The following is a 50,958-nucleotide window of genomic DNA, read 5'->3' on the forward strand; positions in this document are numbered from 1 at the left end:
CGGGACAGCTCCGCCTCGCCCGAGGGCTGAAGGCTAGTCTCCGCCTCACCCGACGCCTTCGGGACAGCTTCGCCTCGCCTGAGGATTGAGGGATAGACTCCGCCTCGCCTGACCCCCGAGGGGTGGGCTTGGTCACACCCAAGGGATAAGGACTGGACTCTATCTCGCTCGACGACCGAGGACGAACCTTGCCCCGTTCGATGTCCAAAGACTGGTTTCATCTTACCTGATAACTTCTCCTTTGTTCCCTCATGATGATGGGTACAGAGCAAGACAAGACGTTCGGGTCAACCATGGCTTCAAGGACCATACCCTGTGCCCCGGCAGAAAAGGTACTGCCAGGGAATGACTGGACAGGTGCTTTAGACCCTTCTGGGCGCCGCAGAGCCCAAAAGGTATTGCAGGCACGTGCTCCTCACCCTGTAGAGTTGTAGGCGCCGCCTTCAGCTCTGGGACACGGAACCCGACAAAGATATATGACAACCACTACACTCCAGAAAAGGATTTGTGATCTCCACAAAGGATGGACATGCCGTCACCACGTTATGGACCCAAGGGAGCGGCGCCCACTTCCCGACCCCTCGGGTCCACCAAATCAAAGGACCTTGCCCACAGCGCTACTTCAGACCCCGACCCTGTGTCCCTCTGACAGAGACTCATAGGAGCTAGAAGGCGTGCGGAGTAAGGCTGGGCAAGATTCATAAGTCAAAACCACTGTACTGCAGCCCATACCCTGCGCAGGGCAGTATTCTGCAAACATCCTGACATTCTATAGGGGCATCGATAGTATTGTAGGCGCTTATCATCCTTTCACACCCATCAGAATGGGTAACCGAGCTGGGTAGACGTAAGCCACAAGGCTAGGTGGAGTACGCATCCTAAGTCCTCACCCTTGTAAATCCGTCCTCTTCATCTATAAAAGGGGATGCGCTTCCTCCAACAAAGGGGGACCAAACGACACAAGACACACGCACACATAGTCAAGCTGCTACTAAGCTTTTGGCCTCCTTTCGACCCTTTCTTCAGAGACTTGGGACCTGTCCCTCTCTCGATCGTTTGTATCCCCTACTACGAACCATTCACGGTGCTAATAACACGAGCAGCAACAAACTGAACGTAGGGATATTCAGCCCGAACCAGTATAAATCTTGTGTCCTTTAGCACACCATCCGAGCCTAACGCGCATTACTATAAATTTACTTGTCGGTGCTTGTACGAAACACCGACAGTTGGCGCGCCAGGTAGGGGACTTGCGCGTTCCAAATCAGGCCTCGGATGGCCACCCACGCAATCAACTGGGCCCCGGGTGCACACGTGCGTTTTGGCGACCTAGATTTCACCGTCACACTAGGAGGAGAACTGGTGCTGACCCACACGGCCGCCCAGTCTCTCCCTTCCATCAACCTCGGTCGTCTGAGGCTTGAGGGCCCGCTGGGTAGCTCCTTTAGACCCCAGTTATCCAGGGAGGCCTCATGCAACGTCGCCCTATTTCTGGAAGGCCCCGTACAGAGCGCCCCGATAGCGTTTCCGTTCGGTCTCCACAGCGCTGCGGCGACCGCTGGCCACCTTCAGGCACTACGTATGGTTCAGCCACCCACGGACAGCGAGTTCGTGGGGATAATTAAGCATGATATGGAGACTCTCTATGGGCTCCTCAACGAGGAGCCAGGATCGTTCTCTAGCTTGGACTCTAGTAGGGGGAGCCACCACCCTTTTCTAGGAATGCTTCATGGCACAGACCCCCGAGGGGCACGTCGAAAGTGTCTCCAGGGAAGAGGTCACCCCAACAAACAACCCTGACGGTAGATCCGGGGAAGAAATGACAGCCCCATCTCGCCTAAGGATGGAGCAGCTGAGGGCCCGTCAGCTAGAGATCGATGAGGTCGGGCAAGGGCTCGTCCGGGAGTACGTGGACATCAATCGTGAGATTGAATGCCGCAAAGACGGGGGGGGGGGGGCGCCACGGCCCGCACCGTACACCAAAGGATCCTCACCGACGACAGGACCCTTCCTCACTTCACTCAGGCGAGCCAAAACATCATCGTAGCAACCGCCTTGCTGCATGGCCTACCGGAGAAAATCGCACGTTGCTCGAGCGTGCGGCGGCACAGCAGGCGGAAAGTTCATTGTCTCGACGACGCGAACCCGACACCAGCCAGCGCACATCCTCAGTGCATCCCACCAATGATGCGTCCATTCACCAAACACCGCCAGGCGGCAGGCAGCCCTCCGCCATCCTGGTGCATCAACGCCTCGGCCATGACCGCGACGTACGTAGCATCATCGATGCTCGCAAACGCGCCCACGGCGACCATGGAGAGGCAGCACGCCGCGGCTACCATCCCCGACGTGGTGGACGCTACGACAGCAACGAGGACCAAAGCCCGAGCCCCGGCCTGCTAGGCCCTTAGGCCTTCGGCCGACACATCCTCAACGCTGCGTTCCCGCTAAGGTATCGACCGCCTACCAACATCCCTAAATATTCCGGCAAAACAAATCCCGGGCTTTGGCTCGAAGACTATCGGCTTGCATGTTAGGCCGGTGGTGCGAGTGATGATGATTTCATTATTCGCAATCTCCGGCTATTCTTGGCTGATTCGGCGCGAGCATGGGTGGAGCACCTACCATCCAACGCCATTCAAAGTTGGGCGGATCTGACGGAGATCTTTGTGGGCAACTTCCAGGGCACATACAAATGCCCCAAAAACCCGTGGGACCTCAAGAAATGTCACCAGAAGGCCGATGAAACCCTCTGCGGGTACATCCGGCGCTTCTCTCAGCAGTGCAATGAGCTCTCTAACGTCGCCGATGCCGACGTAATAGGAGCCTTCCTATCCGGGACAACCTACGAATCCCTGGTCCACAAGCTAGGACACAGGGGCCCGCGGACTACCAAGGAACTCTTGGACATCGCCACCAGTCATGCCTCTAGAGAGGAGGCGGTCGGAGCCATCTTCGTCCGCTCCGACGGAAAGACGATGCGGGACGAGGACGCCGGCGAAGGCTCCTCCAACCGTCCCGCCAAAAGGAAAAATAAGAAGCAACGGCACGACAACTCGCTCATGGCCGCTGCCGACCGCAAAGGTGGCCGAAAGCCCGCGAAGGGCACTCTGAACCACTTCGAGAAAATGCTTGAGGGGCCATGCCCAAACCATGCCTTCCCGGCCAAGCATCTATACAAGGATTATGGCCTCATGCACAAATACTTGTTCGGGGGCCTTAACAAAGGGGAGTAGGGGAAGGAACATGTTCCTGCCATAGACGATGCAGAGGAGAAGGACGACGCCTTCCCAACGCTGACCGGTGCCCTCATGATCTTCGGAGGATCAATGGCCTATGACTCCAAGCGCCGCCAGAAGGTCGCGCGCCGTGAGGTCTATACGGCCGGACCGGCCACGCCTGCCTTCCTCCAGTGGTCGGAATCTGCCATAACCTTCGACCAGACCGACCATCTAGATGCAGTCCCACACCTGGGAAGGTACCCGCTTGTCGTTGATCCGATCATCGGTCCAAAGCGGCTCACGAAAGTACTGATGGACGGAAGCAGCGGCCTCAACATCATGTATGCCAAGATGCTCGACGAGATGGGCATCGACCGAATGAACCTCCATCCCATCTGAGCGCCTTTCCATGGTGTCGTGCTTGGTAGGCAAGCCGTGCCACTAGGGCAGATCGATCTGCCCGTCACTTTCAGGGATCGGTCCAATTACCGAACTGAGAACCTCACCTTCGACGTAGTGGGGTTCCTGGGGACTTTCCACGCCATCCTGGGATGACCATGCTACGTGAAGTTCATGGCCGTCCCTAATTATACGTACCTTAAGCTAAAGATGCCGGGCCCCCACGGGGTCATCACCATCGGCACCTCCTTCTAGCGCGCTTACGAGTGCAAAGTCGAATGCCGCGAACACGCATCCGCAGTCATCACCTCCGAAGAGCTCGCCACCCTCAGGGAGGAGGTCATTGAAGAAGCACCCGATGCGAAGGGGTCGTCTGGGTCGTTCAAATCAGCGGAAGGACCCAAGGAGGTCCTCTTGGACCCCAGCAACTCTGAGGGCAAAAAAGTCCATATCGGGACCGCGCTCTCCTCCGAATAGGAAAGCGCGCTCGTCGACTTCCTCCGCTATAACAAAGACATCTTTGCGTGGAAACCCTCGAATATGCCGGGCATCTCGAGGGAGGTCGCCGAGCATACTCTCCAGATCCTCCTAGGCTCCAAGCCAGTGAAGCAACTCCTGCGCCGCTTCGACGAGGAAAAACGCCGAGCCATCGGTGAAGAGATAGCAAAATTGTTAGCTGCTGGGTTCATCAGGGAAGTACACCACCCAGAGTGGTTAGCAAATCATGTTCTTGTGTGAAAAAAGAGCGGGAAATGGAGAATGTGTGTCGATTACATAGGCCTCAACAAGGCGTGTCCAAAGGATCCGTTTCCTTTGCCACGAATAGACCAAATAGTCGATTCCACCTCGGGTGCGAAACCCTTAGCTTCCTTGACGCATACTCTGGTTACCACCAGATCACGATGAAGGAGTCTGACCAGCTCGCGACATCTTTTATCACCCCCTTTGGATCGTTCTGCTACATTTCAATGTCGTTCGGTCTAAAGAACGCTGGGGCAACTTACCAGCGCTGTATGCTCAGTTGCTTCGAGGACCTCATCGGGTGGACCGTTGAGGCCTATGTCGACGACATCGTAGTCAAGTCCAAGCGAGCTGCCCACCTTGTCGTCGACCTTGAACAAACCTTTGCGAAACTCTGGGCAAACGGCATCAAACTCAATCTCGAAAAATGTGTTTTCGGGGTCCCAAGGGGCATGCTGCTCGGCTTTATCGTCTCCGAGCACGGCATCGAAGCCAACCCAGAGAAGATATCAACCATCACAAGGATGGGCCTGATCCAAAACATAAAGGGGGTTCAGCGGATCATAGGGTGCCTTGCCGCCCTCAGCCAATTCATTTCATGCCTCGGCGAATGAGGACTCCCCCTTTATCGACTCCTGAAGAAATCCGACCGCTTTGAGTGGACAGCCAAGGCTCAGGAAGCGCTTGACATGGTTAAGCAATTTTTAACTAAACCCCTAGTTTTGGTCCTTCCAAGTAACGGAGAATCCCTCCTCCTATATATCATGGCCACCACACAAGTGGTTAGCGCCGCCTTAGTAGTAGAGCAGGAAGAAGAGGGGCACGCCTTCAGGGTGCAGCGCCCTGTATATTTCATCAGTGAGGTATTATCCGACTCCAAAATCTGCTACTCCCAAATCCAGAAACTCCTATACACCATCCTCATCACCAAGGGGAAGCTACGCCACTACTTCGAGTCACACCCTGTGACAGTAGTGACATCGTTCCCCCTCGGTGAGGTTGTCCGTAGCCAGGACGCTACGGGAAGAACCGCGAAGTGGACACTCGAGCTGATGGATCAGGGCATTTCTTATGCCCCCCGAACAGCGATCAAATCTCAGGTACTAGCTGACTTCATCGCGGAGTGGACCGAGGTCCAGATGCCACCAGCAGTCGTCGATCAAGAGTACTGGACAATGTACTTCAATGGATCGCTGATGAAGAAGGGCGCCAGAGCAGGACTAGTTTTTGTATCTCCCCTCGGGGTCCGCATGAGGTACATGGTTCGGCTCCATTTCCCCTCATCAAACAATACTACAGAATACGAAGTGCTCATCAACGGCCTACGAATCGCCATCGAGCTAGGCATCCAACGCCTCGACGTCAGGGGCAACTCCCAGCTGGTCGTCAACCAGGTCATGAAGGAGTCATGCTGTCACGACGCCAAGATGGAGGCATACTATCAAGAAGTCCGATGGCTGGAGGACAGATTCGACAGCCTCGAACTCAATCACTTCCTAAGGCGCCTCAATGAAGCAGCCGACACGCTCGCGAAGGCAGCATCCGGCCGAGAGCCAGTCTCGACAGGCGTCTTTGCCAGTGATCAACACAAACCCTCAGTACGCTACGTGGGGTCGGAACAAGCCGATGATGGCCCATCTAGTCTGACCCCAAGGGCCGATCCGCCAACTGCTCCGCCCGACCCCAAGGTTATGGAGCTTGAAGAGGACCCAGCAGCAGAGTCCGACCCTCCCGACGACTGGAGAACGCTTTACCTTGACTACCTCCTCCGTGACATACTACCAGCGGACAAGACAGAAGCCCGATGGCTCGCACGTCGCGCCAAGTCCTTCGTTCATGTAGAGGGCGAACTCTACAAATGGAGTCACATCGGGATCCTACAGCTCTGTATCCCTGGTGAACAGGGAAAACTCCTGTTGGGCGATATCCACAGTGGAGTCTGCGGTCATCATGCCGCACCAAGAACCTTGGTTGGGAATGCATTCCGACAAGGCTTCTACTGGCCCACCGCAGTAGCCGATGCTGAGCAAATTGTACGCACCTGTAAAGGGTGTCAGTACTACGCTCGACAAACTCACCTCCCGGCCCAGTGACTCTAGATGATCCCCATCATGTGGCCCTTCACGGTCTAGGGGCTTGACCTAGTTGGGCCACTCAAAAAGGCGCCCGGGGGCTTCACCCACCTACTTGTCACGATAGACAAGTTTACAAAATGGATTGAAGCTCGACCGATCTCCACGATCAAATCCGAGCAAGCTGTGCTATTCTTCCTCGACATCATCCATCGCTTTGGAGTACTGAACTCCATCATCATAGACAACGGCACGTAGTTCATCGGCAGGAAATTCGTTCGATTCTGCGATGAACAACACATCTGGATCGATTGGGCAGCCGCCGCACACCCCCGGACGAATGGGCAGGTCGAGCACGCAAACGGCATGCTCCTTCAAGGCCTCAAGCCCAGAATTTTCAACCGGTTGAACAAGTTTGGCGCGCGCTGGCTCGCTAAGCTCCCAGCCATGCTCTGGAGCCTAAGGACAACTCCTAGCCAGGCCACCGGCTACACACCCTTCTTTATGGTCTACGGTTCCGAGGCCGTTCTCCCAATGGACCTCTACTATGGAGCACCAAGAATCAGAGCATACGACGAACAAGGGGTCGAGGCATCTCACCAAGACACCATGGACCAGCTAGATGAAGCCCGCGACATCGCCCTCCTCCGTTCGGCTAAGTACCAGCAGGCGTTGCGATGGTACCACAGTCGACGGGTGTGGGGTCGAGCCTTCAGCATCGGGGACCTCGTCCTCTGCCGTGTGCAGAGCAACAAGGACCACCACAAACTCTCACCGCCCTGGGAGGGGCCCTACGTCGTCGCGGAAGTACTTCACCCGGGCGCCTACAAATTGAAAACCATCAACGGCGAGGTCTTCGGCAACGCCTGGAACATTGAGCAGCTATGTCGTTTCTACCCTTAAATAAATGCATACTCTTCCTTATCAGTTTTTGTCATTACAAAACCTTGATCTTTAGTGACTTCCGACCCCTATAAATTGCGAGGGGTCAGACCTCACTCAGGGGCTGACATGAATGATATAAGTACGCTTGCAAAAACTTCCTACGTTATATTTGCAAACATTCTCTAAGTTTTCCGTTCTTCTCATAAACAAGTCCTAAGGACTAAGATTTCGGGAACAAATTCTAAATACAACTGGTAGGACTATGGGAGACCCACGCTCCCGCGGCTGCAACATCTTTGCTCACCAGCGCAATCAGAATTAGTTCGCCCGCGTTCCTAGTTTCTTACGACTTAAACCATGGGAAGGGTCGGAGGGCACTAAAACCGCTTCTACAAAAAGAGGAAGTTAAAAAACTGATTGCCATAGCAAAAGATGAAAATGTGTTCATTTTTGCACAAATTCGCCACTTACAAAGTGATTTCATTACAAAAAGGATTAATATACTTCTAAATTCAGAGGACTGTTTACTCGGAGGCTCCCCCACAAATTTATTCAATTACAGTCTCTGCCTAGCTTTACTACAAGTACTGCTGCGGTCGCCGCGCCAAGCTCTCCATCAGCGACGCCCGGGGCATGTACGGGCCAGTGCGTCTACTGTGGCCGCCGCAGCACGCTCTCCATCGGCGGCGTCCTACCACTTCATGGGGTCCTCAAAGGCATCGTCACCTGCAGTGTCGAGCTCCACGCCGGTAACTGCAGCGCCTCCGCCGGGGCGTCCAGGAACTACGACATCGTCGTCAGTCGCAGCCCCGACAGCGATGCCTCCGCCGGGGCGTCTGGGGACTATGCCATCGTCGTCAGCCGCAACCCCAACAGCGATGCCTCCGCCGGGGCGTCTAGGGACTACGCCATCGTCGTCAGTCGCAACCCTGACAATGGCGTCAGGGCAGGAAACGCCTCCCGCCAAAGGAGGAACACAGCGAATGACGGTAAAGTCGACGACGTACGGCACCCTCCAGCGCTCCTTCTCCTTCAGCAGCAGCGACTCCTCAGCAAGGGCGGCTCACACCATCTCATCTACGTTGGATGACCTCCGGCTCGACATCACGCTCCAGGTTCACGAGCGGATTTGTGAGTTTTCTCTCTCTGGCATTACCCTTCCTCACTCAGGAACCGCCGCGACGCACGGACGCATTCGGCAGAAAGGAAGAAGGAGAAGTAGCGGCTTAGAGGCAGAAGAAGAGGTGGGATGAGAACTCCTCGCCCCCTCCCTATTTAAAGAGGAGGCGCTGCAGCTAAGGAAAGGTGAAAGGTTGGACGAAAAACTCTCTCCCTTTCCCTCCTTAAATACAAAATCAATGCTGATAGACACCTGAGGGGACGCGCCGGATCTGACAGGACGCGCCCGGTCGACGAGGCATCCCCTGGTCAAACAGGATACTACTAGGGTATGGCCCACCACTGACCCGCTCTGGACGTGGCAATTAAGGCGCCCACATGGGCAGACGACCCTTCGCCTCTCCATGCAGGACCACGGAATGATTCAACGATAGGACCTCTGTGAAGGGGAGCCCAACGGATCTCCTGGGTTGACCATGTGGACCAAGAGAGATGATGAACGAACGTCCAAAGAAAGAGAAGCATCTCTGCCTTCTTACTTTACGCGTCAAAATTTATTACCGAGCTTCCGACCCCGTCAAACGGCGGGAACACGAACATCACTCGGGGGCTGCCGAGGGTGTCTACCAGTCTAGACATCCTCCTCACCTGACACCTCCATACGCTTGAAACCAGGGGCACAGAATACGGGCATAGAACTTTGAGTAAAACTAGACGAACTAGCAGACCCTACGCCCTGATAGCTACGGTGTTTCTGTTCACCAGAATAATCATACTCAACGCCCCCCGCGTCTCCAGCTTTGACATCTACCTTCTCAAGAAGGGTTCGGAGGGGTCCGCCTACAGAATCTCCCCCAAAGGAGAAGCTATCAGGTCGCCCAAGTCAATCAAATGGCTTGGACCACCATCGAGATACAAAAAACAAAGAATAGCGATTCTTATGCAGGTTACTCCAACCTCGTCGCAAACATCAGGGCCCGAACCCCGCACGAACACATCTGGTAGGAGCTTTTCTGTCACTCATGCCACCAAGGTAACATTACTGACCCCGCCTTTATTTCGATTAAATAATACATTCAAACATCACATATGCAAAACATTGCATCCCAACACTTCGTGTCCCGTCACGAAATGGCTGTCACCTCATTCAATATAGGTGGCAGTAGGCTGAGGTTCGAAGGCCGGCCCACGAAGGGCTCAAGGCCGCCTCATGCCGAACAGAGCCAGGGAGAAATAATTGAGATGAGCCCCAGTGGCCCTGTCCGACCCCGCTCAGAAGCGGACAGGGACGTCTCAACCTTCTCTCGTTTGATTCTAACCCCGAGCTAAACCCACAGAATCTCCATCGAGGAGAGGCCATCGGGCCGCCTGAGCCTATCGAACGGCTCGGGCATCTGCCGGGAGGCGGGTTAAGAAGTTGTGGAATGCCACCAGAAGGCTATGCCGACCCCATCAGCAAATGATGGACCCGGATTCCACACGAACGTACCCGTTAGCGAGCTCATTGAGCACAATGCTCAAGCCGTCGAGGCAAGTGTCGCTTACTCAGACCCTCCGATTGCGAAAATCGAGGACGAGGTAACACGCAAATTACGACCAACCCCTATCAGACCCTGACAAGGCCTGGGGGCTCGAGCCGCTCAACACAGGGACACAGGTTCGAAGGCCCTCCCTTGCTGAGCCCATAGGATCCCATTTGGGGAATTCTACTAGAAGGCAGGGTGGGGAATAGTGCGACGCCATCCAAGGACTTCGTCGACCCTGTCACAAAAACCACGGAATGGGATTCTGTCTGAATGTTTCGGTCTCCAGTAACACCCGACCCTAGCAAATGCAAGGGGTTGGACCTTACTCGGGGGCTGGTTAAGGTATGGCTACCTCCCTTCCTCTTTTCGAAACAATCATCTTCATCAGATTCCCTCCTCGCGTCAAGACCAGCGGCAAGATTCAGAGGAACAGATTGGTAAGACCGCAAAAACCAAACGACCAGACGGCTACAGAAGAAGGTGAAATCTAACAAAATGAAATTACAAAGCAAAATCACAAAATTGCTTCCAGACTCAAAAGTACCGACACTTGTTCACATATTACATATAAATCTTGTTCATTCGACTAACTACTTCCGCGAAGGGAGAACCGTTTCTTTCAATCTGTCCGCTAGGTCCCGCGCAAGAGGTGTCACCGCCTTCTCCATCTTGTCCAGCTCAGGATCTTCATAAGCAGGTGCAAAGCCTTGGCTCATCACCTTCAAATTGATCTCCCGATCATAATGAGAATGGGCGACAGCAAAGGCCTGGGTGATCCCGGCATGAAAGGCATCTTCCTCAAGTTGGTCCACCCACGCCGTTATACCTGTGGCACGAGCCGCGAGCAGGCTGGTCTCCACTGGCTCCACCACCTTCAGGGCATCAAGGACCACCCCGATTATAGCTTGCAGAAGATCGTGCTCGTCGCTCTCAGCCTGAAGGGTCCTTCGCACATGGGCAAGCTCCTTTTCCAGCTTGACAGAGACGTTCTCGGTGCTCAACCTTTGGCTCACCGCATCACTAAGATCCACCCAGAGGGAGTGGACCACCTCAACATCCTCATCCACCTTCTGCTGAAGGGTCGTGGCCCTACTCTCAGCCTTCCGCCTGAGATCCCGCTCTGTCTCCAGCTCCTTCAGGACCTCGATAGCCCACTTACTGGCCTGGGCATCCTTCTCGAGCAGCTCGTCCTGCTCCTTTAGAATCCTAGCAGCCTCTTCCTCTTCCAGCTTCACCCTCACCGATAGGTCCGCGAACATCCCATGGATCTCCTCCGTGTCCCGACGTATCTTGGCCTCCCGCTCCTGGGCGGCAGCAAGCTGCGCGGCCATATCTGCTCGTAGCCAAGCCTCCTCGGAGAGGCGATCCCACTCCGCCTTCTGCTCATGGAGGAATCGGGATTTATTCCGACTACGAGCAACGAGAATCTGAAGAAGAAGAAGAAGATCGGTATCAGAAATACGAAAACACAAAAACATGCGAAGAAAGAAGAAAACCAAGCGAATACCTGGGTAGTAGGGATAACGATCTCATGCAGGGCTCCTCTGGCCTGGTCTAGGGCATCTAGCATGGTCGAGATCCCGACGTCAAGACCCTCCCGCTCCATGCTCTCGGCATGATCGTCGAGCGAGAAAAGAGCCGACGTCGGATCCTGGGCGGGAATCCATTGGAGCGGTGGCTCCCTCCGGATGGGGGAGCGGCTGCCTCCCGACAAAGGGGCCGAGGGCGGCTCCCTCCTGATCCTATGCGGCACCACCGCCATGCCCGATGACCCTCCGGCCATGTCCACCTCCATCCGGCCCGCCTTGTCCGCCATGGCCTGGGCCACCGATGGCATCGACTGCGCCACCCCCTCGGATGCCTTCACGGCAACATCCAGCCCCGCCGGGCTTGGTACGGCCACGGCCACCTCCACCTGGGTCTCCGGTGGCACGGACTGCACTGCGCCCTCAGGCACCACCTCCGTCGGCGATACCAGACCCTCAGCCGGCTGTACCACGCCCACCACGAAAGATGTCGCCTGCTCGGCAACCACCGAGGGCGCGGGCGCCGTCAGATCGGCCAACACGGCTCCAACATTGGCACCACTTCTGCCCGAAATAGGGGCGACGCCGGGCAGCACCATCTGTCCCACCTGAATGGCGAGGCTCTTCTTGGGCACCAGCCCCAGGGAGTGGCCCGTCCACAAGAACCTACACAAAGGTAAAAGCCATTAGATCAAAATAGAAAGGGAAAAAGGATGAAAATAGGGGAACTAGCGGCTTATGCTGACGCCTTTGGCCAGCGGAACCATTTTGGGGATGGATCCCCAGATCCCTACCCCGACTCGTCTGGGCGGGACCGTTTCGAGCCTGCCCCCTCCTCTACGGTAGGGGGACTCATCTCCCTTACCTCATGGGGCGCGGCACCAGAGCCGCTCCCCTCCACCGTCTCATGGGCGTGGCACCAGAGCCACTCCCCTCCACCATCACCTCAGGGTCGGCGGCGGTAGGCCCGCCTTCCCCCATCCACCGATCCTCAGCTGGCACGCCATGCGAAGCGGTAGACTCTCCGGCCTCCATCGACCTCACCGACTCGCTTCCCTCCGTGTGGAACGGGAAGGGTCCCTGCACGGATGGGTGGGCACTTGTCAGCGTGTCCTCGTCCTCCAGGACACCCCAATCCATGTCGACGGCTACCTCATCGTCATCGTCATCATCATCATCGTCATCATCACTACTCACGTCCTCTCCCTGATCCCGTGCTTCCTGCTTCAGTCATCTTTTCTTCTTCATCTGCTCCCTTGCATTTTTGTCCTACTCGGCCGCGAGGCAATTCGCCGCCACCAGGGCCTTGTTCTTTGGCAGTGGAACCAGACTGTCTTTGAAGACTAGCCTCCCCGGCTGGTCCCAACATCGCAAAAGCAAGTATCAAAAAAATGGAGATCTAGGAAAAAGAAAGAGCATGGGAGAAGAAGGCTTACGAATTTGAAGAACCCAGGTTCTGGCCGCATTGGGGGATGTCCGGGCACCGAATACACAATGTCGAGGACACCGCCTGCAGAATCCTTCGTCAGCTCCGTCGCCTCCTTAATGCGCTGCGCCACTTCTGAGAAAGGGAGCGCCTCGTCTACAAGCACCGTCCCCTCAAATGACATCCCAGGCATCATTCGATGCAGGGGAAGCACGCATGCCATCAGCGGCGCCGCCCTCCTTGCATGATAGGCGCCGATAATCCCCGCCCCCTTTACGCCCCGTTCCTTCAGGACTTGGAGGGCGGAAAGAAGGTCAGAAAGGGGTTTCTTGTCTTTGAACTGGACGCCCCAAGCCCACAACTCCGGAGCCTCTTCAATAAGGCGCCCGGTGTACCTCGACAGGGTGGCACTCACATCATCCCTGACATAAAACCACCACAAGTGCCATCCCTTGTTAGAGGTCGCTAGACGCATGAACGGGTAACCCCTTGACCGGGTATGGCGTAGATGAACGCTGGCACATCCCATCGGCACGCTCACATCCTTCCCCCCAATCTTCCTCTTCGACAAACTAACGGTAAAGAAATACAGCCACAGATCAAAATGGGGATCGATCCCTAGGAAACCCTCACACAGGGCAACAAACGCCGCCATATGTTGAACCTCGTTGGGAGTTAGATGCTGTAGCTCCACCTCATAATAATCCAGCAGCCCCCGAAGGAATCTATGCGTGGGTACCGCAAATCCCCGCTCATGGAAGATGGCGAAAGATATGACATACCCTTCGGGTGGTGCCGGCTCACCCTCGTCACCAGGTAGCAGCCACTCCTAGACAGCGGACAGTGGATGGAGAAGGCCATGGCAGACGAGGCCCTCCAAACATCGAGAGGTGATGCTAGATCTGCCCCACAACTCCATTAAAGCAATTGGGGAGAAAGGTGGGTACGAGCTCAACAGCGGCTACAAGGCAGGCGCAAGCTTGACGGCGGCTGCAACATGGATGCAGGCCAGTCGACGGTGGCGGTGTGGACGTAGGAGGCTGGGGCGATTGGTGGCGGATGTTTCAGACGCAAAGGCAAGGGAGCAAAATACGGAACCTTGGGGGCGAACCCCGTGGTTTTATAGGGGCGACGGACGTGAGAAGGGCAACCGTTCGCCTCGATCTCCCGGGCATGCCACGCGCACCGCCGCGTCATGTCACGGGACACACGCCCGCAGTCCCTATCCTCTCCCACCAAAAATCATGGTGGACGGTTTGCCTTCCCCAGGCGAATCTGGACTCTCTACCCACCTAGGAAACGCAGGTCACGAAGACTTTTTTCTCTTTGGCCCACCTAGGGCCTAGAAGCTTGGCGGCCGGCCCAACTGAGGATGGGTCCACGAACGATCCGAAATCAAGGGCGCAAGTATTACTGGGATCTCAGTCCAAGTTCAAGCCCTAGTTAGGTCAGCCCTGAATGAGATCCCCACGAACGGGATACCACGACCCCCTTGAAAAAATATCCAGTTGACGAAAAACTAAGTCCTTCAGCCTTACCCACGAAGGGTCCGATACAACCCCCCGGGTGACCCTACTCGAATCACCTAGGGGATCGGGGGCTACACCCATCGGGTGCGCTCGCGCGCACCCTCTGGCAAAAGTAAGTCTGATGAAATCAAAAACACCCTCTAGGCGGTTCTATCTGAATCACCTAGAGGCTCGAGGGCTACTGTCGGGGACCTAATACTGGGGTACCCCAGGAGGTGGAATCAATAACCATCGAACGTTAAAAACTTCTAGATGAACAAGGGCGCCGCTACGTTCCTTGCCCAAATGACAGAAGTTTGGTTCCATCTCGCCCGACGCCTTTAGGCTAGCCCTGCCTCGCCCGAGGGCTAAGGGCTAGTCTTCGCCTCACCCGACGTCTTTAGGTCAGCCTCGCCTCGCCCGAGGGCTAAGGGTTGGCCTCCGTTCCGCCCGACGCCTTCGGGACAGCTCCGCCTCGCCCAAGGGCTAAAGGCTAGTCTCTGCCTCACTCGATGCCTTCGGGATAGCTCCGCCTCGCCCGAGGGCTAAAGGCTAGTCTCCGCCTCAGCCGATGCCTTCAGGACAGCTCCGCCTCGCCCAACCCCCGAGGGGTGGGCTCGGTCACACCCAAGGGATAAGGACTGGACTCTGTCTCGCCCAACGATCGAGGATGAACCTCACCCCGTTCGATGTCCAAAGATTGGTTTCATCTTACCTGATAACTTCTCCTTCGTTCCCTCATGATGATGGGTATAGAGCAAGACAAGATGTTTGGGTCAACCATGGCTTCAAGGACCATACCCTGTGCCCTGGTAGGAAAGGTACTGCCAGGGAACGACTAGACAGGTGCTTTAGACCCTTTCGGGCACCGCAGAGCCCAAAAGGTATTGCAGGCGCGTACTCCTCACCCTGTAGAGTTGTAGGCGCCGCCTTCAGCTCTGGGACACGGAACCCGACGAAGATATACGACAATCACTACACTCCAGAAAAGGATTTGTGATCTCCATGAAGGACGGACATGCCGTCACCATGTTATGGACCCAAGGGAGCGGCGCCCGCTTCCCGACCCCTCGGGTCCACCAAATCAAAGGACCTTGCCCACAGCGCTACTCCGGACCTCGACCCCGCATCCCTCCGATAGAGACTCATAGGAGCTAGAAGGCGTGCAGAGCAAGGCTGGGGAAGATTCATAAGTCAAAACCACTATACTGCAGCCCATACCCTGCGCAGGGTAGTATTCTGCAAACATCCTGACATTCTACAGGGGCATTGACAGTATTGTAGGCGCTTATCATCCTTTCACACCCATCAGAATTGGTAACCGAGCTAGGTAGACGTAAGCCACATGGCTAGGTGGAGTACGCATCCTAAGTCCTCACCCTTGTAAAGTCATCCCCTTCATCTACAAAAGGGGATGCGCTTCCTCCAACAAAGGGGGACCGAACGACACAAGACACACGCACACACAGTCAAGCTGCTACCAAGCTCTTGGCCTCCTTTTGACCCTTCCATCAGAGACTTGGGACCTGTCCCTCTCTCGATCATTTGTATCCCCTACTACAAACCATTCACAGTGCTAATAACACGAGCAGTAACAAACTGGATGTAGGGATATTCAGCCCGAACCAGTATAAATCTTGTGTCCTTTAGCACACCATCCGAGCCTAACGCGCATTACTATAAATTTACTTGCCGGTGCTTGTACGAAACACCGACAATAGTACACAGGCTGGCTTCTACTGACACTAAACAACATGGTTATCTCCAAGGATCAAGAACACTAGTGTGTTGCCCAGAAGATATCTTGCATATTTGCATATCGTTTACCTTTGATCTTGTTACATCTCTTTGCTTAATGCAACTTCCTGAAGGGTCTGCATTCTTCTTTATCCATGGATGTTTCATAATGTCTTCAAGACAAAGCCTCTTACTTGAATCCTTAACTAGCAGTTGCATGCATAATCACACTTATAAATTAGTAGTCCAGCCCACACCCATCAATTTCGCTAATCTCTTATATAACCACTACTTTTAGATATCACCTTGGAAATGAGATCCTTAGCCTCTGAAGATACATAAGGAGTGGAAGGGAATGCCAAATCCACCTTAACTATCCTGCACAAAATTCATGTGGCACAAAATGTTAAGGAATGAAGACTAGGGAGAGAGAAAAAAAACAGATGTTTCTACCTATACCTTCTCAAGGTATCATCCTGTTCATCAGCTTCGAAAGGAGGTGAACCATATAAGAACTCATAGCACAGGATTCCTAGTGTCCAGTTGTCCACAACATGGTCATGAGCTTTTTTCTCTACCATCTCTGGTGCCAGATAATCGATTGTGCCACAGAGTGTGTGTCGTTTAGCATTTGAACGAGCTGCCAATCCAAAATATGCAATTTTAGGCTAGACCTGGAGAAAGAGGAAGTTAGCTATAGTTATCAAATCAACACCAAGCATTTGATGCATCAAGAGCAATACCCATCACGGCAATAGCAGTTCTTCAGAAATACTGAGGCATTGAAGAAACATTTGTATAGACATTTCTCCACATATGTTAGTGAACCGGCAATAATATGTTATATGTGTTTCCAGATTCATTCATAGAGGCATGATACCTGTCTAGGTGCGACTTGTATTCAAGATGAATTACCCTTACCCTTATTGAGATGTAGTGACAAATATCATCTGCTTGGTACATATATATATTGTGCCTTGAGCTTTTCTCCTAGGTCAAGTAGTGTCTAGGAAGGATACCTTTCGATATTTAGGATCACTGATACAGAGAGACGAGGACATTGATGAAGATGTTAGCCATAGAATCAAAGCAGGGTGGATGAAGTGGCACCAAGCATCTGGTGTCTTATGTGACAAAAGGGTACCACAGAAGCTAAAAGACAAGTTTTATAGAACGGCGATTAGACCTGCTATGTTGTATGGTGCAGAATATTGGCCTACGAAAAGACAACATGTTCAACAGATAAGTGTCGCGGAAATGCGTATGTTGCGTTGGATTTGCGGTTATACAAGAAGGGATCGAGTTTGGAACGATGATATATGTGATAGATTAGGGATAGCACCAATTGAAGAAAAGCTTGTCCAACATTAGTTGAGATGGTTTGGACATGTCCAACAGAGACCTCCAGAGGCACCGGTGCATAGTGGAATTCTAAGCTAGGATAGTAACGTGAAGAGAGGTAGAGGAAGACCGAAGTTGACTTGGGTAGAGGCAATAAAAGGAGACTTGAAAGGATGGAATATAACCAAAGACTTAGCCTTAGATAGGAGTACTTGGAAAACAACTATTTACGTGCCTGAACATTGATTGCTTCTACTGGGTTTAACTCTAGCCTACCCAACTTGTTTGGGACTTAAAGGCTTTGTTGTTGTTGTATGATCAATGGGAGAGAATCCCCCTAATTCATTCATGCATTCCTTAGAGCTTATTGTAATCTCAGGTTTAGGAGTTTTGCAGCAAAAAAAAAGGAAAGATCAAGCACATGGGCTACGTATTTGAAGTAAACGCTGAGCACCATGCCTCAATAGTAGCTAGATCATCTGTGCGGCAGTCTAACTTGATTTTCATATTTTAATGTTGTCTATATGAATTTCCTTCCTACTTCCTAGACAACATTTCAGTTTTTGACACTTACAAAGAGAGTCTTACAGTCCGCATTGTTTACATAAACAGTGAAATACTTTTATAATGTAGACTTAAGAGGGGCAAACATTTAGAGAAAGAATTTTGAACCTATGCAATCAGCTGTAGATTGGATTCTTGAGCAAACTTAAAGCAATGGTTCTATTAGATCCTATTATATGCAAAAACTAGAATACTAGACCACTAGCCTATTAAAATTATAATAAAATGGTGCAAAAACTATGGGCCCTACCCTGGAGCAAAGTATTTTACAGTAATGATTATGTTAGAATCCATTTTGTGTAGAATAAGACTGTCTAGTAATAAACATTACAGCAACATAAAAACATTAAAAGTACAAAGACATGCATTGATCAATTTGCTTGCAACAATAAATAACAATAGAATAAATGCATAAATCAAATATAGTGCTAGAAATAATAACAGCAGCAATAACTTCATAAAGAAGAACCAACCTCGATGTCTAGTAGCAAATTCTCAGGCTTGATGTCCCTATGGATGACTTGCTTCTTGTGACAGTATGCCAATGCACCAGCAAGGCTCACGACATACTAAAGCACATAAGAATCATTGGTGTCACAATCTAACAAAAGAATGCCAAATAGAAGGAAACCTGCATCTGTATATCATGCTCTATGGTGTGGTGTGGCAATGCCAGCACAAGCTTTGCCATTAATGGCATCATCACAAGTTGAGACTAAGATAGTGTCATGCTAAAAGAAATACCATGAATTCTCGCTATGTTTTGTGTGTATGGGTTCACGACTTCAGGGGAATAAAGTCATAAACTGCAGAGTGCACTGCATGTGCGACACATCGGTAGCAGTTCATATAAACATTTGGTTCAGCTTAACTTGTAAAATGGGATCGATCCTTTGCCTTGCATTGGAGTTTCTAAAGAATACTTAATACGGCAATCAGATAAGGCAAAGATCCATAAAATCCAAAGATCATTTTGAAAGATTATTAAATGGCACTAAAATTTCCAAATATCAAATTATTTTCAATGTCAACTGCCTTTTAATAATCTGTAACTTTAACTTGTAACCATTGCACACAATGTACCAGCAATCAATGACTCATTCTGTCATACATGATATTGATTCCAGTAAAATTAAGTTAGGCCATTACTCAACTTTCTTGCTACCATTCATGACTTGAGTAGAAGTGCATACAATTGCCAACCAAAGACCTACCCGGCTCACGGTCTAGCTGCCTAGTTCTCTGGAACTTTGTTTGTACAAGTGTCTCTCTCCCTTCGCCCCCCCCCCCAAAAAAATCACACAGTTGCTGTGACTTTGCCTCCATTATTATGGTTCAAGTTAACAACAGGAGGAGGAGTGGCAATCCAACCGTAGGCACAACCGGGAAATAACAGCTAAGCAAAAGGGAAACGGGACGGGAGTATTTACTATGGCGGCCGTGCGCTCGGTGAAGCGGCCAGCAGCGCGAAGGACCTTGTAGAGCTCGCCACGGGCCGCGTACTCGAGGACGAGGACGACTCGCTCTTCGTCGTGGAACCAGACGAAGAGGCGGAGCACATTGGGGTGGTCGAGACTATGCTGGATCTCAATCTCCCGCCACAGGTGCGCGTGGAAGCGGTACTTCTCCAGTTTCGCCTTAAATATCACCTTGAGCGCCACCACGTACCCGCTCTGGATCATCACCACACGTAGATTAACTTCCATGTATAGAGGCAAAATTTTGGGGTGATCGAGAGAATTGGAGGGTACAAGTTGATTACGTCGACCTGCTTCTCGCGGGCGAGGTAGACCTTGCCGAACTTGCCCTCACCGATGTACTTGCTGATCTCAAAGTTGGACATGCTCCACTCCTCACGCGTCGGCATCGTAGGCGGGAGCGGCAAATGGTGGGGCGAGAATGAGGGGCGAGGTACGAGTTGAAGGAGACGGCAACGGGTTGCGCCGAGGAGCGGAGAAGGGGATGGGATGGAATGGAACGGAGAACGGGTTTGGAATTTGAAATGGAGAGCGGCGGCCGTCGGGTCAGTACCGTACTACCGTTTGATTGGGATCGCGAACTGCCGGAAGTGGGGGAGGGAGAGAGAGAGCGGGCCTCTAATATGGGCTTTGCAGTCTGGTTCACTGTACAACTTCGGCCCATTATCTTACAATCTCAACATCTGCATAGACACCGCGCGGACACTGGGTCACTGGCCCAGCGGTAAACAGGCCATTTAGGCGCGCACGGGTCAAATCATCGAGGAATGAGTTCGCGCACCCACCCGGCCTGCTACGTGTGAGTCCACAGTGTATTCCCACCCTCTAGAAAAAAAATGCAATTCTAGCTTCAAATATGAACACGTGTTTTTTTTCTGAACGAATGGAGTATATATTTTGGTGGGTCCCATAATGATTTGATGACTTTCTGATGTTTGGTTTGCAATGTGTAGAACCGGGTCTACATGCACAACTGGGGCCACCAATCATTACCATCTACCCATTCTCCCCCCCCCCTCCGTCCAAGGCCCTGTTTGGCATGGCTCCAACTCTAGGTGGAGCTACTCCACTCTAGAACTCTAGGTGGAGCCAGCTCTAGGTGGAGTTGGAGCTGTCTGATTGAGGTGTTTGGCTGGGAGGATGTCCCCAGCTCCAGAAAAGAGGAGTTGAAGGTGAATTGTCATTCTTGCCCCCAACTCATGGTCCCACATGTCATCCTCTTATTCTCCTCTTTTCTTCCTCAAGGACAGCAACGCCTCGCTTGCGACGCCGAAGCTGCTACATCGACAGGACGCGTATGGAACCGTTTGGCCCATAGCCAATTTGTGCATCTACTCTGCTAGAAGTCAATTGATTTAGCTCGAGTTTGAATGACAACACAATCGATTTCTAGTGAATCAAATCATGACGAAGCAGCAGGGAATGAATTCAGGCATACCTAGTTCAGACAATGCAAGCCTAACATAGAGGTCCTGCCGCCGTCGACGAACCGCGTGTCCATGAGGTCGTCGAACCACTGGATGCATCCGCTCCCGCCCCCGCGGATGTCCACCGCCGAGTACGCCGTGCAGGAGCAGTTAGCCAGGCACCTGCGCGCGCACTGCTCGAGGGTGGCGCCGGCGTCCACGACGCAGCTGTGCGTGTCCGGCAGCTTGACGCCGCGCAGGAGGTAGAACCCGTCCCCGCCGCCGTCGCCGCCGCCGCACCCGCCGGACGTGTTCCGCATGTACCACTCCACCGCCGACCTCGGCGTGAACCCCCTGACGCATCTGCAGGGCGTGGCGTCGACCACGTTGCAGACGGCGAACGCGCCGCACCTGCCGTAGCTGCGGGGGAGGAAGACAACGGCGTAGGAGGGAAAGAGTCACGGCGCGGGGGCTCGGAAAAAATAGAAACGAACCGTTTTCTGTGTAATCAGTGGTATGGGTGGGTAATTACCCACCAACTCCACGAGGAGGTTCAAAAGAGAGGGTTCTGGAGCAGCAAAAGAGGTGCTCCAAAACTTCACCCCCATTTGCACTATAGCTTCATGTAGTTGGCAGCTCTATGGAGTTTTGGAGCTAGGGTGTTTAGCTGAATTTTTTGCTAGAGTTGCTGAAGTTCTGAAGTGAAGCCATGCCAAACATGCCAAGGAACCGCATACTGCGGGCGCTCTAAGGGTTGGTGTGCGGTTTGTACGGTACCCGCCCGGCTAACCTACAATCATTTAAAGTTAAACGTTACTTCAAATCATTTCAACAAAAAAACACATCCCTACATACATACATGACATAATTTCTGTAGATGTCGGTACTTACATGAATTTGGTGACAGAGCTACGAGACATGCCAATCCTTGTCTTGTCCAGTCTATGCTACAATGGCATAAGTTTCTACTCCCTTTGTGTTTTTACAGGTCACATTAGGTTTGTCTTAAGTCAATCATTACTATCTTTAATTTGACCAATCATTCTATAAATTTCTTATAGTTTCACAACATATAAATTATATAATATGAAACGCATTTCGCATAGTGAATCTAAGTGAATAGTGAATCTAATAACATAAATCTTATGACATGACTCTATATATATTCCTTTGGGAAGTACTCCATCCCAAAAGTTTCTTAGAAAAAATCTCACTTTGCTAAGCTAGCTTGCTCACTCCGGCAAGGTTTTCCTACACGAGCAAGGTTGCTTGCTGCCTCTCGTGGCTCAGCGGGAAACCAAACACACAATACTTTCCTTGCCTAGCTTTGAAAGGTCAGGCAATACTCACCAAGCTACCTCAAGTGGGCAAAGAAACCAAACATCCCAAAATGAATACAACTATGCTCTGTTCGCTTGAGCTACTTTTTAGCCATGGAACAGTGTTTTTCTCTCACAACATTTCAGCATAAGCATCAGCATAAATCAAATTTCAGCATAATGAGATTTATGCAAGTAAAAGTAGCTAAAGTTTGACCAACTTTACAATGAACAGTATTAACGTTTATGTCTTCAACAAGGTTTATCATGAAAATATACTTTATAATTAGTCTAATGGTACTTATTTTCTATCAAATTATTATTCTTTTTGTAACTTTGGTCAAACTTTTAGTCATTTGACTCCTCAGAAAGTAAGAATTGCATTTTAATGAATAACGCATATATGTTTTAAGGTATGTTTTCAACTAATCACATGCATGCATGTGTGATGCAAAAGGAAAGACCACAAACGGGAAAGGAAAAGTGTATGGAGTCATTGGTAGCTAGAGTGTATCACAAACACATAAAGATATTAAGGTCTATATACAAGAGTGCTATTGTGTTAGAGTGTGTCCTAGTGAGAGAGAGCATAAACAAGCAGTTTGGCTAGTTGCTAGCTTCAGTTTTTGTTGACACCGTTTTTTGCACATGTCAGAATAATCGGAGTGGATTAATCGGTAAGGGGAAAGTTATTGAATACTTTGATAGCCGATGAAAGCCAGCTTGTATAGATGGTTGCCGATAGCTGGTGGTGGTCGATGGAAAGGTTGACTTGGACTCGGGCGTTGCCGATGAGGTTGGAGGTGTTTTTGTCGATGCCGATAAAGGGAGGCTTGAAGACTACTGCCGATGGAACATGGAATATGCCGATGAAGGGAGGCTTGAAGACTACTGCCGATGAAACAGGGAGTATGCCGATGGGAAGGAGGACGGTGAGTTTTCCATCGTAACTGAGGCGGACAGGGAAATAGATAGGAGTTGATTTCCTTTTCTATATTAGTTAGAGTATGATTCGTGTAAGAGTCACGTGTTTCCTTAGATATGGGATTGGTGTCCTAGTTGTGTTCGGTTGTGTCTCTTTAGATCAGGGTATAAATATGGAGTGAGGAGCAATGTAAAAATATATATCAATCAATATCAAAACCAACTTTTACTCCTATTTGCATCTACTTTTCGGCGACTTCGTCAATTTGCATACTTTTCTTTTTACGAGTTCTCATTGATTCGGCGAGCTGCATCGCTTCAGTGCGATCTTCGGCGATTCTCGAGTTCCGCGTGAGCACCTCTTGGCCGTGACTTCCGGGCGTATCGCTGTTGTCAGGACCAAAGTGTTCGTCTCTTCATCCTTGTCGATTAGCAGGTCAAATCGACTGGCACGCTTTGGATATCGATTCGGGTATTAGCCCTTTGTGTTTGCAGATCCACTTTTGCATCAACACATCTTTTGGCACGCTCGGTGGGACCAATCAATCAATATGTTCAATTCCGAGATCGATCCGGGGAACATCATCGCAGTATCAGAAGAAGATCTCAAGGAAGAACAGAGGCAGGCTATGGAAAAGGCTGTAGAAGAATACAAGCAGCTTTGTCTGAGATCGTTTAGCTTGAACAAGAGTGGACAAGTCATCCAGAAGCAAGATTTGCCGTTACCTCGGCAGGTTACCTTTGACTCCAATCCTAGTAAACTTCAAGAGATGGTTAATTCTGCAGTAAATCATGCTTTGATTAATCATTCCAATGTGCTATCCAACACTGTTCATAATGCTGTGGTTCGGACTCTCAAAGAAGGACAAGCGGCACCACATTACGTTGGGCCTGCCTATCATCAACCAGAGCCGGCATCTGTCAAAACTCCATCGGCTCCTTCGGCCGTTGTGGGTACAGAAGTTACTTCCCCTCCAGTATTGGCAGGCTCACCTAATATACAATCTACACCGATACAATCAGATCAGGTGTTACCAGGAGGGCGAGTTCAGCTTAATACAGATCTATCGGCATCAGCTATGTCAGGCCCTGTGTCTCAGAATAACCAGATTCCTACTAATTGGTGGGGATATGGCATGCCTCCAGAGTCATCTGCTTTCAATCCTAGGTTACCTCAAGTATTTGATGCAGCAGGAAGAGCGCCTATATCATCGGCCGTTTCGCCGATGGCTCAAGTGCCTCAATATGCCGCAACTACTTCTGTACAACCAACCCCAGGAGGTTTCCAGATGCCTATGATTCAAACATTCAATTCAAGTCCATCGGCGAGCGTACTGCCGATGCAGCAGAAAGCTCCTGCTATGAGTCAAACTGGGGTTCAGTTCATACCTCAAACCGGTTATAATTATCCAACAATATCAGCAAATTACCAGCCATCGGTAAGTTTTGTACCAATGAGTTCTAATAATGATTGGTCAGGACAGTTACCTGTTCAACATACAGTTCAGCGAAATCAGCAGGTTGCAGGGATTCAACAAGGTCATATGCAAGCTGGTTTTCAGAATCAAGCATCGGCAGTCCAGCCGATGAATCCTTTCCAACAGGCTAATGGACCACAAGTAGCGGCAAATATGCCGATTGCTGGAGACCGTGGGCTACAAAGATATGTGGAGGGATGTCAGCAGGCACCTCCTGTAGAAATTCAACCAGTTCGTCAGCAGGAGGCTGATGCTTTTTGGGCCGATAAGATAGCAGAGATTGTGAAGGATCAGTTTGGGATAAAGCCCAAGGTCAATACTTATTCTTATCGAACTCCATACCCTCCTGCTTACGATTTAATTCCTCTCCCAAATCGGTACAAGGTACCGGATTTCACTAAATTCTCTGGGCAAGATGATACATCAACAATGGAACATGTCAATCGCTTCATTATTCAATGTGGAGAGGCAGCTAACAGAGATGAGTTAAGAGTTCGATTATTTTCATCATCTTTGTCTGGATCAGCATTTACATGGTTCATTTCATTGCCACCAAATTCTATTATTACCTGGGTTGATCTAGAAAAACAATTCCACAAGTATTTCTTTGCTGGAATCCATGAAAAGAAGCTTACCGATTTAGTAAAATTGAGACAACGTAATGATGAATCGGTAGAGAGCTTTGTACAAAGGTTACGAGATGTAAAAAATAAGTGCTACAGCCTGGTGTTGGATGATCGGCAGCTTGCCGATTTGGCTTTCCAGGGGTTATTGCCACATCTTAAAGACAGATATGCTTCTCAGGAGTTTGAAAGCCTCAGTCATCTTGTGCAAAGGATCTCTGATCAGGACACTAGGGTTTTTGAACCTAAAAAGAACTGGAGTAAAAAGGTATCATTTGTTGAAGAGGTAGGAGATTCTGACTCTGATGAAGAACCAGTTATCGGCTTAGCTGAGTGGGTTAAGAATAAAAAGCCGATATCATGTCCCTTTGGTCAAAAAGAACCAGAAAAGTTTACCTTTGATATCACCAAGGCTGATAAAATATTTGATCTTCTGCTTCAAGAGGGCCAAATTAAGCTGTCACCTAATCACGTGATTCCATCGGCAGAAGAGTTGAAGAAAATTTTGTACTGCAAATGGCACAATGCAACTTCACACAGTACAAATGAGTGCAAGGTATTCAGGCAACAGTTACAATCGGCAATTGAATCTGGGAGAATTAAGTTTGGTACTTCCAAGACCCAGAAGCCGATGAAAATTGATCAACACCCTTTTCCAGCAAATATGTTGGATGCCAAAGGAAAGACCAAGGTATTGACATCAGAAGCTGCTGAGAAAAACGCGTCAGTAGACCCCCAACATCGGATAACTACTGATGATGCAAAGAGTAAGGGTTTGCTAGGGGAAAGCAGTAGTTCCAAAAAACCTCCTCGACCTGGCATGGTGATTACTCATCGAAGGCAGCAGGAGGGTTGGCGTCAACGTAATGACCGATATCGGCAACAGCAAGAAATGAGACGTCAGGAAGAGTGGAATCGACATAAAGATCATTGGAGATGTCCGTTCTTCATCCATTGCTGGGAAGAAGGTATTAAATTGCCAACTGTTGAAAATTGCCCCGAGTGTAATGGTTATTACGGAGTCAATCGTTCAGAAAGGATGTTTCAACGTGGTAATCAGGGTTTGTCTATCAACGAGCCAATCAGAGGCAGAGCATCAGTGCATGATCGGCTGGGGGGCAGACTTAGTGTACATGAGAGGCTTGGTAAACGCGCTGGATATTTTCCAAGGAATCAAGAGGAGCTTGAGGAGATGGCAAACGCAAGAGTTCCCGATGAGGAGATATTCTACAGGGACCCTAATATACGTCGCGTAGAACTAACTAGGACTTGTTATCAGCCGGTTTGGAAAACCAAGTTTCCTCGATGGTGCCCAGAGGGTCTGACAAAGACGCAGAGGAGGAGGATGCAACGTGAGCGTCAGGAGGATTTATACCAGGAGGAAAATTCCTCCAATGAAAAGCCTGGTCATCAGCAGTGGCAGGTAAAACACAAAAATAAGGGTCCATCGGCAGATGTTAATATGGTATTCATGTTGCCGATGGAGTTTTTGGCACTATCTGATAATGAGGAAGAAGTTGTTCTCTCTGATCAAGTAGCTCAGTTAACACTAGATCCAATGATGGCCGTTTTTGAGAAACCTACCGATGACGAGAGACAGCATCTTAAGGCTTTATTTGTGAAGGGCAGAGTTGATGGGCAGCCTGTGTCTAAGGTACTTATTGATGGAGGGGCTGCGATTAATATTATGCCTTATGTGATGTATCGGAAACTTGGTAAGGGGGATCAAGACTTGACCAAAACCGATATGATGTTGAAAGATTTTGAAGGCAATGTGTCACCGGCTAAAGGGGCAGTGTGCGTGGAATTGACCATCGGCAGTAAAACCTTGCCAACGACGTTCTTTGTTATCAACGGCAAGGGTGCATATAATCTGCTTCTAGGGAGGGATTGGATTCATGCTAATTGTTGTGTTCCTTCTACAATGCATCAATGCCTCGTACAGTGGATTGGGGATAAGATTGAGATCGTCCCTGGTGATTCTTCTTATATCGTCGCATCGGCAGAATCAGATACTTATGAGCGAACTAAATGCATATCAGGAGAAGCTTGGGAAAAAGAGTTCCTTAGAGTTGCTGATTATGAAATTCCACCAAGCAGTCGGTTCTGAAGAAGAGTTTTAATGGATAGGTTTGCCGATGATGGGAAATTAGGTCAAGGGTTCACATCGGCAGATGATTTAGTAGAAGTAGATATTGGTGATGGTAATAGGTCAAGACCTACTTTTATTAGTGCTAAGTTAGATTCCAAGTGTAAGCAGCGAGTAACAGATTTATTAAAAGAATATAAAGATTGTTTTGCTTGGGATTATACTGAGATGCCTGGATTAGACCGATCGATAGTTGAACATCGGTTACCTATCAAATCTGGATTTCGGCCACATCAGCAGCCAGCGCGCCGATGCAACCCTAATGTACTTCCTGACATTAAGGCCGAAATAACTAAATTAATTGAAGCAAAGTTTATTCGGCAATGTCGATACGCAGAGTGGATCTCTAATGTGGTTCCTGTTTATAAGAAAAATGGAAAACTTCGTGTTTGTATTGATTTCAGGAATCTCAACAAAGCCACACCGATGGATGGTTATCCAATGCCGATTGCTGATTTGTTGATTGATGCTGCGGCTGGACATCAAATTATTAGCTTCATGGATGGTAATGCAGGTTACAATCAAATATTCATGGCTGAGGAAGATATTCCCAAGACTGCTTTCAGATGTCCAGGTCATGTGGGGTTATTCGAGTGGATAGTCATGACGTTTGGTTTGAAAAATGCCGGTGCTACTTATCAAAGGGCTATGAACTTTATTTTTCATGAATACATCGGCACATTAGTGGAGATCTACATTGATGATGTAGTGATTAAGTCTGGAGATATCACAGCACATTTAGCCGATCTGCGAAAGATACTGGAGTGCACAAGGAAGCATGGATTGAAGATGAATCCTAATAAATGTGCATTTGGTGTATCGGCAGGACAATTCTTGGGTTTTATGGTGCATCAGCGGGGCATTGAAATCAGTAGGAAGTCTATTGATGCAATTAACAAGGTGATTGCTCCTGCCAATAAGACTGAATTACAATCTTTGATCGGTAAGATTAATTTCATTAGAAGATTCATATCTAATCTGTCGGGTAAGATCAAGGCTTTCAGCCCATTACTTAGATTGAAAGCTGATCAGGAATTTGTATGGGGAGTTGAACAGCAATTAGCCCTTGATGAAATTAAGAAATATTTATCAAATCCTCCAGTGCTAGTTCCACCTCAACATGGGAAGCCTTTCAGGTTATATTTGTCAGCTGATGATGCAGTTATCGGTTCAGCTCTTATTCAAGAATTTGAAGGGGAAGAACGTGTTATTTATTATTTGAGCAGAAGATTAGTGGATGCTGAGACAAGGTATTCGGCTATCGAGAAATTGTGTCTGTGCTTATACTTTTCTTGTATCAAATTAAGGCATTATTTGTTATCTGCCGAATGTACGGTCATATGCAAAGACGATGTGGTCAAGTATATGTTGTCGATGCCGATATTAAGTGGTAGAATCGGCAAGTGGATTTTAGCATTATCAGAATTTGAACTACGCTACAAATCAACTAAGGCAGTTAAAGGGCAAGTGATGGCTGATTTTGTCACTCAGCATTGTAACACGGTGGATTCTCTGGGGATTGCTCCCTGGACACTTTTCTTCGATGGATCCACATGTGGTGAAGGAGCAGGTATCGGCATTGTGTTAATTTCACCTCAAGGGAAGAAGTATGAGTTTTCATTGCCGATTGTTGCTACAGCAACAAACAATCAAGCTGAATATCAAGCCTTGATAAAAGGGTTAGAATTGCTGAAGGAAATACGTGCCGATGTTGTTGAAATCTTTGGTGATTCTATGCTAGTTATAAATCAATTGGCTGGAAGTTATGAATGCCGAAGTGAAGCCTTGATTTCGTATTATGAAAGGTGTTTGCAATTATTGAAAGGATTTAGAGATTTTCGTCTTGAACATATCTCTCGATTGCATAATGAGGAAGCTAATCGATTAGCTCAGCATGCTTCAGGGTATCAGCCTATTCAGGAAGTGCTAACATCGGCAGTTGATACCGATGATTGGAGGAAAGAGATTGTCGATTATTTGAAGGATCCAGGTAGAAAGGTTGAGAGACGTATAAGGTTCCAAGCTACCAAATATGTGCTCCTCGATGATGAATTATATTATCGAACTATAGATGGAGTTTTACTCAGATGTGTTAACAATGATGAATCGAAAAGCTTGATGGGTGAAATTCATGAAGGAGTATGTGGGGCACATCAATCGGCTTTCAAGATGAAATGGATGATCAGAAGGAATGGGTACTATTGGCCAACTATTCTTGAAGATTGTTTTAAATATTTTAAGGGATGCCAGGGGTGTCAAAGGTTTGGTAATATTCAAAGAGCGCCTGCGTCGGCTATGAATCCTATAATCAAACCATGGCCGTTCCGGGGATGGGCTATTGATCTCATTGGTCAGATTTATCCGCCATCGAGTAAGGGACATAAATTTATCCTGGTTGCTACCGATTATTTTACAAAGTGGGTTGAGGCAATTCCTTTAAAAAAGGTGACATCGGTCAATATGATTGATTTTGTGAAAGAGCATATTGTTTACCGATTTGGTATTCCTCAGACTATCACTACCGATCAGGGCACTATGTTTACATCAGGAGAATTTGATGAGTTTGCTGTGGGTATGGGAATTAAAATTTTAAATTCTTCTCCATATTATGCTCAGGCTAATGGTCAAGCTGAGGCTTCTAACAAAGGGATCATCAAACTCATTAAGCGCAAAATTGAAGAAAATCCTAGGAGGTGGCATACAGTATTAAATGAAGCCTTGTGGTCATATCGGATGTCATGCCATGGTGCAACCAAAGTAACGCCTTATCAGTTAGTATATGGACACGATGCAGTGTTGCCTTGGGAAATTAAGGTTGGCTCTAGACGAATACGTTCTCAAAATCAGCTGACAGCCGATGAGTATAATACTCTTATGAAAGATGAGTTGGAAGATGTGGCGGGTCATCGGTTAAGGGCTTTAGTTAGTATTGAAGAAAATAAGAAAAGGGTAGCTAGATGGTATGACAAGAAGGTGAAAGTAAAAGAGTTTGCCGATGGAGATCTGGTCTGGAAATTGATTTTACCGATTGGGACTAAAAGTTCAAAGTTTGGAAAGTGGTCTCCTAATTGGGAAGGTCCATATCGGATAAATCAGTCTATTCCTGGTAATGCATATATTTTAGAAACCCTCGAAGGGGTTGTGTTTCCCAGAGCGTTAAATGGAAAATATTTAAAGAAATATTACCCTAGTATCTGGACAGATGCATAAGAGCATAAGTGCCGATAACAGTACTATCGGCTGGAATTATGCAAGAGTATCAATATCTTATAAAGTGCCGATACAATAAATAAGATTACACGTTCAGCAAGGATTGGATAGCTAATATCGCACGCAGGCGAATCTGGTCGGCTTCTTCCATTTCTTTGATATCGTCATCGGCAGCACCCTCCACAGGCTTGAGTTTCTTCTTCATGGCTAAAGCTTTGCGAGCTTGGATATCTCTTTCTTGCTGAAGGGCTTTGACGGCATTGGGTAGCTGGCTTTCTTCTTGTTGAGCATGAGTTAAGGCTGCATCGATTTCTTTCAATTCAGCCAATAGAGCTGCCTTCCTTGCCGATAGATCCAAGATTTTCTGCTTAAGTGCAGCACCCGAAGTCTGCAAGTTGACGATGCCCTTGTGCTTCTCATCAGCGATTTGTTTCAGTTGTAGCATCTCTCTTTTAAGTTGAGCTTGAGCTGCTCTATCGGCAATGCGCTGAGCAGCCCGTTGATATTGCAGTTGACGGCTTTCTAAGTGAGCTGCTGGGAAGAGTATTTCTTCAACATCGGCAGGGACCTGGCCACGAATTGTTTTGAAAATTGCCTTTGCGGGGTCCGAATCATCTACCAGTTGGGCGGTACTTTGCTGTAGCAAGTTCAGGAGGGTTTCCAACTTGGATTTAGTCTCTGCCGATATTGTTCCCAGTGCAAGGGAAGAACTTGTTTCCTCTCCATCGTCGTCAGAAATGTCAATGGCAAAGGAAAATAGGCTGTTCGGAGAATCTTGTTCCTGAAAGAAAGACAAGGAGATCAATCAGGGGTAGGTATGAGTATTGTAAAATCAGATAGGTTAATCGGTTTACCTGTTTCAAGGCAATTTCCTGTGCTTGACTGGAGGAAGCAACCTGGAGTATGTCGTGTGGATCGGCTGAGCTTGCCGATGGGATATCCTCTGTGACTTCATCGGTGGTGGGCTCTTGAGGTATGATGACCGATGACATTGGGGCAGATGTAGGGATCGGCATAGATTTTTGTCGTTTTGGCTGTGCTTCAGTATCTGTTGAAGCTTTGCGCTTTGCTTGGACATTGGCAACGATTGGCTGGGGGGCATCGACACTTGATTGTGAAGCTTGGGCATCTGGTACGTTTGCCGATGTACCCAATTGTTGCTGCAAAAACAAGTGTAAGAATATGATATTTAACAGATAAAATGTAAAGTCAAGAAGCTACCTCTGAAGGAGTGGTACTTGATATCGGCGGAATTGCCGATGACGATCCCGTAGCAGCTCTTACCCCCTGATGATTAAGGTTAATATAGTTTGTGATCGGCATAAGTGAAAATAAACAAGGTTGGTACCTTAAAGGCTTTGACCAAGGTTGTAGCAGCGGCCGATGGGGTAGCCCTGGATGTAGCCAATTTGGACTTAGAAGTGATGGTCTTAGTAAGAATCTTCTGGCGGGTCAAAGCGGCTAAGGTGGGAGCGTTGTAGCCGATCGGCGATGTTGGGGAAACAGGCCGGAGGTTGAAGGGTTTCCCACTTTTGCTCACCGATGGTGCTGGGTTATTAACCTGTTACAAGGGAATCAGTTACTGATAAATGAAAGGAAAAGCAGAAGGGAGTTCAAAGGAAATTTACCGCGTCGTCAGGGATGGCATATTCAGAATCGATCATGTGCCGATATGTGTGAACAGAAGTCGCGAACAGTTGCTCTTTCCACTCTCGCCACCATTGCTTGTATGACTCGGTGATGAAAGAGATTGGTGTCCAGGTGGATATATCGACATCTGTGGTATCGGCATCAGGAGAAAGTTGTACTACCTTGTTCCAGTCTGTTCCGCAGGTGATTGTTTCCCTGGGTTTGATCACATCGGCAAAGCAGAGTTTGATTGGCAGTTGCCCAAAAGCCAATTGGCGGGATACTGCCGATGGGTTGTAAAATTCATATGTAATGTTGGTGTTTTTCCCGCTGCCGAATGTGTTTACTGGAATTGCCCTGGGAGTGATGATAGCCATCATAAGCTCATTATCTTGATTTAGAGTGTCATCGGCAAAGTTGAAAAGAAGGGGGAATCTGTTTTCTTCGTCGATATAAGGTACCCAGGCCCTATGATCACGAGAGAGACCATTATAGAAGCTTTGAAAGAATCTGCCGATTTGGTCTTCGTTGGCTTCTGTTCCAGGGAGGACGATTATGGCTTCACCAAAATTGAGGGGTGAGCGTGTTGCCGATTCATCATCCCCGAGCACATAATCTTCAGCAATTTCTCGTGGGAATTGTTGAGCAAAAAAGTCCCATTGCAAACGTTTGTGCATATGGGCATTCAGCCACATGTTGATAAACCACCACGGGCCTCCCAGGTTGCCGATGGGTTCGCCAAGCAGAAGCTTCTGAGACACTTGGTGAAGAAGATGATAAGTGGAGCTCAGAAGGTATCGGCCGAGAGGAAACCTTGCGCCATTAGCTAGAAGTTCAGCTGCAGGGAGGAAGGCGTTGGTTGGTCCTACTGATCGACCACAGAAGATAAATTTTTCTAACCACATATTCAGGAATGTGGCATGTTCCCTCTGGCTAGGTGTCCCGGTTTTCTGGTATTCTTGAATGTATCCTGTCCAACCGCCGATGTTACGGGTATTCACTCTATATTCAGGCTTTCTACCATAGATGGAGCCTTCGTCGGCAGTTGAGATGTCCAAGCCAGTAAGCATGTGGACATCGGCAAGGGTAGGAGTAGCTGGGCCATGTCCAAACATAAAAGTATTGGTTGTGTCTGACCAGAAATAAGCAGCTGCAATTATCATTGATTCATTTTTCTGCATATCGGCAATAGAGAGCCTGATACATTGGTCTAATCTTCGTTCTGCCCAGTATACTTGCATCGAGTTATTAACTCTCAAGTACCAGTCTTTCCACCCCTTGGTGGTTTTGGGCCAAGATCGGAATGTGTCTTTCCACAAATTCAGAGAGAAATTTTGGGCTCTAAAGGGGATTCTGTTAACCTCTGCATTGATCAGATCGGTTGGATCTGGGTTGCCCATTGGTCCGAGGCATTGGACGTGCGGCTGATCGGTTGGGATAATTAATTTGTTGCGCAGTTCCTAAGGTTATAAAATCCAGAGAATAGAAGAAAGGGAAAATCACCAACTGAATGAATTTACGAAAAGAGCAAAGTAAAGGGTAATGGAAGTGGAGCAAACCGCGGGGACGTCGAAGTTGATGGCCATGGTCTTGAGGAAACTTGAAGTTAGCACCGGAGAAGGGTTCTTCTTGGTTGGGGTCGCGTGGTTGTTCGTCGGAGTCGCCGCCGGAGAGAGAAATGCCAAGGATTGGAGGCTGAAAGTAGAAAATGAGGGTTCCGGAGGAATCTATTTATAAGCCGCCCGGAGTAAGGGTATTTTGGACTTATTTCTATGTCGCGTGCATATAGGTCGAGACGGTTCAGAAGGATATGGTAACTGTTCGCACGATAATCAGGGGATTGTACAGATGAGTTGATGACAAGTAATCATGACTTAGAGGGGATATCGATACAGGATATTTTAATTCTGAAAATGGCAGCATTATCATGTTAAGATCTTGCCGATGGGTTATTGTTTCGGTATCTTAACCATAATCACGGCAAGAGTGGTTGGCGATTGTGCGATATTTACTGAAATGCGTGAATCAAGATTAGATTTGATTGGATTTGATAACAGATCAAGTTTTGGCTTGGAGAGTGAGTTACGGTAATCGGGCGAAGGCAAGCGTTATCTGGAGTAAATTTCGGAGCATTAATGGTTTTATACTCCGAAATTGGGGGGCATGTGTTGACACCGTTTTTTGCACATGTCAGAATAATCGGAGTGGATTAATCGGTAAGGGGAAAGTTATTGAATACTTTGATAGCCGATGAAAGCCAGCTTGTATAGATGGTTGCCGATAGCTGGTGGTGGTCGATGGAAAGGTTGACTTGGACTCGGGCGTTGCCGATGAGGTTGGAGGTGTTTTTGTCGATGCCGATAAAGGGAGGCTTGAAGACTACTGCCGATGGAACATGGAATATGCCGATGAAGGGAGGCTTGAAGACTACTGCCGATGAAACAGGGAGTATGCCGATGGGAAGGAGGACGGTGAGTTTTCCATCGTAACTGAGGCGGACAGGGAAATAGATAGGAGTTGATTTCCTTTTCTATATTAGTTAGAGTATGATTCGTGTAAGAGTCACGTGTTTCCTTAGATATGGGATTGGTGTCCTAGTTGTGTTCGGTTGTGTCTCTTTAGATCAGGGTATAAATATGGAGTGAGGAGCAATGTAAAAATATATATCAATCAATATCAAAACCAACTTTTACTCCTATTTGCATCTACTTTTCGGCGACTTCGTCAATTTGCATACTTTTCTTTTTACGAGTTCTCATTGATTCGGCGAGCTGCATCGCTTCAGTGCGATCTTCGGCGATTCTCGAGTTCCGCGTGAGCACCTCTTGGCCGTGACTTCCGGGCGTATCGCTGTTGTCAGGACCAAAGTGTTCGTCTCTTCATCCTTGTCGATTAGCAGGTCAAATCGACTGGCACGCTTTGGATATCGATTCGGGTATTAGCCCTTTGTGTTTGCAGATCCACTTTTGCATCAACAGTTTTATTTACGAGTTTCTAACACGTGTCTCACAATATTATTAGCCCATGTAGAGCACGAGATGACATATTCGCAACACTAACGTGGGATGCAGGTTTCACACATATTTTGGGTTATATAAGGCCAACCAAAAAAAAATACTAATATGGACTGATGGCTGCCATGTAAACAATTTAGTAGGTGTGAAAACGAATTAAGCTACCTGACACATAAAACATCATCAGCGTGTTCGGCTGATACGGTTATGGCTGATTTCGGCTGTGAAAGAGAATAAGTTGAAACAAGCTGAATATGCGTACTCCGTACAAGCAAATTCCCAATTCTATTGCAATTTGGTAATGAAACTGCGGCGTACCGCGTATGAGCTGGGTCACCTATCTACTACCTGGAGGTGTCTCTATTCTCTAGCCTCTGCAGAGCAAAGCAAAAATCCAACTGCTATCGTTCAGTTGCTTCTGCCTTGCACCGGTACGTAGAATCCGTCGCCAAGATCACGTAAACGGACAGGTTTAACAACTCTGCACACAAGACAGTAGGCGCATTTCCCAGCAGTCCCATGCGCGCGGAGTCACATGCGACTATGGGAGAGAATGAGAGGAGAGAACGATGGATCAAAAGAAGAAGGACGTTTGAAAGTGAGTCCGGCCGGCACCGAATCCCGAACGCGCATATTGGCAGACAGTAATCATGCGCTTATTGGGGCTGCGACCTGACCACGATCTTGATCGCCGTTCTTTTACCCATCGCGAATGATTCATGCCGGGCAGGTAAAGCATCGTATTAGTACCGGATCCTAGCCTTGGCTACCGTGACGGTGACACCTCGCCTTGATCACGTTATGGGCGTAGTAATGGTTTCCCCTCGTGCCGTCCAAGACGTGCATGGCATGGCGATCGATCCGGCATCGATTCGGTTTTTGATTCCCTTCCTCCCTCCCCTCCTCGCGCTGGGGTTCCTGCCACCGGCGACACACACTGCCCTAGCCTAGAGGGCTAGACGGCCTATGAGCAGCGATCGATTAAACAAAAAGATTGGGGGCAAGGATCTGATGCGCGAGAATGTTCTTGGGGCGTGGCGCCGATCGATGGAAGTCGGGCAGGCCGCAGGCGCAGAGGCAGAGAAGGTGTTCCCCCTGGGCGGCGTGATGATGGCGGTTCCCCGAATCTCTCTCTGTTGCCGCTCCCGCCTAGCAGCAGCTGCTGTTTGCCTCGGGCAGCGCGCCGCGGCCCGATCCGGCATTGGAAGCACTCCGGTCCAGTTCGCGGGTACGAAACTTGGTTGAAACTGACCGAAAAACACTGTTTTAACTGAATTGTTGTGAAAGAAAAATACGGTTTCGATTGAAAAAAAAAATCGAATAAATCGAATATAGGGTAACCCGAACAGATCCAGTATCGGGTGCTGCCTCCGTGCTTGGGCAGCTTGCTTGCCTGAATGGCTGAATGGCTGCAGCGCCCTCTTCCCCGCGCGTGGAAAATTCCGAGGAATAAGGCCCCGTTTGTTTCAGCTTATAAGCGGCTTATCGGTGAAAATAAGCGAGAATCCCGCCAAACGCTTTACTTATTTCCACCGATTCTCGCTTATGTGGTAAGCCGCTTCAGAGATTTGAACTACGAGAAGCGAGAAGCGAGAATCGAGAAAATCCTCGCTTAGATTATAATCCAAGCGTGTCCGGAAGAAGCGAAAACAAACAGGGCCTAAAGCGAGTGCGCTGCGGGGCGATCTGATAAAGCTGTGACGTATCCGGCCGGCTCCCATTGTTAAATTCGACGTGCTAGCCCTCACCCTGATCACGTCACTGTGCACCGAGTGATGGATGCTACTACTGCTGTATTCAAGTGGACCGTCGGAGACATGACACAAGGGAACAGTGCGAGTACTCCTACTAGTATGTTGTATAGCACTGTAGTGTGTAGTAGAGTTTAGAGCTTGAGTTGTCAGGGCCACGTACTTGGGTATTTACAGTACATCGATCTCTTCTTGCAATACAGTAAGCTAGTACTCCTGCAGAATACAGGGTATAAATGTACGTATGTACCGAATTCAGCAGGGCATTCCAAGCTCTCATGAAGACCGCCCGAAAGATTCTGGTGGCATGGCAAAGATCACCTCGTTTGAAGCGTGGATTTTGCGAGAGCAGGCAGGTGGTGTGCCCCAATTTTCAAGCGCGTGCCTCTTGCACCTTTTTGAACAGCTTAAGCGCAGACGGCACGAATCCCGAGCTTGACCACCATCATCATGCTTCCTAGTACTGCGCTAATCTGCAGTCCCGTCTCTCGTTTCGCTCCGGCCGGCGAGAAAAGACGTGGAGGCCCCACCCGATATTCTTCCTTCAGGGCACTCCCAATGCAGAAATCACTATAGTTTATATGGGCATTAATTGTACTGCCACCTAAGCATTTTGCTGATGTGGCAAGATAGTTATTGAAGAAAGAGAACAAAAATCATAGAAACCGGGTCTAAGTTAGAAACCATGTCTACACGAGAACCAAGACACGAAGGGATGTGATTGGTAGCGAATGAAGAGAGAGTGTATGTGATTGGATAAAAAGTTGTTCTGTAGAAACTATCCATTGGAATCATGGTTTCTATACATAGTATCTATAAAAATTAATAGGTATAGAAACTATACGTTTCTAGCATTGGGACTGCCCTCATGACGTGCATGCATGCATCGGCCTGCGTGCGTGCAGTGGAGTGCAGACTGCAGACTCATCCTCTCGCCCTTCAGGCCTCCCCCCTCGCCGGCGACGAGAGCTAGCTACGCTGAGGGCGACTGGGTGGTCATGAGTGAGAGGCAAAGGGAGGAGAGCCGGGCGCGCACAGAGGAAAAAGCATGCATGCAAGGGTACAAGAGTTTCGTCTTGTTCGTTTATTGATTTTAGCTAGTCTAAACTAGCCAACCAATAGTATTTTTTTCTCACAATAAACCAACACCAGCTAGCCTAAACCAGCCTACAATCCGACCAATGAACAGGTCGTTTGTTTCCTCATGTCACGTCCTGTCATTCAGCGCGACGCCGACGGGCGGTGGACAAACATGTGTTGGCCCGTACGAGGCCCGGCAGCTACCCAGTCTGCCTGCCTGCCTGCCTGCTGCCTGCACCCGTCCTTTCGGCTCGTCAGTCCATCCGTCCATTCATTCATCTTTCCCGAACTCCGAAAGTGCTGGCCAGGCACAATCGAGTGAACAGACTCATCACTCATGGCTCTCAACCCTTGGCCACTCCACTCACCCAAGATTTCAGCGTGCCCAGACTCCGATTCCGGAGTGCATGCATGCATGTTGATGTCTCATGTCTGATGTTTCTCTCTCCGGAAATGCTATACAACAGCCCGGTTATTTTATCACTCGGTGGCACATATTTTTTTTTTTTTGCCATAGAACCGACGTCCGCCGTGTCTGCGCAGCCACGCCCGCGTCACTGCAGCGCCTGCGCCCGCCCCCGGCATCTTCCTCAAGTCCGGCGAGCTTTTTCTCCAACTCCGGCGCCGCCACCAAATTTGTCTATGTCATTTCATAGAAAAAAATTGTTACTTTTGATTTGTGATTTGTGTCAAGAAGGAAGAGAAGAGAGAAGGAAGATGAACAATATCTATGGGGAAAAAATTCAGATGTTACCGTGTGCTAAAACACCCGGGTGGTAGATAGAGCTCCTCTCTCTCTCTCGGGTCCCAAGAACCCTCTCCCTTTCCATCTTCACTCATGAGCCATCATGGCACACCGCAATATTGGACCTTTCCACGTTCTGAAATCCTGATCAGCACCGTAGTTTCCTTCGCTTCTACAGACTCAGAGCTTTTGATCGTACTGCTGCTTCTATATTGGCACATTGCTTTCGTGTCATCCGAAACATGTGCTTTTAACTTCCGTTCCACCCAAGTACACCATGATTATTGGGCTTCAGGCCTTCATCAGCAACGTCGTCACGCCGGCGTTTCGTTCCGATCCTGTTACCAGATACTCCTACTACCATGCAGATTGCAGATGACCATGCCGGGGAAAACAAAGGAATCGACGAACAGTAGTGGCTACTTCTCCTAGTCCTAGACAGCCAGCGGGTCAGTGTAGCGTGTACCATGGTGACACGGAACGATCGAGCTACACCTCGTAGTAGAATCTCTCATGCATCTCGTCGGTTTCCATGCATGATCGGTCGGTCGTCGTGTGCGGGAGAAGCGAAGCAGCTACCGCGAGGTTAAAGGCCGCCCCGGCCGGGCAAGGACTAGGGAAGGGAGCCCGGGTTTCTAGGAGTCAAATCCATCGGCACAGCACCAGCACCAGCAGAGGCAGCAGGCAGGGACCAGCGAGCGCGCGGCTCGGGTAGCCTCTCGCTTTTGCGCGTGTCGCTTTTCCGCTTTGCGTTTGCCGGCCCTCTCTCCCTGCCGCTCCTCCGCCTGCCCCTTGCCTTTGCGTCCCCCGGGGTCGGCCCCAAACAAGAGGTGACCCGGCCTCGGCTGCTGGTGCTGGCATTCAGGGGCCTCAGGGCATTGGGCATGCCGCGCCGCGCCGAGAGGACGAGACGCTCGGCTCGGCTCGGTTCTGCTGGGATCGGTGTGGCCGGCGCAGGAATCCGTATCCGGGCGGCGTGGGGGCAGGGCAGGAATGCACCTGCGCGGTCGTTTCCGCCGGGGGGAGCGTACGACCGCCTGTCGGGCTGCCCCGCCCCCGCGCGGCACGCTCCGACGCGTCCTCCCGTCCCCTCCCCCACCACCCGTTCGAGCTGCATGCCGTCGCAGCGTAATTTGACTGCACGGCGTACGGGCGCCAGGAGGCGTTAATCGTTCGCCGCCGAGTGCCTCCTCCTCCGTTGCTGCTCAAGACCAACAGGGCCCTCTGCTTCGCAAACGATCGAGACCTGGCCGTCGCGGTCGCGGATACAGAACACTGGCCGGCTTTGCAGAACAAATGTGAATCAGACCAGGGCTTCTTTTTTCTTGCTGTAGAATATACTGTGCTGCTAGCATTTTTTCTTCCCATCCATTTCTACCAGTGATTGGTGAATAATCTGGCGATGAAGGATATGTGCAAGCCGCATGCATGCAGCGTACCCCCGTGACCGTGATGACGATAGGCGTGCTGGCCGCTCTGTGGGGCCCCGCTGCGTCGGGGACTGGGCCACCACGCCGACCGACCGACCGAGACCGGGCGAGCGCGAGAGGTGACCAGTCCGGACGCCGGTTGCGCTTTGCAGGGAGGATTCCAAATTTCCAGTCTGCATGCATGGACCGTGGCGGCAGACGGGAAGGCGAGCGAAGCACGGTACGGTTATACAGTACCACGCGTGCTGTGCGTGCGTTGGGCTAGTACTCGTACATGCGTTTCGCCACGTCCAGACAAAGCCTGTTGCCCTGTGGAGCACAGTAATCCGTAGGTGTGTAGCAATACTAGTATACAATGTTTAACGTAGGAATCCTTGTCAAATACTGTACCTTTGAAGGCGTGGCCTATATATGTGATGTATGTACTACTGGAGTATATGTAACTGAATATAATTACTGTGCATAAGGACGAACTTGTTTATAAAGAGGGAGTAGTGCATCCCTGAATGCAACAAAGTGCTAAGTGAAGTGAACTGAAGTGATGCTCACTACTACACAAAATCTTTTGCGCGGCGTTTCTAAAATGGCATTGGAGGCGGGCGGCCCGGTTGCCCGCCGGGCCAGCAACCGCCTCGGTTAATACATTAACCGATGCGTAACGTAACCGCTTCGGTAAATCAGGCCCAACCCGCTAGCCCAAGAGGCCCAGTTCCGAGCACACATATATATCAGACTTTAGGGTTTTCAGCCTCAGCTTCTCACTCTCTCCCCAGCCCGACATGCCCTATCCCTTTCTCTCTATCTCGCGAACTTCCGCGCAGAGGCCTGTGCCTGACTCGCCCCCTCCCCTCCCTCTCTCTCCCATGGCCACGCTAGCTCCTCCCTCTCTCTCTCTCTCTCCAGACGTGGCAGCGGCGGCCAGGAACGCGGGCCCGGTGGCGGCAGTGCTCCTCTCCTTGGAGCTCCTACGGCGTGGATTGAGCTCCTACGGCGCGGATCGACCTTCCCCGGCACGGAGGAGCCGGATCCGGCTACGGCGGCGCTCAGGGAGGCCTCCCTCGGCCGCGGCAGGCGCCGGCAAGCAACTGCGTCGGCAACGGCGCGTGGATGGGCTTGCCGGGCTTATCCACGGGTTTTCTCTTTTTTTTGTTTTTTTATTCGATTTACCGAGGCGGGCATTGAACCGCCTCGAAAAAAGTTCTATTTACCGTGACCTTTCCACCTAGGCGGTTGCGATGCCCGCCTCGGTTAATCGAATCTGCCCGCCTCGGTAAAGTTTTCTGTAGTAGTGGCTCTTGTTCAAAGCTTTTTAACATGTCAGCACACCAGTCCACCACCATGCATCCTCTCCGGCTTTCTCCACACCAGTCATATTCTGGAATCTGGACGTAAAGGCAGCGCAACAACGCGCAGCGTTGTAGGACTGTAGGAGTTGTCCTATGATTGTATTCCTCCTCTGAACCTGCAACAGCACTGGTAATCATGCAACGCTGATCAGTGCTACACTGCTACTACTACGATACTGATGACTATAAACAGAACGCCAACACACGGCTGCAATGCTTCTTGTGGCTTGTTCAAACCAAATTGCTGCAGGGGGTCAAGGCCGGTTGTCACCTCATGCATGAGTCACAAAGCTCTGGCGTTTCCGCGGACGGTCAAGGGCTCAAGGCATGCAGTTCCAGCCGACCAAGCTGGTGGGCGATGAGTAAGCCCATTTTTAGAGCTTGACTGCATGATTGGGGAATGGAGAATCCTCTCCGCGTCTCCATTGCTTCTCCAATCTCCACCTATTTTGCTCATGAATGACACCATGCATGTTCCTTTCCTTTCGGCTTAGAAAATTCCTGTGATGATTTCTTCTCCTTTGTCCCAACAACAACAACAACTCGTAGTGCTCCGGCCTGTGCATTGGAGTGCCATGATCACACGCTGCCGGGCAGGCCCTACCACCGGCCGCGCGCGGCCTACTGGTCGATCATGACGTTGCGTACCACAGTCCGCTGAATGTGATTGTGATGCTCGGGGCTCCACTCATTTTCGTATAATAACGGGAGATACGTGCTATCGACAATTCATAGTTTTCTACGTACGGTTACTCTTTTTTTCCATGAAAACGAAAAAAGGCACAGTACGGGGTCAGTTAACTCTTTTTCCCCCATTAAAACGAAAAAAAGGCACTGTGCGGGATCACTTCTGGATTTTCAGGAAAGATGTGCTTCTTTCTTTCCAAAAAAGTGCAAAAGATATACTGCATGCTTCTTGAATTTGAAAGGGACTGTTGTATGTGTGGTAAACCATGCATCTTGTAAAATTGGAGTAGTACTACTAGTAGATCATTTGGTAAAGTGAACCTGCATATGGGTACAAAACAGAGGCCCCAAAACGGAGACAGCTAGGTCAGTTGGAACTAGAACATGGCAGTAGTGTTCCAAACTGTGAAGTGAAACCCTACCACATTCATTCATCATTCCAAGGAACTTGTGGCGGTGGTCCCCACGTCCCTCCTGCTTAACATGCCCAAAACCCTGGTTGTACCCCACTTGCAGCCAACAAGTGTCCCAGGTAATTACACATCAAGACAAAGCTTTGGTTTCTGAACACAGAGAAGACAAGTAAAGCCAAGGCACACAGAAAACACAAACAAACAAAGCGGCAGCTAGCCCTAGCTCAATCCGATCCAATCCATGGCATGGCAGGATAGATCATTCTCCCCCTCTCCCAGCTCCGACGATCCGACGTCTTTATAAACCGCCACACCCCAGTATGTACCACTACCCCACCCCAGCCTCCATCCCTCTGATCGATTCACAACACAAAGCTAGAACCTGAAAGCAACCACCCCACACCACTCCACCTTTGCCATCTCCAAGAAAGAACCGAACCTCTTCTGCTTCAAGAAGCCTTTTTTGATCCTGAGTTATCGCCATCCATCCGACCATGATCCAAGAACTGCTCGGCGGGGCCGCCATGGACCAACTCAAGAGCGTGAACCCGGCGTCTCTGCCCCTGCTGCTGCATCCCGTCGTTTCCAACCCATCGCCCACGTCGTCCTCCTCGACGTCGTCGCGCTCGTCTGCGCAGCAGCAGCCGCAGCGGTCGACGTCGGCAACGTCGTCGCCGCAGGGGCAGCAGCAGGGGCAGGGGCAAGGGCAAGGTGCGGAGCAGACGCCGCTGCGGTGCCCCCGGTGTAACTCCTCCAACACCAAGTTCTGCTACTACAACAACTACAACCTCACCCAGCCGCGCCACTTCTGCAAGACGTGCCGCCGGTACTGGACAAAGGGCGGCGCGCTCCGCAACGTCCCCATCGGCGGCGGCTGCCGCAAGCCGCGCCCCATGCCTACGCCCGTCGTGAAGCCGGCGATCTCCTCCTGCAAAGCCGTGGGCGGCGCGCCGTCGCTGGGCCTCGGCGTTGGCTTGGGCATGGGCATGGGCATGGGCATGGGCATGGGCGCCGGCCCCGGGCCCTGGGCGTCCTCGCAGCAGGCGGCCGCCGCGCAGCTCATGGCGCTGCTCAACAGCGCCAGGGGCGTGCAGGGCGGCGGCGGCCACGGCGGAGGCAACATGCACAGGCTCCTCGGCCTCGATGCCATGGCACACTTTCCCCTCCACGTCCTGCCGGGCGCCGGCAATAATGCCAGTGGCACGGTGACGTCGTTGTGGCCGCAGTCCGCGCCGCGTGCCATCCCTACGCCGCCGCACATGGACTCCCAGCTCGGCATGGGGCCGCCGCTGGGCCAGCACGACGTGTTGTCAAGCCTCGGGCTAAAGCTGCCCCTGTCTTCGTTGTCGACGGCGGCTGCAAGCTACTACAGCGACCAGCTGCACGCGGTGGTGAGCAGCGCCTCCCGACGCGGCGGACACGGGTATGAAGCAGCCTCCGGCGTCACGTCCCTTCCCTGCACCACGGCGCTGACCTCCCTCCCGCCGGCCGCGTCGAGCGTCTCGGCTGCGCTGACCAGCTGCGCCACGGTCGGGCTAGACCTCCCGCCGGTGTCCGTCCCCGCGTCCGAGATGCAGTACTGGGCCGCCGGGCCGGCGGCGATGTCCGTGGCGTGGCCGGACTTGCCCACCCCCAACGGCGCGTTCCCATGAGCAAGAGACAAACCTGAACCTGATGATCTGATGTACGGATGACGCAGCTGTTTACCCACATGACACACTAGCTAGTACGTACGTAATAAACCAGTAGCTCCATCTCTTCAGCCTTCTGCAGTGTTAGCTTTATCTTGCCGTTTGACTGTGTTTTTATTTGAGTGAGAACTCATCCACTCCGGGGGAGGTTAATCAATGGTGTTTTTATTACTGTTGTTTTTGTTCATTAGTGAGAGCACGGGAGTGACTTTTCTTACTGTTATTAATCATAGTTTTTTTATTATTGGTAATACCTTCTTTTTTTTGCTTCTCTATATCTGCATGCTTTGTAGTGTAGTAGTAGTAGTAGAAGAAGTGATCTGTACAAACGCGAAACCAGCGATTTTTATTAATTAGGGGGGCACTGCCCCATATATATATGGGTGTGTTGTTTCAAAGATGTGGTAGATCTACCTTGTTAAATCTATATGTATAGCATGATTTGCTTGCTGCAAGATTAGTATATGTTGCTAACTTGCTACTCACATCACTACATCAGTACGTATCAGTACTTGACTGAAATTTTCACTATTGTTTCTGATCTCGAAACTCCAAGTACATAGCTGAATGCATATGCATGCATGCCGCTGCGAAAACACAGTAACTTTTGTTTGTTGGCTCCCCATTTTTCAGCTTGTTCGCTTGTTGGTTTCAGTCAGGGTTTATCAGCCAGTCAATAGTGTTTTTCTCTCTCAACAAATCAGCACCAGCCGGACTTATCAGTCCAGAAACCAACCAGTTGTCTGTAGGCCGCCTATACATGACTATTTGTATGCTGATCGATCAAGATGGTGATTCGTTTAGTTGGCTTTTGCCAAACGTCGCGCAATCCTAGCTATTTGGCAGAAATAACTGGTCCACTGTAGATTTGGATCTTTCATGCGTATCGCCCTCCGTTCTTTTAGTTAGTTCTCTCCCCATGTACGTAGCTGACTAGCTGTCTAGCTCTCTCTTCCATCTTGTATTCTTGTGTGTGATCGTCTGCCAAACGAGCTAGCTACGGAGTAGAGCAGTGCTGATGCTATGCCCAACGCACGTTACGAGTTATGACACGACGGCACGTACATAAACTGTGTTAAACACGTCCATTTGGTTTCCATGCATGATGCATGTACGAGCAATATGCCTGCACTGGCAGCCAGTAGAGGTTTTTAACCTAACCTCTAAGTTGCATTTTGCCTGAATCCTGATGCTATGCTAGGTATATAGGAGTATGTGGTATGCCGTAACTTCTTGTAACCATGCAGTTTGCCTAGTCCACAAATCCTATCCATGCATGGATCTCAGGCCGTGATAAAGCTGTCAATGTGCATGATTTCGGTAACTAGGCAAAATTAAGCAGCAATTAGTTTACTTCAGATATATCCATGCCAAAAAAAGCAGTGATTACTGATTAACTTCATGGGCCATGGACGGACAAGCTATGAGCTAGTGATAACGTGATAAGCATCCCAATCAAAACTTGTGTACTGAAGTGGTAAGAAATGAGAATATGATTGAGCCATCATGCATGGGCACTAAAAAAATGGGACCACTCCAGTCGATTGCATGCCCAAGCAAAAAATTGCTTGTTCAAATCAAACCTGTCTCCCTCTGAATGTGTTCAGAACCCAGGTCAGAACAACTGTACCTCCAAGCTCGCCGTTTCATCTCCTTTAGGCTATCTCCAACAACAACACCCAAAATACAAGATACATTCGTCCTTTAGGTAGCGCTACAGACAAAATGTTCAATATATATTCACCATCTTCTCCAACAACAAGACCCAAAAGAGAATCTTTTTCTGCAAATGAGTTTCCAGGAGAGAGAATGTTCATATTTGGGTTGTATCTCTCAAACAACTCAAAATAGATCTCCGTGTAAGTACTTAGTTAAAGGCTGATTTTGGATCTCTTACTGTCTATTTTGGGATTTTAAGTTTAGGTGCTTATATGGATTCTTCGTTGGAGACCGTCTTAACGATGGGCTCATATATGGGGCAGAGAGGAGGCGAGCTGCGAAGCAGTTTCAGTTTGTCTTCACTTTGAGGCAAGAACGCATTGTGGTCAGGCGTCAGGGATTCATATCAGCCATATCAGAACGCTACTTGTCTTCAGTCAAGTGCTCAGAGCGAGAAAAAGCAGCGGCGAGAGACTGTTGTACGTAGCAGGAGTAGTACAATCAGTGCTTGTACGGATCAGAGAGAGGACACGTTCAGAGAGCGAGCGAGCGAGCGCGCGCGCGAGAGAGAGAGCATTCCGCGTTGGATTGGAGGAGAGAGCAGAGAAGGCCGGGACGACCGCACGACATCGACATGGAGGCAGGACCGCAGGAGTCTGGCCGGGGACATGCATTCTCTGGGCTGGCGGGCATGGCGTAGCCTAGTAGTAGTAGCTAAAGCGGCAGCATGCAGACGGGATTCGATTCTCCAACACAGCGCGCCCAACCAGAGCTGTGCCGGGGCTCGCTTTGCAGCCATGGCTACTGGCTAGTACTCCTAGCTAGCTATCGACCAGCTCCCTGCTGCTGCCTGATCGATGCCAGATCGAGCCCGGGATGCAGCCTTACGTACTTCATACTCTATGCAAGTGTGGTGCATGGGGTTGATGTAGAGAGAGACGATCGGTCGATCGCTGCCTCCCCTCCCACGCAGCATGCATGCTTGCATCTGCCCATCCGTGTCCTGAAATACTCTACGTAGTACTGTACTATACGTACTCCCTCCGTAATAAAAAAAATGAAGTCGTTTTGGATAGCGACACGGTCTCCAAAGCATAACTTTGACTACTTATTTTTTATAAAGATATTTATCAAAAAGTGATATATGTAAATATTTGTGAAAGTATTTTTCAAGACAAATCTGTACATATGGTTTTCACATTTTCAAACTCAACAACTTAACGGTTATCCATGATTTATATTCTCAATGTTTGATCCAAGCCTCGTAAAAAACAACTTCATTTTTTAATATTGAGGGAGCACGTGCCAAAGGAGAGAGAGAAGTGTACTGTGTACATTAGCCTGCAAGAGGACTACTAGAGGAGAGAGTGAGAAGAGAGAGAGAGAAAAAAAAAACAGCTGGCTACTCCCTACTCGTATCTACCGGTAGACTATACGTAGCGTGCTGCGTCCTGCGTGCCAATAATGTGCCATCGTCTGCCATGTCGATTGTCGAAGCAGCAGCATGGAGGTGTGTCCTCGATCGGAAGACGCGTGCGGTAATATTCCGTCCATGCATCTCGATGCATGCATGCCGGACAGCATCGGTAGAGAAGCTTGTTTTTATCCTGTCTCTTGGTATCTATCCGTTGTCTGTTTCTCCTCCCAGACCTTGGGGGATCACCAGTTTGCTGTTGGGGCTAGCCCCTTTTTATTACTGCTATTAGCCAGGTTATTAGAACACGCCACTGCGTTGTGTTTTTCTTGTTTGTTTGCATTTTTTAAAAAAAAAACTTTGTTCATTTAGTGGTACTTGTTGGAACTCGATCTCTCCCTCCAGGGTCTATATAGGATCGGTCGCTACACTGTAACCCTCTAATCTGCGTTGGAACATAGTATGAAGTATGTTCTCGATAACCAAATCTTACTCCACAGTCATGGTGTTGAACAAGTCACAGAAGCCACAGCTAGCCAACCAAGACGAGTAACCATAAACCACTAAGATTCACACCACTTGTCACCGACTCTCACCCGTCAAGATATCGTCCATTATAGAGCTTCTCCATGAAGAAAAAGGTTTCCTCGTTCCCTTCACATCAAGTTGTCATGTCGTCCGTCCAAACCAAACTCGGAGGTCGGCGTCCACTACAAGGTCACCAATACTTAAGTGCTCCCGCTCACCAAAATTATAAGGGAATAACAACTCAATCTCTCAAAGCTTTTTTCAAGATCAAAAGCTTAACTCTCACAAAGGTGACCTAGAGTCTTGTCGGTGTTTTCGGACCACCGACGAGTAAATTTGTATTTGTGCATCTGGCTAGGATGGTGTGCTCGGAGGACACAAGGGTTTATACTGGATCGGGCGGAACGTCTATACGTTCAATTTGTTGCTGCTCGTGTTACCGGCACTTGATTTGCAATAGGGTTACAAACAGACGAGAGAGGGAGAGGATCCCAAGTCTTTGGTGGAAAGAGTGAACGGGTGCTGAGAGCTCATTTGCCGCTCAGTCGTCTGCTCGTGTTGTGCTCTTGTGTTCTTGTGTTATGTTCTCTGTGTTGAGATCTCGACCCCCCTTCATGGGGCACCCTGCTTCCCCTTTTATAGACGAAGGGAAAGCGCGGGTTATAGAGGAGAAAAAAGGAGAAGAACGAGAGAGAGAAGAAGGCTTCCAAGGCCGCCGGGTCCTTCTCATTCATGAGGGTCACGCTGATCCTGTAGATGTCAACAGGGACGGCTCCATGTCGCGGCCCTGTTCGTCACTGGCGCCATGCGCAGGCGTCATCTATCGGTCATGGTGTTCCACTCCGTTCCGGCGGACGTCGTGGTGAACTGACGCGCCTGTCAGCGTCCGTACGAGGATTAGACAGAACAGCACCGGCACGTCCGACACTGTTCTTGATGTGAATCCCCAGGTATGACCCGTGATGGCCACTGAAGGGACCGTGATGCCTAAGAGGGGGAGAATTAGGCAACTTAAAATTCTAACTTAAACTATGACCTCTTTTTCTAACCTTAGCAAAACATATCCAAAAGATAAACTATCTAAATGTGCAACTACGGTTTTGCTAATGTGTTGCTATCTCTACCGCAAAATGAGTAATGTAAACAATATAAATGTGGAAACTAAAGGGCAAGGTAGAGATATGCAAACTCCCGTCAACGACTCCGGTATTTTTACCGAGGTATTGAGAAGTACGCAAGCTTCCCCCTAGTCCTCGTTAGAGCCCCTCGCAAGGAATCCCTCGCAAGGGCCAAGCTCCAGTCGGGTAACTCCGTGGATAGCCTCGGGCCTTCCCCAAACGCAAGTGGGTCTCCGATGTGCCTTCCGACAAGCCTCTCTCGGATGCTCCCCGCCGTCTTCACTATCAAGCTTCCGGCCGAAATGCCGCGGGCCTTGTTCCCTCCGGTACACGGTAGCGGCCACACCACAAACGCGGTTGGTGTGATCTTGCAAGACTACAAGCCCCTCCAATATACATCAATGGTGCATGCAAGCACCGAGTGGTAAGAGGTATGCAAACCTCACTAAACACTAGGCCTAAACCTAGAGCAAGCGCATAAGCGGTGGTCTAATCAGCCTAAGCACTTCGCAAAGCACCTACGCTAATCACCTAATGAATCACTAAACACTATGCAAGTGGAGATCACTAAAATGGTGTATCAACACCCCTGATATGTTTCCTCAGCTCCACTATTACCGATTTGGCCGATTGGGGGTTGTATTTATAAGCCCCACTGAGAAAGTAGCCATTGGGGACGAAATCCCGCTTTTCTGCTACTGACCGGACGCTAATCACGTCCTGACCGGACGCGTCTGGTCGTCCCGACCGTTGAAGCCGCGAACAACTAATCGGACGCTGTCAGCGTCCGGTCACCTGCCACCAGACGCGTCTGGTCGCAGTTTCGCCGCTCTGAAACCTCTCTGTACTCGACTAGACTCTGCTGTCCTGTGTCTGGTCGATTTGCTCGTTCAGCATCCGGTCGCTGCTTCTGCCGAGCCTCTTGATCGAAGCGTCCGGTCACTATGCTACCAGCGTCCGGTCACTTCTGTGAACTCGTTTCTTCACGATCTTGCGTCTGGCTTGGTTCCTATCTTCGTGCTTGGATTTTGCTTGATATCTTGGGTCTTTCCTTGTGCTTCTAAGGTCTTGCTTAAGGTGTTGATCATCGGATCATTACGTCGCCTTTGTCCAAGCCACGTCTTGCACCCTATTGAACTACAAAACAATCACTTGCAAGTTCATTAGTCCAATTTGGTTGTGTTGGTCATCAAACACTAAAATCCAAAGTAAATGAGCCTTGGGTCTATTTTCCTTACAATCTCCCCATTTTTGGTGATCGATGACAACATGACCAAGGCAAGCAAATAATAAAATTTTTGAAATTTGACAACTACCTACTTGCTAGGATGCAATGCAAGGGGCAAGGTTATGTGATGCTAAGAGATACTACTTTATAAAACTAAAGGATACTACATAAAAACTTATCTTGCCCTTGCAAATGTCTCCATGTGGCATTATGGATTTAAGCCTTGCTTCCTACAAATTATCTCCATTACATAGACAATCCATAATCTACTATCCTCCCTTTCTCGGACCATTGCCACTTGTAGACACCACTTGCAAATTTGGTGCTACAAATTAATGCTTGCCTTTGGTCCTCTAACTTTTCCCCCTTTGGAATCAAACACCGAAAAGGAAAACATTAGTAGCACAAAGGAGGGTCAAACTTTGTGATCCTTTGTATGTAGAGTGAAATTGGTCATAAAATTTGACTCTCACATTATATAGATTAAGCTCCCCCTAAATATATGCATACATACAGTAGAAGACAAAGTATATGCATAATTAGCAAATTATTGCTCAAGGGAATTTAATCTAT

General features: G+C 49.6%; 2 protein-coding genes, 1 long non-coding RNA gene and 1 pseudogene across 3 annotated transcripts; 1 reads left to right on the forward strand and 3 right to left on the reverse strand.

Annotated features, from left to right (window-relative positions):
- Positions 1 to 16,181: 16,181 nt before the first annotated feature.
- On the reverse strand, positions 16,182 to 23,069 carry LOC136453923 (serine/threonine-protein kinase Aurora-3-like; annotated as a pseudogene).
- Positions 20,982 to 21,557, reverse strand: LOC136453933 (S-locus-specific glycoprotein-like). Its single transcript, XM_066454483.1, has 2 exons — positions 21,490 to 21,557; positions 20,982 to 21,369 (listed from the first exon to the last, which is right to left on the reverse strand). The coding sequence occupies exons 1-2, from the start codon at positions 21,555 to 21,557 to the stop codon at positions 20,982 to 20,984; spliced, it is 456 nt and encodes a 151-aa protein (XP_066310580.1).
- Positions 23,070 to 31,889: 8,820 nt separating the features above from the next.
- LOC136477491 (uncharacterized) lies at positions 31,890 to 32,641 on the reverse strand. Its single transcript, XR_010764033.1, has 3 exons — positions 32,281 to 32,641; positions 32,001 to 32,213; positions 31,890 to 31,939 (listed from the first exon to the last, which is right to left on the reverse strand). It is a non-coding gene; the product is annotated as an uncharacterized lncRNA (long non-coding RNA).
- Positions 32,642 to 43,101: 10,460 nt separating this feature from the next.
- LOC136477495 (dof zinc finger protein 4-like) lies at positions 43,102 to 44,784 on the forward strand. The gene has a single exon (XM_066475679.1). It carries the CDS (start codon positions 43,242 to 43,244, stop codon positions 44,397 to 44,399), a length of 1,158 nt encoding a protein of 385 aa, XP_066331776.1. The 5' UTR covers positions 43,102 to 43,241; the 3' UTR covers positions 44,400 to 44,784.
- The last annotated feature ends 6,174 nt before the right edge of the window (positions 44,785 to 50,958 follow it).

The sequence above is a fragment of the Miscanthus floridulus genome, chromosome 1, assembly GCF_019320115.1.
Source record: "Miscanthus floridulus cultivar M001 chromosome 1, ASM1932011v1, whole genome shotgun sequence".
In the NCBI taxonomy this organism is placed as follows: domain Eukaryota; kingdom Viridiplantae; phylum Streptophyta; class Magnoliopsida; order Poales; family Poaceae; genus Miscanthus; species Miscanthus floridulus.

Excerpts from the sequence above, each read along its gene's own strand:
- LOC136453933 (XM_066454483.1), bottom strand. The coding sequence starts at position 21,557 with ATGGGGGTGAAGTTTTGGAGCACCTCTTTTGCTGCTCCAGAACCCTCT. Across the intron at positions 21,370-21,489 it reads CTTTTGAACCTCCTCGTGGA|CTACGGCAGGTGCGGCGCGT; the intron begins GTTGGTGGGTAA and ends CCTCCCCCGCAG.
- LOC136477495 (XM_066475679.1), top strand. The coding sequence starts at position 43,242 with ATGATCCAAGAACTGCTCGGCGGGGCCGCCATGGACCAACTCAAGAGC.